The following is a 72089-nucleotide window of genomic DNA, read 5'->3' as shown; positions in this document are numbered from 1 at the left end:
AGATGTAGATAGCAGTATCTTAATGCCCAAAGAAATTTGTCTTAAAATGTAATGATATGAAATAGAAAAAACAACTTTTCTCCTGAGCATCTGTTTTTATATTAAGAGAAACTGTCAGAGGCAAGAGTGTAAGATTGCTTTTGAAGCTGCATGAACCTAAATCAAGCAGAACAGGTATGAGGGGATGTTTCCAAGGCTCAGGGTCCAATGGTCAGACCAAGAAAAAAGACAACGACTCAGCAAGCAGCTTTGCCAGCAGCTGCAGCAGCATGTGGCAGGACCTGCTTGCAGGTTTTTGGGGATCATCCACTTCCTAGGGACCAGAATACCCAAGGCAGGCCTGTTCCAGGTCATTGACTAGGGCCTGGGGATTCTGTCACCGAATCCAATTTCCTTGTGGCGTATTTGTTAGCACATTCCACAGCTTCAAAAAGTCAGACAATACAGGGAGAGAAAGGCACTTAGGGCCAAGAACCAGAATTGAGTTTCCAATTAAAACAGCAACACTACAGAAACCTCTATTCCCTATAGTTCCTCCATGCAAACCGTACCCTGATGACTGATGGGTGGTTCTGAGGATGAGACTGAAGACAGTAAGATCACTTAACCAAGGAAGCCTATACACAAAAGACTGAGATAAATACAGTTGACATTATTTGTTAGAAAATCAGAGACTCATAGAACCCCTCATATATAGAATTAAACACAAGTAGGGCAACAAAACTACGTCCAGACTCTACTTGGTAAAGAAGCTGAGATTTCCAATCCTCCAACTCTCAGTTCAAGGTTCTCAGATATCTGCCATCATGTTGGCCATGGACTTTAACTTGCCAAGGTGGGAGACCCAAATTATCAAGGGAAATTCCCTAATTCTATAAAAACCAAGATCAAGATGCTAAGTGAAAGGTCACTATGATTACTCACAAAGTATGAATCATGAAATAAAGAAGTTGGCTGTCTTTCTATTATATGTAAACACAGATATCCAAATGAGTGTTATTCTTCAACATGTGATCTCTCTGAAGCTAAACTCCTCCAATGTTTTTGGATCTCTGCTCAGAGTCTTGAGCATGCATTTACAAATATCTTAAGGAAAAGTAAATGTCTCTCTTATGACGGTTCATTTGCTTTTTTATTTGTTTATTAATAACCAAAGCACAGGCTTATCTAGTGAGTAAAGTAGACATTCATTTGAAACACAATGTTGGGTCAAAAAAGAGATGGGACAACAAAGCCAGAAGAATCTGTGCACTTTGACTCTAATGCAAGGAAAATATAAGAGCAGAAACAGAATGTTGAGATTGATCTTATTCATGATTTATCAGTAATTCAGAAGGTAAGTTTACTTGTGGTTAGGCTTTCTGTTTTTTCCCCTCCCTGGCCTCCCAACATGGAGCCAGGTAGATGGGCATCAGTTAACTTATATCTGCAGAATCCTTTCATGTGCATCATTCAATTTAATTCTTTTTGATATTTGTTTTTCCAGTTTATTGAGAAATAATTAACATACATCTCTGTATAAGTTTAAGGCATACAGCATGATGGTTTGATTTACATATATTGTGAAATGAGGACCACAATAGTTTCAGCTAACATCCATCTTCTCATACAATTGCAATAAAAAGAAAAGAAAAAAAGAAAGCAAATGCTCCCTACAGTAAGAATTATTAGGATTTATTCTCTTAACAACTTTCTTATGCCTTGTACAACAGAGCTAAGTATAGTCATCACAAAAATGAAAGTGAAAGTCTCTCAGTCATATCCAACTCTTTGCGAGGCCATGGACTATACAGTCCATGGAATTCTCCAGGCCAGAATACTGGAGTGGGTAGCCTTTCCCTTCTCCAGGGGATCTTCCCAACCCAGATCGAACCCAAGTCTCTCTCATTGTGGGACCAGCTGAGCCATAAGGGAAGCCCAAGAATACTGGAGTGGGTAGCCTATTCCTTCTCCAGCTGATCTTCCCGACCCAGGAATCAAACCGGGGTCTCCTGCATTGCAGGTGGATTCTTTACCAACTGAGCTATGAGGGAAGCATAGTCATCATGTTGTACATTAAATCCTTATACTTATTTATCTTATAAGTGGAATTTTGGATCTTTTAACCACCTTCCTCAAGTTCCCCTTCCCACAACCCTCCACTTCAGATAACCACAAGTCTGATCTCTTTTTTCTGTGAGTTTGGTTGTTTTTTGCTTTGTTTCTGTTTTGTTTTTATGTGTGTGTTTGTATATTCCACAGATAAGTGAGATAGTATAGTATTTGTCATCTTCTGTTGAAAGTGATTTATTTCACTTAGCATAATGCCTTCAAGGTCCACCAACCTACATGACGACCCCTCCCCTCAGAATCCCTCTATCAACTCACCACTCGCCTAGAATTTTCACTGGACACCATCTTAGAATCACTGGTTTTTAAGGCTTCTGTCCACCAATTCTGCTTTTCATCCACTCTTGCTTTTCACTTGTTCCTTAGAGATCTCCATTTAGGGGCACTGATATGATTGGCCTACTTGATTTGGGGCAAGAACCAGAATTTACCCCAGTGTTGTCAAAAATGCCCTGCAAGAGCAGGAAAAACAACCCCACAGTGGAAAAAAATCACACCAGTGTTTCAGGAGATAGAGCCTAAATGAGAAGGAGCATGAGAGAACTTTCTGGATTGATGGCAATATTCTAAACCTTGATAGGGGTTTGGGTTAAATAGGTGTATGGATTTATTTAAAAAAAAAAAAACTTCACTGAATAGTACACCTTATAGTGCAAAATTCACCTTCCACTTAAAAAAGGACTCTAAATAAACACTGGACTCCAGTTAATGAATGCATAATGAAGTAAACCTAACTGATGAAATGTATTAATTTGTAATATATTGGAAAATAAGGTGGGCAGCCAGAAAGGCAATGATGAAAAAATCCATAAACAATATAATGGTGAAGAGGGGGTATAGGGAAGGAAACCCTCCTACACTGTTGGTGGCAATGTAAACTGGTACAGCCACTATGAAAAATGGAATGGATGGTCCTTCAAAAACTACAATTAGAGCTACAATATGACCTTGAAATCCCACTCCTGGGCATATAACAGGAAAAAAAAAAATGGTCCAAAAGGATACATGCACTCTAATGCTCATTGCAGCATTGTTCACAATAGCCAAGACATGGAAAGAACCTAAAAGTCCATTGACCAGGAATGGATAGTATATGGTACAATGTATAATGGAATATTATTCAGCCATTAAAGAGGATGAAATAATGCTATTTATAGAAACATGAATGGACCTACATATTGCCATCAGTTCAGTTCATTTCAGTCACTCAGTCATGTCCGACACTTTGGGACCCCATGGATTGCATCACTCCAGGCCTCCCCATCCATCGCCAACTCCTGGAGTTTACTCAGACTCCTGCCCAAGAGTTGGTGATGTCATCCAACCATCTGATCTTCTGCCATCCCCTTTTCCTCCCACCTTCAATCTTTCCCAGCATCATGTCTTTTCAAATAAGTCAGTTCTTTGCATTAGGTGGCCAAAGGATTGAAGTTTCAGCTTCAACATCAGTCCTTCCAAGGAATATTCAGGACTGATTTCCTTTAGGATGGACTTGTTGGATCTCCTTGCAGTCCAAGAGACTCTCAAGAGTCTTCTCCAACACCACAGTTCAAAAGCATCAGTTCTTTGGCGCTCAGCTTTCTTTATAGTCCAACTCTCACATCCATACACGATTACTGGAAAAACCATAGCTTTGACTAAATGGACCTTTGTCAGCAAAGTAATGTCTCTGCTTTTTAATATGCTGTCTAGGTTGGTCATAACTTTTCTTCCAAGGAGCAAAGGTCTCTTAACTTCATGGCTGCAGTTACCATCTGCAGTGATTTTGTAGCCCAAGAAAATAAAGTCTGTCACTGTTTCCACTGTTTCCCCATCTATTTGCCACGAAGTGATGGGAACGGATGTCATGATCTTAGTTTTCTGAATGTTGAGTTTTAAGTCAGCTTTGTCATTCTCCTCTTTCACTTTCATCAAGAGGCTCTTTAGTTCTTCTTCGCTTTCTGCCACAAGGGTGGTGTCATCTGCATATCTGACGTTACTGATATTTCTCCCAGCAATCTTGATTCCAACTTGTGCCCAGTATTTCTCATGATGTACTCTGCATAGCAGTTAAATAAGCAGGGGGACAATATACAGCCTTGACATACTCCTTTCCCAATTTGCAACCAGTCTGTTGTTCCATGTCCAGTTCTAACTGTTGCTTCCTGACCTGCATACAGATTTCTCAAGACTCAGGTTAGGTGGTCTGGTATTCCCACCTACTGAAGAATTTTCCACAGTTTGTTGTGGTCCACATAATCAAAGGCTTTGACATAGTCAATAAAGCAGAAATAGATGTTTCTCTGGAACTCTCTTGCTTTTTCAATGATCCAGTGGATGTTGGCAATTTGATCTCTGGTTCCTCTGCCTTTTCTAAATCCAGCTTGAACATTTGGAAGATCATGTTTCACTGTTGAAGCTTGGCTTGGAGAAGTTTTAGCTTTACTTTACTAATGTGTAAGATAAGGGCAATTGTGCGGTAGTTTGAGCATTCTTTGGCATTGTCTTTCTTTGGGATTGGAATGAAAACTGACCTTATCCAGTCCTGTGGCCACTGCTGAGTTTTCCAAATTTGCTGGCATATTGAGTGCAGCACTTTCATAGCATTATCTATCAGGATTTGAAATAGCTCAACTAGAATTCCATTACCTCCACCAGCTTTGTTCGTAGTGATGCTTCCTAAGGCCCACTTGATTTTGCATTCCAGAATGTCTAGCTCTAGGTGAGTGATCACACCATCGTGATTATCTGGGTCGTGAAGATCTTTTCTGTATAGTTCTTCTGTGTATTCTTGACGCCTCTTTTTAATATCTTCTGCTTCTGTTAGGTCCATACAATTTCTGTCCTTTATTGTGCCCATCTTTGCATGAAACATTCCCTTGGTATCTCTAATTTTCTTGAAGAGATCTCTAGACTTTCCCATTCTATTGTTTTCCTCTATTTCTTTGCATTGATCACTTAGGAAGGCTTTCTTATCTCTCCTTGCTATTCTTTGGAGCTCTGCATTCAAATGGGCATATCTTTCCTTTTCTCCTTTGCCTTGAGATTCTCTTCTTTTCTAATCTATTTGTAAGGCCTCCTTAGACAACCAATTTGCCTTTTGGCATTTATTTTTCTTGGGAATTGTCTTGATCACCCCTCCTGTACAATGTCATAAACTTCCATCCGTAGTTCTTCAGGCACTCTGTCTATCAGACCTAATCCCTTGAATCTATTTGTCACTTCCACTGTATAATCATAAGGGATTTGATTTAGGTCATACCTGAATGGTCTAGTGGGTTTCCCTATTTTCTTCAATTTAAGTCTGAATTTGGCAATAAGGAGTTCATGATCTGAGACACAGTCAGCTCCTGGTCTTGTTTTTGCTGACTGTATAGAGCTTCTCCATTTTGGCTGCAAATAATATAATCAATCTGAATTTGGTAATGGCCATCTGATGATGTCCATGTGTAGAGTCTTCTCTTGTGTTGCTGGAAGAGGGTCTTTGCTATGATCAGTGTGTTCTCTTGGCAAAACTCTATTAGCCTTTGCTCTGCTTCATTCTGTACTTCAAGGTCAAATTTGCCTGTTACTTCAGGAATTTCTTGACTCCCTACTTTTGCATTCCAGTCCCCTATAATGAAAAGGATATCTTTTTTGGGTATTAGTTCTAGAAGGTCTTATAGGTCTTCATAGAACCATTCAACCTCAGCTTCTTCAGCATTACTGGTTGGGACATAGACTTGGATTACTGTGATATTGAATGGTTTGCCTTGGAAACCAACAGAGATCATTCCGTCATTTTTGAGATCACATCCAAGTATTGCATTTCAGACTCTTTTGTTGACTGTGATGGCTACTCCATTTCTTCTAAGGGATTCTTGCCCACAGGAGTAGATATAATGGCCATCTGAGTTAAATTCATCCATTCCAGTCCATTTAATTCGCTGATTCCTAAAATGTCGATATTTACTCTTGCCATCTCCTGTTTGACCACCTCCAATTTGCCTTGATTCATGGACCTAACATTTCAGGTTCCTATGCAATATTGCTCTTTACAGCATCAAGACTTTACTTCCATCACCAGTCACATCCACAACTGGGTGTTGTTTTTGCTTTGGCTCCATCTCTCCATTCTTTCTGGGGTTATTTCTCCACTGATCTCCAGTAGCATTTTGGGCACCTATTAACCTTGGGAGTTCTTCTTTCAGTGTCCTATCTTTTTGCTTTTTCATGCTGTTAATGGGGTTCTCAAGGCAAGAATACTGAAGTGGTTTGCCATTCCCTTCTGCAGTGGACCACGTTTTGTCAGAACTCTCCACCGTGACCTGTCCATCTTGGGTGGCCTTAAACGGCATGGCTCATAGTTTCATTGAATTAGACCAGGCTGTGGTCCATGTGATCAGATTGGTTAGTTTCCTGTGATTGTGGTTTTCAATCTGTCTGCCCTCTGATAGGGGGCTTCCCTTGTGGCTCAGCTGGTAAAGAATCCGCCTGCAATGCATGAGACTTGTTCGATCCCTGGGTTGAGAAGATCCCCTGGAGAAGGGGAAGGCTATCCACTCCAGTATTTTGGCCTAGAGAATTCCATAGACTGTATAGTCCATGGGGTAGCAAAGAGTCAGACATGACTAGAGGCTTATGGAAGCTTCCTGATGGGAGAGACTGACTGAAATTGGGTCTTGTTCTGATGGGCAGGGCCATGTTCAGTAAATCTTTAATCCAATTTTCTGTTGATGGGTGGGGCCATGTTCCCTCCCTCTTATTTACCTGGGGCCAAACTATAACCCACTCCAGTACTCTTGCCTGGAAAATCCCATGGATGGAGGAGCCTGGTAGGCTGCAGTCCATGGGGTCGCTAGGAGTCAGACACGACTAAGCAACTTCACTTTCACTTTTCACTTTCACACATTGGAGAAGGAAACGGCAACCCACTCCAGTGTTCTTGCCTGGAGAATCCCAGGGCCGGGGGAGCCTGGTGGGCTGCTGTCTCTGGGGTCGCACAGAGTCGGACACAACTGAAGTGACTTAGCAGTAGTAGCAGCAGCAGCAAACTGTGGGTGAAGGTAATGAAGATAATGGTGATCTCCTTCAAAAGACCCCATGCATGTACTGCTATACTCAGTGCCCCCAGCCCTGCAGCAGGCCACCACCAACCCACGCCTCTGCCGGAGACTCCTGGACACTTACGGGCAAGTCTGGGTCAGTCTCTTGTGGGATCACTGCTCCTTTCTCCTGGGTCCTCACAAAGTTCTGTTTGTGTCCGCCAAGAGTTTGTTTCCCAGTCCTGTGTAAGTTCTGGTCACTCTATGGTGGGGTTAATGGATACTTCCTTCAAGAGGGCTTATGCCATACCTGGGTCTGCTATTCCCAGAGCCCTTGCCCCTGTGGCAGACCACTGCTGACCCATACCTCCACAGGAGACACTCAAACACAAGAGATTGTCATACTGAGTGAAGTCAGGCAGGCAGAGAAGGAGAAATATATGACATTCCTTATATGTGGATACAAATGAACTTATAAAACAGAAAGAGACTCACAGACTTAGAGAACAAACACGGTTGCTGACGGGAAGGGTCGGGGGAAGGAATAGTTAGGGAGTTTGAATGGGCGGGTACACACTGCTATATTTAAAATGGATAACCAACAAGGAACTACTGTATAGCACATGGAATTCTGCTCCATGCTATGCAGCAGGCTGGATGGCAGGGGAGTATGGCAGAGAATGAACACATGTATACAAATGGCTGAGTCCCTTCACTGTTCACCTGAGACTATCACAACATCATTTGTTAATTGGCTATACCCCATCACAAAGTAAAAGTTAAAAAAAAATAATAATAAGGTGGACTTTTGGATGAATGGTGACAGAGACAGGTGGATTGACATATAATAAACAAATACAGCACAAATTAATTGTATAATCTTTGTGGTGTTTATTTATTGTAAGATTCTTTCAACTTATGTTTGGAAATTTTTTATAATAAATTATGGGGAGGGGTGGGAAATGACCTAGAAAAAGTGTTTTTTCAGTGTCTCAATACCTATAAATACTTTGTTTCATATAGTAATGCCCATGCCACAAGACAAATCTGATTATTTTCTGTAACCATAATAATGATACCCTGAATTTCCAGTAAAATCTCTTCACAGGATACTCCAATGTGTGGACACTATCTTCAAAATTCTGAGCACAATATTTCAAACAGAACACTTTTTATTTTTTAATCAATAATTGCTATTCAATAGTCCTTCACTAATTCCAAAAAATAAATTATTGAAACTCCTATGGTATGAAAATTGAAGAATTTAAAATCTTATTTTAAAAAATAGTGTTGAGAGACAGAGATTCCAAAAGAGCCTAAAAAACATCCTTTCATATATAAATCAACTATTTCCTTGCTTGCTCAGTTGTGTCCGATTCTTTGCAACCCTACAGAAGGTAAACCTCCAGGCTCCTCTGTCCATGAGATTTCCCAGGTGAAAGTATTGGAGTGGGTTGCCATTTCCTCCTCCAGGGGATCTGCATGACCCAGGGATTAAAGCCACATTTCCTGCATCTCCACTGGCATTGGCAGGTGGATTCTTTACTCCTGAGCCACTGGGAAGCCCAAATCAACTATACTTCTATATTAAAAAAAGAAAAGAAACAAATTTTCCTAAATATTTTCATATTTAACAAAACACAAAAACAGCAAAATAAGTAAATTATTTTTAATTTCTTAATATTTCAAATAATTATTACAGCAAAATTAGACCATTCAGGTATGACCTAAACCAAATCCCTTATGATTATACAGTAGAAGTAATAAATAGATTCAAGGGATTAGATCTGATAGACAGAGTGCCTGAAGAACTATGGATGGAGGTTTGTGACATTATACAGGAGGGGTGATCAAGACAATCCCCAAGAAAAATAAATGCCAAAAGGCAAATTGGTTGTCTGAGGAAGCCTTAAAAACAGCTGAGAAAAGAAGAGAAAGCAAAGGAGAAAAGGAAAGATATACCCATTTGAATGCAGAGCTCCAAAGAATAGCAAGGAGAGATTTAAAAAAAAAAAAAAAGCCTTCCTAAGTGATCAATGCAAAGAAATACAGGAAAACAATAGAATGGGAAAGTCTAGAGATCTCTTCAAGAAAATTAGAGATACCAAGGGAATGTTTCATGCAAAGATGGGCACAATAAAGGACAGAAATGGTATGGACCTAACAGAAGCAGAAGATATTAAAAAGAGGCGTCAAGAATACACAGAAGAACTATACAGAAAAGATCTTCACGACCCAGATAATCACGATGGTGTGATCACTCACCTAGAGCCAGACATTTTGGAATGTAAACTCAAGTGGGCCTTAGGAAGCATCACTATGAACAAAGCTAGCGGAGGTGATGGAATTCTAGTTGGGCTATTTCAGATCCTAAAAGATGATGTTGTTAAAAGGCTGCACTCAATATGTCAGCAAATTTGGAAAACTTAGCAGTGGCCACAGGACTGGATAAGGTCAGTTTTCAATCCAATCCCAAAAAAAAAGCAATGCCAAAGAATGTTCAAACTACCGCACAATTGCACTCATCTCACATGCTAGCAAAATAATGCTCAAAATTCTTCAAGCCAGGCTTCAACAGTACATGAACTGAGAACTTCCAGGTGTTCAAGTTGGATTTAGAAAAGGCAGAGGAACCAGAGATCAAATGGCCAATATTCGTTGGATCATAGAAAAAGCAAGGGAATTACAGAAAAACATCTACTTCTTTTTTATTGACTACCCCAAAGGCTTTGACTGTGTGGATCACAACAAACTGTGGAAAATTCTTCAAGAGATGGGAATACCAGACCACCTTACCTGCCACCTGAGGAATCTATATACAGATCAAAAAGGAACAGTTAGAACCAGACAAGGAACAATGTACTGGTTCCAAATTGGAAAAGCAGTATGCCAAGGCTGTATATTGTCACCCTGCCTATTTAACTTCTATTCAGATTACATCATACGAAATGCCAGGATGGATGAAGCACAAGCTGGAATAAAGATTGCAGGGAGAAATATCAATAACCTCAGATACACAGATGACACCACTCTTATGGCAGAAAGCAAAGAGGAACTAAAAAGCCTCTTGATGAAAGTAAAAGAGGAGAGTGAAAGAACTGACTTAAAACTCAACATTCAGAAAACTAAGATCATGGCATCCAGTCCCATCACTTCATGGCAAATAGATGGGGAAACAAAGGAAACACTGACAGACTTTATTTTCCTGGACTCCAAAATCACTGCAGATGGTGACTGAAGCCATGAAATTGAAAGATGCTTGCTCCTTGGGAGAAAATCTATGGCCAACCAAGACAGCATATTGAAAAGCAGAGACATTACTTTGCTGACAAAGGTCCATTTAGTCAAAGCTATGGTTTTTCCAGTAGTCATGTATGGATGTGAGAGTTGGACCATAAAGAAAGCTAAGCACCAAAGAATTGATGTTTTTGAACTCCAGTGTTGGAGAAGACTCTTGAGAGTCCCTTGGACTTCAAGGAGATCAAATCAGTCAATCCTAAAGGAAATCAGTCCTGAATATTCATTCATTGGAAGGGCTGAAGCTGAAGCTCCAATCCTTTGGCCACCTGATGCAAAGAACTGACTTATTGGAAAAGACCCTGATGCTGGGAAAGATTAAAGACAGGAGGAGAAGGGGACAACAGAGGATGAGATGGTTGGGTGGCATCACCAACTCAATGTACATGAGTTTGAGCAAGCTCTGGGAGTTGGTGATGGACAGGGAAGCATGGCATGCTGCAGTCAATGGGGTCACAAAGAGTCAGATACGACTGATCAACTGAACTGACTGAACTGAACAGCAAAATTAAATATTTGCCATCCCTTTCTCACTGGACCATGGTTTCTCAGCATTACCAGTTTTAGCATTTGGGGCCAGAGAAATCTTATATGCATAGAGTTGTCCTGTGCCACGTAGGTTGTTTAGCAACATCCTTGGCCTCTACCCACTAGATGCCAATAATACTTGTTTCAGTCCTGACAACAAATGTCTCCAGACATTCCCAGAGATTCCCAAATATCCCCAAGGCAGAAATTGCCCCTGGTTGAGAACTGCTATTTCAGATTCTTTTCTTGATAATTCTTTTTCAGTATCTCAGTGAGTTGCATACAGATGCATTTTGCTTTTTCCTGGATAAATCACACATCAGGAGGAACTTATTCTGTACATTTTTTAATCTATTTACATGCCTAACATTACTGCATTTATAAAGAAAATTTAAGTTGTGTGTGTGTGTGTTTTCAGCAAATGGACTTCTGCTATGTTATTTACATTTGCATTAAAAAAATATATGTCTTAGAGACCTACCCATGCTAATACAAACAGGCTAATTGCACTTCAGCTGCTATATACAACAAATATTTAGTATTTACTGGTAGGATATATATGAGAAGGAAATGGCAGCCCACTCCAGTATTCTTGCCTGGAAAATCCCATGAACAGAGAAGCCTGGAGGGCTACAGTCCATGGGGTCACAAAGAGCCGAACATGGCTTCGTGACTAAACAACAATGACAAAACCTTGTTTTCTTTGGAATCCTAACTCTCTAATTAGTCATTAAAATCCTCCTGCAATGAAAGAGATGCAGACTAAATCTCTGGGTCAGGAAGATCCCCTGAAGAAGGAAATGGCAACCCAATCTAGTATTCTTGCCTGGAAAAACCCCATGGACAGAGGAGCCTGGTGGGCTACAGTCCATGGAGTCTCAAAGAGTCAGAAAAGACTTAGCAACTAAACAACAACAATATATTAGTTTATTCTGTCCTTCCCTGTTGATGGGTGTTTTGTTTGTTGCCTGTTTTTCAGCACTGTAAACAACACTGCAGTGAACATCCCTTGTACATGTTTTATTCCTTTATTATTACCTTAGTCATACATGTGTTTTCCAAGGGAGAAGCAGAATACTAAGTTACAGAGTAAGATCACTTAAAACTCTAATGGACACTGCCTAATTCTTTTCCAAATTTGCTCTATAATTTTACTTCCATTGACAGTATTAGAATGCCCAAATATTTCTGTGGTCCATATTTGAAAGGAAACATAGATTGAAAAGGAGTTCTTGAGTTGAGCCATGTTGAAATTATAGCCAATGTGTACTCAGTAATAGGTTTCCCTGATGGCTCAGACAGTAAAGAATCTCCCTGCAATGCGGGAGACCCAGGTTTGATACCTGGGTCAGGAAGATTCCCTGGAGAAGGGAATGGCAACCCACTCCAGTATTCTTGCCTGGAGAATTCCATGGACAGAGGAGCCTGGTGGGCAACAGTCCATGGAGTCACAAAGAGTTGGACACAACTGATCAACTAGCACTTTCACTCAGACTTAGGAAAGTCCCTTGAAATCTACTTTCAACCTATTGCCTATTGTCAGTGTACTAGTTGACAGCTGAAGGTGTTTTTGGCCGACTGTGGCAAGGATAAGGATATAGTAAACAAAATCATGCCTCGGTTCCAGCCTGTCTGAGCCCACAGCACCTTCATGCTTTGCAATTAAGTTTTGGCAACTTGGCAGGAAAAGAAGGTGGGGTGAATGTGCGACCTGGCAATACCAAGGAATGTTGGGACTACTCTGGGCTCCAAGATTGCCTTGGAGCTCTGAGAGATCTTGAAGAAAGTGTGGAGGGAAGCCAGTCTTCTTGCCTTTCATTGATCTGTGGTTGGCCAAAACAAAAATAGGACTGGAAAACAAATGCGGAATTATAGAAACATCTGTTGGCTTTATCCAGGATGGGAAACCAGTTAGGTTAAGTCTTCTGTCTGGAGTAAGTATTCAGAGCTCTTATTTTCATCTGGCTGGTTCTCCTGGCAGCAACTCAGGGACTGTAAAATTCAGATACTCTTGAGACTATGATTCTACTCATTAAGTACTTACTGAGAACTTATTCTGTTCCAGGCACTGGCATCTGTACTGGGAAGTCAAAGGTGAACAACAGACACTCCAGCTCTCATAGAACTTATTGTCTGATGGGGAGGAAAGGGCATGGTGGTGTGAGGTTGACGCAGTGCAACCATCTGGGTTCTGTGGATAAGAGAAGTTTTTCTCCAGGGATGCAGGAGAGCAGTGTTTCCTGTGCCTGAGAGCCTGAGCAATTTGAATATTTCTATTCAGTGTTTCTGAGAATTTATTGGGGCTGATTCCTTGTACGTCTCAGTGGGGGGCACTGAGCCTTGGAGAGGAAGGCAGCTGGGTTCGGAGGAGATTCAGTCCTTCTCCCAGCAAGATAATCAGTGACACTATATCAGAGTCTAGAGAAGATGTTGCAAAGGTGGTTTGGGGGCTCTCAGGGCTCTTGGGGACATGAAAAGACCCAAAGGGCATTTCTGGCTGGGGTAATATTCAGAGGTGCCCCACAGTAGACACTGAAGGGATATTTCCTGTATTATTACATCATTGCTAGAGATATAAGTTCTGCTGAAAGAGCAATAACACTTCTTAGGTCAGAACGGGTGTCCCAGGGATTCTCCTGCCAATACCCAGAGTGACCCTGCACCGCACAGGGCAGCCAAAGGAGAATGCTGTGCAGAAAAGTCCCTGAGTCCAAGGGGACAGCGTGGACAGTCAGACCCTTTGGCAGCTATAAATGTTGGATTCAATGTAGAATATGGGGTCAACCTTCCACTTAAGAACACTTTCCCCAGTGTTCTATTCAATAATATGTCTAGGTTGGTTTTTGCAGGTCTTAACAAAATTGTAAAAAGCTCAGAATTGGAATAATTAGAAAAATTTAGGAGAGTTGATTTGGGGAACAGAAAAGAGCAATCATGACAGATGCAAATGCAGGCTTAGGAGGAGACTTTGACAGTTACTCTGTGCAGGGAAAAGTCTTTATAAACCTGAGCCTGTGGGTGTTGCGTGTGTGTGTGTGTGTGAGATGGAAGGGGCTTAAAGACATCTCAGCAGAGAACAGACTATTTCAATAAGGACTGTGCTGTGCTTAGTTGTTCAGTCGTGTCCAACTCATTGCAATCCCATGGACTGTAGCCCCCTAGGCTCCTCTGTCCATGGGGATTCTTTAGGCAAGAATACTGGAGTGGGTTGTCATTTCCTTCTCTGGGAGATCTTTCCAACCTAGGGATTGAACTCAGGTCTCCAGCATCACAGGCAGATTCCTTACCATCTGAGCCAAGGATTAGTAGGAAAGCTTTCTCTGTCTCAAGCTCCAGAGTTCCTAGGTTCCTTCTAGTGCAAAGAAGCTGGCAGTAAAACATGGAACCATAAAATCAGAAAGACATGGGGCTTTGGGGCAAAGGACTTGATGCAGAATAAGTGCCTCTTGCTGTGTGAATTATCCAAGACAAAGCAAAGTGAACCTATAGCAACTCACTGAAATACTGGGAAAGAATTATCGAGAAAAGAATCTGGCACAGTGGATCTCAATCAGGGAAAACTTCTGCCTTGGGGATATTTGGAAATGTCTGGAGACATTTTGGTTGTCACGACTGTTACAAGCATTATTGGCATCTAGTGGGCAGAGGCCAGAGATGTTGCTAAACACCCTCCGTTGCACAGGACAACTCCATACAAGTAAGAATTCTCCGGCCCCAAACACTGACATTGGAGAGGCTGAGTAACCGTGGTCTAGTGAGACAGGGATGGTAAATATTTAATTTTGCTGTACTAAAGCATATTTTGAAAGATTAAAAAATTAAATTGTGTACTTACTTGGCTGTTTTTGTGTTTTGTTAAATATGAAAGTATTTAGGAACAGTTCTTTTCTTTCTATTTTTTTTATATAGGAGTATACCCACCTGCCAATGCAAGAGACATAAGAGATGCAGGTTCTATCCCTGGGTCAGGAAGATCCCTTGGAGAAGGAAATGGCAACCCACTCCAGTATCCTTGCCTGGAGAATCCCAAGGACAGAAGAGCCTGGCGGCTATAGTCCCTGGGGTCAAAAGGAGTCAGACGCAACTGAGCTCACAGGCATGTAGCTAATATACATAGGAAAAGTTTTTTTAGGTTCTTTTGGAATCTCTCTCAACACTATTTTTTAAATAAGATTTAAAATTCCTCAGTTTTCACACCATTGGGGTTTCAAGAATTTCTTTTTTGCCATTGGTGAAGGACTATTATATAACCACAGTGGTGACCTTGGAGTTGAGGACAAAGAAGAAGAGAGAGGAATGAGAGAACTGAGGTATTGGTCAAGAGAAATTGTAGTCTTATGTGTAATATTTTAATTTTTTGCAAAGGAAAATGTGCATGCAAATACCTTGCAAAATTAAAAATTAAATTTAAAGAGAGGGAAAGAAAAGCTCTAGTGGTTCGACCTCTGCAAGGGAAGGAAAGCTTTAGATAAAACTACCAGAAAACAGCAACCCTTGGAACTGGTGCAATGATCTGGGGCAGGATTGTCCCTGTATGTGGGCAAAAAAGCATGGCTTTATTAATGTCACTGTGAATGCTCTCAGTGTAAAAATACAAATCTTTCACTTGGAGAATTCTTTGCTGGGAAGGGAGGCTATGTATCAGGTGGAAAGTTGAACCAGATAACCTATAGCATGCAATTCCTAGAAAGCAGCCTAATCACCTGATACCTAATGACAGCAGCCACACTCTCCCAAGTGTTCACGTGTGCCAGTCACAGTGCTAAGTACTTACATGCAGCTTCTCAGTCCGTTATCATAACCCTGCAGGTGTGTATAGGTATTTTCATTCTACAAGTGAGGAAGCCAAGTTCAGAATAAGTAGTGAGCTGAGATGTAAAGACAAGTCTGTCTTATATCCAAGCCCACTTTCTTTTTTTGTTTTTATTGGAATATAATTACTTTACAATGTTGTGTTAGTTTCTGCTGTACAATAATGTGAATCAACCATGTGTATGTATGTGTGTGTGTATATATATATATAACATACCTCCCTCATGAGCCTCCCTCCCACCCCCCAATTCCACCCCCACTAGGTCATTAGCAAGCACCTAGCTGAGCTACCTTGCTACACAGCAGGCTTGCACTAGCTATCTATTTTACACATGGTAGTGAATACCTGTAAATGATACTCTTCCAATTCATCCCACCATCCCCTTTCCTCTGGGTCCACATGTCCATTCTCTGTCTGCGTCTCTATTCCTGCCCCGTTAATAGGTTCATCTGGACCATTTTTCCCACTCTCTTAAGCACGATGCTATACTACACCAGAAATTAGGGGACCCTGCCCACTTAAAGTGGGTTAGGGTTTTGTAATTAACACAGGGATGCATGGCCCTTTTCTAAAATGCCTCCCAGAGCTCCAAATAACCCTATGGCTTACTAGGCACCATGGAATCGTTTCTCCATGTCCAATAAAATGAAGTTGCCTTTAAAGAACATTTTTCTGGATCTGACATTCCTCAAATGCTGTCCCAGGAGCTGTGTGATAATGGAGTTTCATTGTCATTTGAAAGAAGTTGGAGGAAAAGGGAAATGAGTCCCAGGCGGGGCAGATCTGAATGGTGTAGCAGAGGAAACACTGTCCCCATGAACACAGCAGCTGGGTGTCTGGATGTATCATAAAATTTTATTGTGAAATGCACAGATGATGGGCCAGCTGCAAAGCATCAGGAGTGTTTATCATGATCTCCCAGCACATTCTGGCTGTGCTCCCCTTTGACACTGTTTTTTGTGGGCTTAACCTAATTGAGATGAAGACATCAAAATGACTTCAAGGTGTAGCCCTTCTGGGAGGCTCACCATAGGCTTCCTTCTCTGAAAGTCATTGTACCATTTGTCATGATGGGCTGGACCACTAATGGGGAATAAATAGTATTAACGCGAGAAGATGGCATGACCTGGAGTTAGTTTACCAAACTTTGCCGGACATCTTTATATTACCAACTTCATCAGTTATCAAGCTCACAGGAAGGCCATCTTATTGGCTGGACATGGTCAATGAACCAGATCACCAAATGCTACCATGTTATACAACTATGCATATGTGTGCTTGTGTTTTAGTGAATGAGACCATCTACAGCCTAAAAATAGTTTTATCCTCTCCCTTTCTCTCCAGCCATCCCACGTACCTGGGCTTCTGTAAGCAATTCTATCTTTGGTAATAATTCCTTCATTTAGATAAAACTTTGCCTTTTCCCTTAAAGTCATGACATTCTCAGCCAGGATTCCTCCTCTAAAACACAGAACACAGAAAATGTTTTGAATGACTCTTTTTTTCTCTCTCAAGGATAATACATAACTAGTACCATTCTAGATACATAGGAAAGATGTCAAGTTGTTACATACAAAGCTTGCATTATGCATTAAGACAATTTATTTACTGTACTCCAGTAGAGAGACACTTACTTACACCTAAAAATTTATGCAGCTATAGGATTAAGCCATAAAATCTCATAATGGAAATGCCTCTTACAAGTTGTCAAGCGCTATGGTTACCAGGGGGAAAGAGTGAGGGGGAGGGATAGATCGGGAGTTTGGGACTGACATGTACACATTTCTATATATAAATAGCCAACAAACATAAATAATATATATATATATATAAATAACCAACAGGGACTACTGTATAACTCAGAGAACTCTGCTCAATATTCTGTAATAACTTAAAAGGAAAAAGAATTTGAAAAAGAATAGATACATGTGTATGTGTAAATGAATCACTTATTGTACACCCGAAACTAACACAACATTGTAATCAACTGTGCTCCAATACAAACTAAAATTTTTTAATCAAAAAATAAACTCATTAGTAGAAGAGAAAAAAAAAGCTGCCAACTGCAACAACCCCTTCTTATTCATTAATTCCTAATGATATCCTGAAAAGTGACCAACTAACCTCTACCTGAACCACTCAGTCATCAGAGGCAGCAAACATTATTTATGGAGAACTCTCACTGCCAGAGCTTTCCAGGTGACTCAACAGTAAAGAATCTGCCTGCCAGTGTGGGAGACGTAGGTTCAATTCCTGGGTCAGGAAGATCCCCTGAAAGAGGAAATGGCAACCCAGTCCAGTATTCTTGCCTGGAGAATCCCATGGACAGAGGAGCCTGGTCCATAGGGCCACAAAGAGTAGGACACGACTGAGCACCCATGTACTCACTGCCAGAAATTATTCCTCTGAATGTGGAAGGAAAGGACCAGATTTGGGGGAGTCTTGAAAGCTAAATCAATCAAGACATTTGGACTCCATCTCGTAGGTAGTAGCCCATTAATTCCCCTGCTCTCTTCAGGGCCAGCACAATCCCAAACATGTTCTCCTCCGAGTCTGCCAAATCCTATTATGTTATTTCAAGGAGCAGCATCCTCAGAACTGCTGACAAGTTCAGAAGGCCGATGCAGAACCACCAGGTAGATGTTATCAGTAGGTAACGCCATTCATCCATCTCACGGGAATTTGCTTGGCAGGGTAGACAGTGCCTGGAGGAGTGCCATCCCTGCCTGCAAGCTACCAAGATTCCCCTGTACCTCCTGGGACAGCTTGAAAACAGCCCATCAAGATGTCTTATCTGGTTTTTCCACATCAACCCTGGGCTGAGGTTTCGGGCGTCAAGTTGCAGACTGAAAGGAGATTTATGGTCCTGTTATCAGCTCTAGACAGCGAGAGGCTGTGGTCACATGGCAGGGAAACAATTACCCTGCAGGGAAGGCCACAAGTAGGGCTGCTGGTCGCACCTGGAATCACCTGAGCCCGTACAGTCCCCATGAGCAGGGGCACTGGGCTGAGCGCTGGAAATAGAAATGTCCTCCAGGTCCTGGGAAAACAGCTCCATCCACTCAAATGTTATGAGTACAATCACTTACGAGCTCAGATAGTATTGCCCACAGCTAAATCCAGTCACATATTTCGGCACCTTTAAATCATTTCAGCAACATATGAAATAGAAAGCCTATTACAGCTGTTTGGGGGTAAGGAGGTCATGATAAATGGAGAGGGAATGAGAAGACACCTTGGGGGCTTACTCATGCCCACGCTCACACCGTGGAAGGGGCAGGTGGTAGGCTTGTGCTGGTAAACTCCACCCTCCAAGGATAGAAATGAGATTCAACAAGACTGCCTCTACAAGTCAGCCATGGGCAAGAGGAGTAGGCAGAAATAAATCCTATTGTCATGGAGACCATAGGTCTTCTCCAGCTCAAAGTTTCTACAATTGTGGACCTTCACCTCCTTTTCTCACGTCCTCCTCCTCAACCATATATATATATATATATACACACACACATATACATGCACATAAATATATATACACATATATTTATATATATGGCTCCCATGTGTGTATGTGCTCAGTCATGTCCGACTCTTTGCGACTCCATGGACTGTAGCCCACCAGGCTCCTCTGTCCATGGGATTCTCCAGGCAAGAATACTGGAGTGGGTTGCCATTTCCTTCTCCCGCGGAATCTTCCTGACCCAGGGACTGAACCCATGTCTCTTGCATCTCCTGCACTGGCAGGTGGATTCTTTACCACTAGTGCCAGCTATGTATCTGTGTATATTTCCTATAGATGTTGGCATTTTTTAAAATACATATCCTCCTCATATCATCATATATCACATGTTATAAACTCCTGAAAGACAGAATCTATACACATAATTTCATAAATGTAATTATATGTATGATGAGCTACCAGCTTCCCCATTCTTAGTTGCCCACTCACATTGCTATATCTTGAACACACAACCCCTGCCACCTTCCTTGTTGATGCCTTGAGTGGAGTGCCCTAAGAGAGAACCTCTCTAGTCCCCTCCCTCAGCCACAGCTCTCTCCCAGCTTTCAGGCATGGGGAGAAAAAAAGAGAGTAAAATCCCAACCCTAAGCACCAGGGAGAAGCATCTAGTTATTCCAGCCTTCTGCTCAGTCTGCCAGCGGAGAGTTTAGATTTGCCAAAGAGATTCTCTTCCAGTAGGCATGAGGTTAAAGTCAGCACTCACTCCCCTTGGCCTGCCGCACAGATACCATCTGCTGAGTCAGGGCCTGGGCTAAACCTGAGCAGGTGACCCCAGGGGAAATGGCTCTAGTGTGCCCATGAGCAGCTGTCTTCTTCAGAGCCTTGCTCAAAGCACAGTCTCTCCAGAGATTCTTCCCTGGTTTATCCTGAGTAATTGAGTAGGAGCTGGACTGGACTCAGCAAATATTTACTGAGTGCCTCTGACATAGAGAACATGATGTCAAGGAGCCATTTCAATTCTGTTCAATTCAACTAACATTTATTTGGAAGTTTTTATTAGTAAGAGGTGGAGTATAATGGGCTCTGAGCCATCCTGTCTGGTTCACATTCAGAGTCACCATCTCTTTGAATATTTTAAAGTTGTATGAGTTAATATCTCCAAAATAATTAAAGCCATGCCCAACACAAAATAAGCACTCAGTGCATCTTGATCATTATTAAGGTTATAGAGTATGTACTTGGCTAAACCGTGGGGAAGTCATCATCAGTAAGTTATCTTCTAGCCCCCAAGGAAGATACAATCTATGGAACAGAAGACCCAGAGGCATTTCAACACAGTTTTGTTTGCAATCAGCATGACACCATGATAGACCCTAAGCACTTCACAGGTACCCCGTCACATTGTGAACAATGTTTAAAAGTAGGTCAAACAGAGAAAGACAAATTTTATGTGATATCATATAATATGGATACACGATATTATGTGGAATCTAAAATATGATACAAATAAAATTATTTACAAAACAGAAAGAGATTTGTAAACACGGAAAACAAACTTATAGTTACCAAACGGGAAAGGGGATGGGAGGCATTCAGTTCAGTTCAGTCACTCAGTCGTGTCCGACTGGCATTTGGAATTAACCTACACACACTACTATATATAAAATAGAAAACAACAAGGACTTAATGTGTAGTACAAGAAACTATATTTGATATCTTATAATAACCTAAATGAAAAAGAATCTGAAAAATAATATATACATATGTGTATATGTATACATGTATACAACAGAATCACTTTGCTGTGTACCTGAAATTAACACAATATTATAAATCAACTATACTTAAATTTAAAAGAAAAAAATAGAATGCTTGACGCATGTAAGTACTCTAACATCTATGTTCCCAGGTTAAATCATTGAGCTGAGTGGAAAGACAAATTGTGTAGAGCAGGGAGTAATGCCAAGCTTGCACCAAAGAAAAATCACTTATTACTAGAAAACATGGGAAATTTATTTCGTAAGTGTATAAGAAAGTGCTACTGGGCCACAAGTAGTTCTGTCCAAACAGTAAGGGTACTCAGAGAAATTTTTGTCTGCTAATAACATCACCTAACTAAAATGAATAAGGTATAAGAACGTTTATTATCTTGCATAACAAAAAGTCTGGAGGAAGGTGGTTCAAAGATTGGTTCAGAAGCTCAATTACATCATTCCATCTTCAAACCTAAGCCTCTGACTTAATCTTTAAGCATCTATGCCCATGGATGCAGGATGGCTGCCATAGTTCCAATCTTCAAAGATAAATATGATAATGGTCAGCAAAGAATTTCCCATAAACCTCTTTTTTTCTAAAGTCACATGTCCCTGAAATCCCATTGGCCAATATTGAATCACATGGTCAGGCCCTAGCTGCACGAGAATCTGAGAAAGCAAGTGTCTGACTATTTTAGCTTCTGTGATGGGAGATAAGATGCACTAGAAAAGTGTGTAACCAAGAATAACTGCATAGTGAAAATGTGAACTATCTGGAAACTGTGGATGCTTATTCAAATGATGTGAGTTCTTGTTGTCCTAAAGTAGTAATTGTGTATTAGTTATTATTAGCTCATTGGGTCTGGCCTTAAAAAGGTTTAATCCCTGCAAGTGTGCAACCAGATATTCTAGTCCTTCAAAATGGACTACCAACGTGGAAAGGCTGAGCACTAGTTCATTACATGTTAGTAAATGGTACTCATACAAATGAAATGTTATGGGGAGGCGGGTGGGGACTGGTGAATCAGCCAGGAGTTCTTTATATATCTGTATAGTGTTCATTCATTTCATAAATAATTTTTGAACATCTGCTCTGTATATGGCACCATTTAGAGCAGTAAATAAGACTAAGTCTCTGCCCTCATGTAATTTAAACCTAGTGGGTGTGAGCACATCACCTTTTGTCCCCAAGACCCCTAGATCATATCATCCTAGGTTTGCAGAAGTTGTTATTAAACCTGTTATTCTGTGACCCTTCTTCTGGTACTAGTCCTTATACTCTGCAATTTGGCAATTCTGTCTATTGTCTGTGAATATTCTTACACTCATAAAAGTGCCTTTCTCCATCAAGTCTGCCAACTTTGAAGAATAAGGAAAGTAGGACTTCCATTAGTTTGGGGGGCCCTTAAAGTACAGGCTATTCATCTTATTTACAGTGGCAATTTGGCAGAGCAGAAGAAGGGCAGACTAATGCACTCAGCCCAGATCTGTTACTTCTCAGCCATATAACATTGGGCAAGTCACTTTTCGAGACTGTATTTCTCATCTGAAAATGGGCAAGTTAACAGGGCTTGTGTTGCTATATAATGCTATAATAATGCTAAATTCTGGTACCAAGCTTAGACAAAATAAGGGTGCAATGGCTGGCATAGTAGACACTCATTAGAGGGGAGGCCAGTAATCATCTTCACTGCTACTTGACCTTCTATTCTCATCTGCCACTTGTCAAACAAAACTCACCCTGAGCAGCAGGTGGCCAGGGCATCAATTAATGCCCGCAGATGGCATGCTGATCTGCTAATTGCTCCAAGGCCTCCAGAATCTAAATTGGTGTGGTCGCTCAACTGCCAAGGACATCAGGTTTTCCTCTCTCCCTCCTGCTGGCCACAGCCCCGCTCCTGAGAATTCCGATGAAAACTCTGATTCTCTGGGGACACGTCAGCAGCTTGTGTTGTTAAAAATAAGTCATTTGGACCCTGATCTGACATTTATGAGGAAACAGAAGACACTTAGCGCCATCTTTGATTTCTTTATGTCCACCACCATAAAAAAAAAAAAAAAATTTTAAAAACAATGGGGCTTTTGCCATTCCTCCCATGATTCAGCTCTTCATCACCCAGACTATTCCCTGACTGGGTAGGAGGTGAACAGAGGGCCTGAGAAGAGACCCAGGATCTCAAGGAAATGTCAAGTTCAATTATTTATTCAAAGTGGCAGAGCATTGTGTATACTCACTGCCATGAAGCGATCAATTTTTAAAAGAACTGTGTATTTCTACATGTATAAATAGATGCTATATTTTTTTTCCAAATAATCAACTTAGTCTCCCAGCAATTCAAAAAGAAAAAAAAAAATACATCTGCTTTTGTAAGCTCTCTCACCACAGATGTCCTTCCTGAGTTTTAAACCACGGCATGGGTATGAACTTCCTGCTAGGAAGTATGGGTAGCTTAGCATTTGTTGAGGAAGAACCTCAGCACATATTTTTTCCTTGCCATTCTACAAACATGGCCTGTTACCCATACATCAAAGCATCAGCATGTCCCCAGCACATCCTCTCCTGTGCACTTAATGTATGGTAATGCAACCGAAAGGATAGAGAAGCGAAGGAGAGAGAGGAAACAGATGGAGAAAGAAAGCTCCCCTTTTACAGCCCAAATGGGTACATGTCTATGGAAAGATGTCTTCTTAAATAAGAAGAGTAGGAGGAAAGACTCTGGGCAAAAGCCAAGCAAAAGGAGCCCAGTTCTTCTCATTGCCATTTGAGACACTGATATGAAGAAGGTTCTTGGGAATTCATCGTTTCGTGTCAAATTTCAGAAACAAACTGCAGCTCTGCTACTTGTATTGGTCAGTTCAGGCTGCCCTAACAAAATACCACAGACTGGGTGGTTTAAAAAAAAGAGGAGTTTATTTCCTCGCAATTCTGGAGGCTGGCAGTTTAAGATCAAGATGCCAGCCAATTTGATTCATAATGAGAACTCTCTTTCTGGCTTGTAGATGACCACCTTCTCACTATATCCTTATATGTCAATGAGAGAGAGAGACAGAAAGAGAGAGAGAGAGTTGGAGATGCTCTCCAAATATAGTCCATGAGGGTGAGGGCTTCAACATATGAATTTTAGGAGGATATAATCAGTCCACAGCATTGCTAAAGAACTCTGTCTTTCTGAAGCTCCCTTACCACACCCTAGATCTCTAGATGTAGGCATCCTTAGCACACACTGGCTGCTCCAACCCAGGGGCCCCTAGCTCACTAGAAGCCCTCAACTTAAGTTCTAACCTTCCCTGTGATCACAGGCCTTGCTTGTAAAAAGTCCTTGTCAATATTCAAATTTATATTTAAAAGGAATTGTTGCTTTATCACAGGATTCCTTAGATAATGTATGTTCTATGAATTATTAAGAGAAACAGGAGTATATGGGTGGGAAGAGTTTGGGCTTCCTGACCTTTGGAAAGTTATTAGAGATGAAGGGAAGTCCCATGTTCACTACAGCATTATTTATGGTATCTAAGATATGGAAACAGCCTACGTGTTCATCAAGAGACAAATGGATAAGGAATGTGTGGTACATGTTTACAATGGATATTGTATATAACTCAGCCATACAGAAGAATGAAATCAAGCAATTTGGGTCAACATGAATGGACCTGGAGAGCATTGTGCTAAGTGAAATAAGTCAGAGAAATACAAATATAGTATGTGATATGGGTAAAGAGACTCAGCAGGTACAAACTTCCAGTTATAAAACAAGTAAGTCCTGGGGATGTAATAAAAAGTGTACAGCATGATGACATAGTTAATAATACTCTATCACATACTCCAAGATTTCTAAGAGAGCAGACTTCAAAGTTCTCACCACAAGGAAAAAATTTCAAATTATGTATGGTGACAAATGTTAACTAGACTTATTGTGGGGATCATTTTGCAATATAGACAAATATGGAATTATTATATTGTACACCTTAAATTAATACTTTATGTCAATTATATCTCAATTTTTAAAAAGAATGTATTTTCAGGACTTCCCTGGTCCTGAAGTCCAGTGAGGAAGACTCTGCCCTTCCAATCGATTGCGGGCTCAATCCCTGGTCAAGGAACTAAGAGCCCACATGCCATGCCTCGTAGCCAAGAAGATATATTTTTTTAAAAAGAATATATTTTTGGTAAAAATAGAAACAGTAGTAAATTATCACAGACAAGATGAGGGTAAGAAGACAAAGTGAGTAAATGGCAGTGTAACATTCTGGATTAGATCCTGAAGCATTAAGAAAAAGGGATATTTGTGGAAAAGGTGCAATTTGAATATAGTATGTGCTTCTATTAAAAAAAAAAGTGAAGATAAGGAAGGATTAAGATCGTAACACAGGACAATGGTAGATGGACTTTCAGTTGTGCCCAACCATTGTAGCAGAGAAGGCAATGGCACCCCACTCCAGTACTCTTGTGGAAAATCCCATGGATGGAAGAGCCTGGTAGGCTACAGTCCATGGGGTCGCTAGGAGTCGGACATGACCGAACGACTTCACTTTCACTTTTTACTTTCCTGCTTTGGAGAAGGAAATGGCAACCCACTCCAGTGTTCTTGCCTGGAGAATCCCAGGGACGGGGGAGCCTGGTGGGCTGCCATCTATGGGGTCGCACAGAGTCGGACATGACTGAAGCAACTTAGCAGCAGCAGCAACCATTGTAAAATGTCTCTATTACTAAAACAAGGCAACATGCTCCCTGATATTATTATTATTATTAGTGCTATCCTGTATGGCTCCATTTTTCTCAAAGAAAAACATATGGTATATTTCATACATACATTCATTTAATATATAACTTCATAATTCTAACAATGATAGCACTCCAAGGCTATGGATAAAAAAAGGTCACGATTCTGTCTCCCTCTGAGATGCCATACACATTCTATTCAATTAAGCCAATATTTATTAAGCAGCTGCCACAGACCAAAGCTCGCCTAGGCACTGACAGAGCCAAGGCTTAGGAGAGTAGATCATTTCCCAGATCTCTCCCTCTCTCCATCCCACTCCCTGTGGGTCCTGAGACCATGCCTGGCAGCCGCATCGAACTAGATGAGTGCCCATCTTTGTCTGGAGGGGGGAGAGGGCAAAGCTCACAGGTCAACAGAGACATCAATCAGAGGAAATGATGGTGGTGGTGACTCTGAAGAGCCCACAAGGTTCCCTACCAGCCCCAGGCTATTCTCCTCATTTTCCTTCTCTTCTTCCTGATTCCTTCCCTCTCTTCTTCTCTGTGTCTTACTTGATTACACCTGAAAGGGCTTGGGTCCCCCTCTTAGAGATTCACCATATGCATCAGTGAGCAATCTTATAATACAAAAGCTTATTTAACCCAATATTTCCCAAGTGTATTTCTTCTCTGAGGCAGTGCATAGCCTCTCGGATAGCTTCTAGGATTTGGTGACTAGCATCCAAAGGACTGAGCCAACTCAGTAAGTTGCCCTAATTATAACTCTGAAGATGATAGTCTTTGCCTGCAATCCTCTCTTCTCTCACCTTCCTAGGTGCTTCTGCTCACTTTGGCCATCCACCACGTGTCAACCTTTCCCCCAGCTCTACCCCTTGCTACTTTAGATTCAGGATCTTCCTCATGACCCGACACACAGAGGACCACCAGGTTCTACATTCTCCAGACAGAACTTGATCCTCCAAGCCAGAACTTCCAAGTGGAAACACTAAGGAATACTTATCCTTAAGAAATGATTAAAGAGAGAAAGCAAGCTCGTAGTTATATGTTTACACAGTAAATTCCCCTCTTAGATGTTTGCAAGATGCATTATTAAAGGCTCTGAGAAGTCCTATAATAGAGCAACTTGACCTAACCCCTTCACTTCCCCAGATGCATCTGACCTCAGTGTCCCTTTTTAATTACGCCTAACAATGGTGGAAGGATCTATGACTCCACAGAATATGCTTTGAGAACCTCTACTGCAGACTGAACTCCCATCAAGTGCTCCCATTTGGTGTCTCATTCTGTCGGGATCCAGTTAGACAATTGAATGAATATTGACATGTTGAGCTAATAATAACAGCGCACTGCTTGGTACTAGTTCCTATTCCCCAAAATACTGTGGGTAGCATCACCCACATTTTACAAATGAAGAGGCTGAGGCTTAAAGAAAGGAAGGAACTTTCTCAAGTCTCACCCAACTAGGAGGTATCAAGCTGGGATTTGAACCCAGGCCTACTAATGGCTTCTTTTTTGCTAGCCACTTTGTCAATAGGGGGTTAAGATGCTCACTTTCTAGAGCTGTTTACATTTTAATGTCAAAGAGAAAAAAATACTTTAATCCCAGAATAATGAAATGAATCCCTACTAGCAGGAATCCTGGAAGACTTTTTTTTTTTCCAGTGTCTCCCCTTGGGCAAAGTTCAGCGAGGCATGCTTGCAGCCCATTACAGATGTTTGGGTTCTCTAAACTCAGGGTTCTTCAGTTGTGATGCAAACCCACTTCACGCATAGTGTCCACCTGCGTCACTCCATGGTGTTGGCAGGACAAAGGAAACTGGTTCTTGCTGTCCCGTGAGATCTAGGAGAAAGCCAGGGGAGAAGGAATCTAGGAGTGCGGATCTTCCTTTTTATCATCCAGATCATGGTTTTCCTCTTCCTATAGGCTCAAGGAAAGTTCTGTCTGTTTGGGTAAAAGAACCAATCATTAAGATAGCCATGTATTTATATGTAGCCATAGTTACGGAGTGGGGCTGTAGAAAAGTAACTCTGAACTGTGACCTGTGCAATCCACAACCTTTGCCATCTAACAAATGTGGCTTATGGTTTTATTCCAATGGGGCCAAACTGAGACCTACTGCCATCACACATGGAAACTTTTTCTAACAAAAGGAGTATGTTGATATAACGCTAGCTGTATCAAGTCCAAAATTAATGCCTTTCAAAAACAAGTGTCTTACTGGATATTTTCTGAAGATCATAATTCTACTCAGTCGTGTCCGACTCTTTGCAACCCCATGGACTGTAGCCCACCAGGCTCCTTCATCCATGGAATTAACTAGGCAAGAATACTGGAGTGGGTTGCCATTTCTTTCTCCAGGGGATCTTCCTGACCCAGGGATTGAACCCAGGTCTCCTGCATTGCAGGTAGACACTTTACCATCTGAGCCACAAAGGATTCCTAAGAAAGTGGTACCCATTTTCAGTATGTACTTTCTCCCAAATGGATAGCAAATTCACCCAAGTCCCCAGGTCAGAATCTGGGGTGACTTTTCAATTGAAGAGAATTTCCTGGGTGGCATCCCTTGTAATGTATTATAAATAGAAATGCATGGTCTGTAACGATGACCTAGTCTGCAGTGAAGCAGAAACGGATGTTCCTCAGCCCCCGATGGTCATCTCATTAGGCTCCAATCCAGTTCTGTTTGTGCTTCTCCATCACCTTTATTTGTTTAAGAGGCCTGACAAGGCAAACACTCCTGATGTGATGTTTACATTGCAGCTTTCACTGGAGCTTATTAAACTCATCGTTACTTCATATAAGCTGCAGATATGTGACTAGAGCCAGTGAGTGTTGACAGTAAGTAACAGACACCCTGTCACAAGGTTACATGTTTATACACTCCATTGGATGCCTGCTGGATTTTGTTCCTGTAAAACTATCACAGATAATGAAGCTACTATCAGATAAGAGACTATAATAAATGACCACAATTAGGTCTCTGGTTAATGAAAACACTTGGTGGTCTCTCCAGCCTGACTTGGACAAATCCCAGGCAGGCAAAAAAAAAAAAAAAAGGAATCAAAAATCAGATTTAAATGAGATTGATTTAATAAGATACCATTTGATTTTCAAAAGGAACCAGAGAGAAAAGAAATTGAGTTTTTATCTTCCTTCCTGACCCTCTTTCCTTCCTTCTCTTACCCTTCCTCCCATCTCAAAAGTAATAATCACATTCTGAAATCAGATTCCTACAAAATTCTAAGTCACTTGGCATGCCTCCTCCCCAAATGGCCCCATGATACCTAGACCAAGGGAAAACATGGACAGGACATTGAAGCTTGGGGGAGCTTCTCCAGATGGAAGGGCCTATCTTGGGTTGTTACTGCACCCAAAAGGAAAAGCAGGGAAGAGACAAAATCACCGAGGGTTCTTGGCACAAACTTCAATATAGCCGATGGTCAAGGCTCCATTTGGCAGCTTGCAAGGCGCAACGGTCATCACTTCTTTAAAGGGTTTTTGTTGCCCCAGCATGCTCTCATCACACAGCAGCAAAATGATAGCACAGAATTTAAGTGCTCTGATGAAAAGGTCTTTAAAAGATATTTATTTTCTTGTACGTTATAGTCATTTCCAGGATGACTTACTGATTTACAGCGAGCTTTTAATATATACGTATCACTTAAGAATGTGGTGAAAGAACATGTGTAGAGCCCTTTTCGAGACCTTAAAAGATGACACCAGCAATGTGGAGACTGACTGGCTGGAAAACACGCACCCCAGTGTGCTGCGCAGTTATTTTTCATGGCGACAACGATTTTGTTTATGTCATGTCACGCCAGCCTGTCCCAGATGTCTCTCCCCTTATTCTCCCTGATATTTCCCCCACGTCCCTCTCCCCACTCACCCCAACACTCTAACCATCCACCCAGCCTCCTTGAATCACAACTACATTTTTAAAATTCAGCTAGAGGGGAAATGCTTTTCTGTGAAGTATTTACTCCGGCAGGGCAGGAGGGAGTTCTATTTTCGTTTGATTGAATATTTTCTATTAATAGTTTCAGGGGAAATTACCCTGAATGGTAGAGTGATCCCCCCTAGGAATAAATGTTTTGGAAGTTGGGGGTGGGGGTGCATGGTGATTGATGGAGCTTTTTGTATATCCCTGTTGCCAGAAGACCTCATAAACTCAGGAAAGCTGCCCAGGCATCAATCTGTTTACCTTTTCACGACTTTAAAGGTGATTTATTTGACCTTTGAAAACTGGGATCCTACCTCTTGCTGGAAACAGTGCACATTTCAGCGTAAACGGTGACTGTTCAAGACGGTAAAGCCTCCAGTTGGAGGTCCTTTATCACATTTGTCTTGTCCTAATCTGAATGGGAAGCGTCTGCTGGATTCCTAGTACAAACATATTTGAGGGACATTGTCTAAATATACAGAGATAAGTGTGTGTTTATGCACCATATGTACATATAGTTTCCATAACGATTTTTAAAACTATTTATAAATGCCTGGATATCAGGTAAACAAGAGGTAGCACGGATAGAGAAAAAGCCTGGAATTTGAGATAGGATCTGAGTCCTTCGTGGGCTGGGTTACCCTAATTATATAACTTACAATCTTGTAAGGGAGAACTCTGGAGTCAAACCACCTGCCCTGGATTCCCAGTTTGACTTACTCACCATGTAATCGTGGGCAAGATACTTAACCTCTCTGTGCCTTGATGTTATTATCTGTAAAATGGAATAATAACAGTGCCTATATCTCATAAGGTTGATGTGAGGATTCAATAGGTTGAAGCATGTAGATAGCTTACAATACTGTTTGGCACATAGAAAACAATAAATGTTTGTTATTACTATCCTCAGTAAAGACAGCAAAATAATTATACCTACAAGGAATTTAAAATGGAGGAAATGACAACAGACATATTAAGTACCTTGCACAATGTAACAGGCTATGTGGATGCCACTAGCCCACTGAACTGCAGACAAGTCAGTAAAGCGCCATTCATATCACTAGTTCTGAATGCTGTACCTTTTTTCTACTCAAACTATAAAAGCAATAAGACTGATCATTTGTGTCTTCATTTTACATATGAAAAAAGTGAAGGTCAAAAGACATTGAAATGACTTACTAAAGATCACACAGCTCTTCAGAATATATGGGCATCCCAATTAAAATTTGATAGTATTATAATGTTATTGATTCATTCAGTAAAAATGAATGGGTAACAGCTATTGACTCTTCAGGTTCATGAGGTCCACTTCTCTTCTGGTTCCTGGAACCAGTTTCCTTTCAGAGGGACCCAACCAGCACAGGGAATGGTTCCCAGAACAGAAAGAATGTCATTAGCAAGGTCAATGTTTCCCTGCGATTCAATGATCAAGGGAGAAAATGAGCAAAAGCATTCAGCTGTACAGACTGGATCAAGGGAATTGCTTTACCAACTGTACTCCTGATTTTGCTTCTAGGGAACACCAGAAAGGATATCTGGTATCAGTAAGATTTCTATTTTAAAACACTATATGGCTTTTTAGAACTCAATCCATCAGTAGAAAAATGAACAACTGCAATGTGAATCTAGTCTGTTATAAGACAGAATAAGGAACTGAGTTCCCTTCCACTGATGACTTCAGAAGTCTTCCCAACAACCGGCCAGCAGAAGAGGGTGTGGCTACCTGAGTGCTGCGGGAACATTTACATCACTAGTACTGTGAGACCATCACACATTTTCAAACCTCATTGGAGCTTGCGGCATGACACTTTGGGAGGAAATCTCCTGGGAGTCCCAAAAATGCTAAGAGAGGACTCCAGAGATAGCCGACTGATATGGTCTAGAATTGTGCAGTAGTTTGAGCATTCTTTGGCATTGCCTTTCTTTGGGATTGGAATGAAAACAGACTTTTTCCAGTCCTGTGGCCACTGCTGAGTTTTCCACATTTGCTGACATATTGAGTGCAGCACTTTCATAGCATCATCTTTCAGGATTTGAAATAGCTCAACTGGTTTTCATTCCAATCCCAAAGAAAGGCAATGCCAAAGAATGCTCAAACTACTGCACAACTGCACTCATCTCACACGCTAGTAAAGTAATGCTCAAAATTCTCCAAGCCAGGCTTCAGCAATATGTGAACCGTGAACTTCCTGATGTTCAAGCTGGTTTTAGAAAAGGCAAAGGAACCAGAGATCAAATTGCCAACATCCGCTGGATCATGGAAAAAGCAAGAGAGTTCCAGAAAAACATCTATTTCTGCTTTATTGACTATGCCAAAGCCTTTGACTGTGTGGATCACAATAAACTGTGGAAAATTCTGAAAGAGATGGGAATACCAGACCACCTGACCTGCCTCTTGAGAAACCTGTATGCAGGTCAGGAAGCAACAGTTAGAACTGGACATGGAACAACAGACGGGTTCCAAATAGGAAAAGGAGTACGTCAAGGCTGTATATTGTCACCCTGTTTATTTAACTTATATGCAGAGTACATCATGAGAAACGCTGGACTGGAAGAAGCACAAGCTGGAATCAAGATTGCCGGGAGAAATATCAATAACTTCAGATATGCAGATGACACCACCCTTATGGCAGAAAGTGAAGAGGAACTCAAAAGCCTCTTGATGAAAGTGAAAGAGGAGAATGAAAAAGTTGGCTTAAAGCTCAACATTCAGAAAACGAAGATCATGGCATCTGGTCCCATCACTTCATGGCAAATAGATGGGGAAACAGGGGAAACAGTGGCTAACTTTATTCTTTTGGGCTCCAAAATCACTGCCAATGGTGACTGCAGCCATGAAATTAAAAGACGCTTACTCCTTGGAAGGAAAGTTATGACTAACCTAGATAGCATATTCAAAAGCAGAGAGATTACTTTGCCAACAAAGGTCCATCTAGTCAAGGCTATGGTTTTTCCAGTAGTCATGTATGGATGTGAGAATTGAACTGTGAAGAAAGCTGAGTGCCGATGAATTGATGCTTTTGAAGTGTGGTGTTGGAGAAGACTCTTGAGAGTCCCTTGGACTGCAAGGAGATCCAACCAGTCCATTCTAAAGGAGATCAGTCCTGGGTGTTCTTTGGAAGGAATGATGCTAAAGCTGAAACTCCAGTACTTTGGCCACCTCATGCAAAGAGTTGACTCATTGGAAAAGACTCTGATGCTGGGAGGGTTTGGGGGCAGGATGAGAAGGGGACGACAGAGGATGAGATGGCTGGATGGCATCACCGACTCCATGGACGTGAGTTTGAGTGAACTCCAGGAGTTGGTGATGGACAGGGAGGCCTGGTGTGCTGCAGTTCATGGGGTTGCAAAGAGTCAGACACGACTGAGCGACTGAACTGAACTGAACTGAACTGATGGTCTAGAAACATACCTTATATTAGAAAAGTGCATGGCAACCCACTCCAATATTCTTGCCTGGAGAATCCCATGGACAGAGGGGTGTGGCAGGCTATAGTCCATACAGTTGCAAAGAGTAGGATACAACTGAAGCAACTTAGCATGCATGCACGCAGAAACCCATACGGAACAGCCTTCTGAGGAATCTGAAGACAAGTCAGCCAAAGCTGTGCTTTCCTGGCAATGAGCAGCTGCTCCCTAGAAACTTCTAGAAAGCCACCCATTCTGGGAAAAGACCCACCTGCCCCAACACTCCCAGAGCCTCCCAAGCAGGAACTGGGTTCAGCAGAAACTGCTCATGGCAATGTACTTTGCATGGTCGCTGAGTCCCCACCTCCTCTGCATCTCTCAGAAGCATCAGTGTTAACAGGTGGCACAACAAGATGCCCATCTTCAACCCTGCACACACGCAGCTCAAACCCCTGTGAACTGAGAAGGCTCTGGAGCTGCCCACCATCTTCTGTGATGACAGCTCATAATTTATTACCCACAGCATTTCTCTTCAGGACGTGACCACTGCCTGTGTTGGAAGGGGACAGCTGAAGGCCCATTAATCTTCACCCTGGTGGGGAAGAGACTGATGGCAATTTAATTTAACTGGATGTGTGAGGTAGATATAAAAGACCACAAGGTAAAAATGACAAGATTATTAACTGCGCCCAGAGCCGTCTGTTTACCAAGCTGCCTCAGTAAATGGAAGCAGGTTGGTGAAACGTGGACCAAGGTTCAAGCAAGGTTTACAGAGGGGAGTTTCTGGCAGATGTGGGTAATGGCAAGCCTCCACATTTCCAGGGAGAAAGCAAAGGACTTCTGTGGTTAGAAGAGGAACTTGGGCTTCAACCAGCTTAGCAAGCAGGCTAAAGTTTAAAAGGTCAGGGCAAATTCAGAAATATTTCTCTCCCACACCCACAAAAAGGAAACGGTTGAACTTAATCACCAAGGTCCCCCTTCAGGTCCTCCCCTGACCGACCTCCCATTCCAGCTAACTCAATTTTTCCTCCTGTCCAGGTTGTTTTGAAAGGCTGAGCTACAGCTCTTTGCTTGAGAGAAGCACGTCTTCTCCCACCACCTCCGTCCACCTGTGGAAGGAACAACTACCTCAGGAGCTCTCTAAGGGGCTTTCTCCTCACCAGCCCACTGTCCTTCCGAAAGACAAAACTTCAGGTAAAGGTGTGTGAATTCCCCTCTGTCAGCATCCACCATGGGTTCCCTCTGGAAGACATTTTCTAGGTGTCTGCCTTCCCACAATGGAGTCTAAGAAACCCCAGAATCAAAAAGCACTGCCCCAAATACAGACCACCGTAAGAGCGGAAAGCGTTTGTTCTCCCAAGTCCTGGTCTGGCTCAGGTTCTGCACACAGACACGTAACGAGGAGCTTTTGAGCCCTCCTCACTGTCCCAGCTTTAGGCCTGAACTGACCCTCGTCCCAGCTTCCTTGAGGCCCTGCCCTCTGTCCCACCTCCAGGCCCAAACTGACTATGCCAAAGTATCCATCAGCAGAACCACAGAGGTGGCCCCAGACAAGGACAACATTTGTGCTGAAAAACCAACAGGTAGGGACTTCCCTGCTGGTCCAGGGGTTAAGACTCCTCGCTCCAAAGGCAGGGGGCCTGGGTTCCATCCCTGGTCAGGGAAACAGATCCCACACGTAGCAACTAAGGGTTCTCATGCCACAACTAAAGACTCGGCACAGCCAAATAAATATATATTTTTAAAAAGCAATAGGTGTCTAATGCTGTCTGGTTTACAAAGCACTCATCTAAAACATGATTCTTACATAGCCCTGGATGTGGCAGGGCAAGCATTCCCTTCTCCATTTTATAGATGAGAAAACTGAGTCTCAGAGAGGTTTGGTTTATTAAGGTCGTAAGAAGATACTAGCATACTTCTGCTAGCACTTATTTCACTTTATTATACACACACATTCACATGTGTATAAATGACTGTTCCTCTGGGCAGACACTATTGCCCAGATGCTCAAAAGTTGTTGTTCCCTCTTTCTTTTTCACGGAACAAGAATTTTGTTTGGCACTGGCTGGAGATGTCTTTGTCTCCAGAAGTGGATCCAGCTTCTAGTCTGAAGATGTAACTGAGCCCCATTTCTGAACCAGGAAATGAAAGAAGGCTGCTAAACACTTTCCGGAAACACTTTTCTTCCTGATAAGAGAGGGACATCATGAGAGGGAGCTTTCCTGCCCCACATTGCCCATTTTCTCTGCTTTTGAACATAGACAGGTAAGGGCAAAATGATTAGAGCAGCTGCAACTTTTTTGCGACCATGAGGAAGAAGGCCAAGCACCACAAAGAGATGACAACCCAGAACCCTGATGTCTTTAAGCTACTAAAACAGCCTCAGTGAGTGCATATCACCACACTTCTAATATAAGACATTTTAGTATTTTGTTTGCTGGACCTAAAAGCATTCCCAGCTAATATGCTCCCTGACCAGATGATGAGAAACTCAACAACAGAGACCATATTTATGTTTGAGTCTTCTTTGCAGTCTTGTCCAGAAATAATCACTTAACAATGCTTGCTAGGATAAAGAAAAGAAGGAAAAAAAGAGTATACTCCAAAGAGACATACTTTGATGTGATGAACTTAACAAAACCAATGAAACAGAACTTTGAATTTTTACTTGGAGATAACCACTTGGTTCTACATTAATATTACTATCACTATCAGTATTATTCTGCCTTCTTTCCCAGAATAGTTCTCACTATTTCCATACACCTTGACAATTAAAATTATGCTTTTTTCATAAATTGAACAAGTAAGTTATGTAGTTCTGCAATGAAGATAATTTTCCTACTTAAAAATAGAATCACTAAAAGGTATATTTCAAGGCAGTGAGGGAAAGATAATTATTCAATAAGTGATAATAATCTAATAATTATTTGAAAAGAAAATAAGATTCCTGGTAAAACACACCAAATTAAATTTCAGAGGAATGACAGTCCCCTATATTACAAAGTAAATAATTACTGAATCCATAAAAATATCTGAAGAACACATCAATGAACGTTTATCTATAATGTCAACTTTGGAAGAATTTTGTAAGGCAGAACATAAAGGGAAAAAATGCTTGAGTACATAAAAATTTACATTTTCTGAATATAAAAAACTACCATTTAAAAATTAAAAATTAAGAGAAATGACACTGGAAAAATATTTGCATTCAGAAAGTTACTGTCTTAATCTGTTTGGGAATTTTAAAAGCATTCATGAAAGAAAAGAAAACCCAATAAAAAATGTACAGAGGGCATTAACCCAAAGTTGTTTAAGGAAAAAATGCCAATAATCGATAGATATATTCAAATATAGAAACTCACTGGTAACAAAAGATAGTCAAATTGAAATGAGATTCACTTTGCCTTTTTTTGCCTACCATATTGGCAAAAATGTTTTTCATTTTATCAAGTGTTTGGAAGAGGTTAGAAAATCATGCTACCCATAAGCTCCTTTGGTAACAGAAAACAGAAAACAAGACTTCACAGAAAAAAGGAAAGAAAAAACCAGTCAACCTCTGATTCATAGTATTATTTTTAAAATTTATCCTAAGGGTATATTTCTAAGATGAATACAAAGCTTTGCATAAATATGCTTAGTGGGGCATTATGTGTAAGAATTAAAATAGGAGTTTTTAAATTGAACTTAAATTGGAACTTAAATGGGTGTGAAATACTAGCATATCCGTGAGTGTTGTCACAGAGCAAATATTGTTACAAGGACATGCTCCCCACAATTATTAAGGAAAACAAACAAAGCAATCAGAATCAGATAAGCATCTTTTTATAAAATGGAAGTTGTAATAAGGTAATGGCAGTTTGTAATTATTTTTTTGTCTATTCTGAAATTTCCAAATTTTTCTGTGAATTATATGTATGATAAACAAAAGCAGTTATTTTTACATGAGAGAAACACTCAGGACTTCTCTTGTTCCAACATCGGAAGCCCAGGAGTGTGCTGTTTCCAGCAGCAATTCAATTCATACACCTTAGCTCCTCCTTACTTCACAGTATGGGCGCAAGCACGCCTCACGAAGATGAAACATTAACAAAATAATTCATATGATCAGTAATAATTTTTTAACAAATTCTGTTCATGAAATGGCCCAAACAAACTTTGGGCCAACCCAATATAACCATCCATGAACCCTCTGAGGGACAGATAGGCAAACTGAGACCCAGAGTGTCTAAGTGATCGGTCCAAGAAGGAAGTAATCACTGCTAGGTTTCTGACTTCACTGCACACTTTCGCCCCTCTCTCAAGACTAAGTCTGAAGCGTGTGCTTGTGAATCCTGTTGACTCAAGCACGGTGACCCTGAGAACCCAAAACCTGAGAGCCTACTCCAGCCACTGCGCAGCCTCAATTCCCAGCTCTGTTGGGCCCCTGAAGGCTTCTCCTGCGTCCTGTTTGCCTCTGCTTGAAGCTACACACCCGTCCCGCCCCCTCCTACGAAAGGGTGAACACTTGAAGCAGCATCCATAGAGAGCGCAGGATGCGGCAGGGTTGAGGACAGCTTGACACAAAGCCTTATGGAAAGCCAAGCCAGGCAGGGGGTCATAGCGCAGCCAGAGCTGATAGATTGGTCCTTCTCTGCCGTTTCATCACCTGGGAGTCCCTCTCCTTCAGGCTATGCCAGGGACCAGCAAGGGGACCTGAAAATACAGCTATTACATGCTCAATCAATATTTCTTCTCTGATTGATGTCTAATTATACACGATGATCTTAGAAACCCCTTTTGACAGAAAATAAAACAGGTGCATAATATACATCTATTTTTGTTCCATCTACTATCAGGACAGAGACACCTGAACTCTAAGCCTCAGGTTTTAATCACATGTCCCAAGTAAACTACACACCTTTTCCCCGTGTTACCCACCCAGTCAATAGTGCCTGGCATTCTCTGGGGCCCAGAGCCAAGGCTGCCCCCCTGAAGCCATCATTGTCCTGCCTGCGTCCCCACAGCCCACTCAGATTCCACTGCCCCTTGGCAGAGCTCCTAGGGCGCACACTCACTGCATACACTCCCATGGCACTTACTGACTGTGTTACAATCTGCTGTCTGTTCACACATCTTGTTCACTGTGCTCTGAGCATCATGTCCAATTCATCTCATTTCCTGCACCTGACGCAGAGGCTGGTATACCATCATTGCAGCAGTCCTCCAGTGAGGTAGTTGGTCCTCCTCGGTTCTTTCAGGAATCCCAAAGAAAATTCCAGCAAGTAGGACCTCACAGCCAATGACAGGGAAGAATGAGAAATCATAGACATTCAAGATGGAGAACATAACTGCAAAAAAAAATGAATGAACGAATGAATATATGCATACATACATCTATGTGCATGCTAAGTCACTTCAGTCATGTCTGACTCTTTGTGAACCCATGAACTGTAGCCCACCAGGTTCCTCTGTCCATGGGATTTTTCCAGGCAAGAATACAGGAGTGGGTGGCCATGCCCTCCTCCAGGGGATCTTCCCGATCCAGGGATGGAATCCAGGTCTCCTGCATTGCAGGCGGGATTCTTTTCCACTGAGCCACGTGGGAAGCTCCACATACATCTATATGTATGTGTGTTAGTTGCTCTGTTGTGTCTGACTCCATGCAACCCCATGGACAATAGCCCATCAGGCTCCTCTGTCCATGGAATTCTCCAGGCAAGAATACTGGAGTGGGTTGCTATTCCCTTCTCCACACACATCTATGCATACACATAAATATATGCATATATACACATATACATACATACACTTTTTACCTATATATCTGTAGTCTGGGAAGAACCAAAGACAAGAGGAAGGTGTTCACAAGAGAAATGACACAATCTGTTCATGAAACATGGTGCAAGAGCTGGGAATGAGCAAGATAACCCAGGTAGGCTATCCATAAAATTATATTTAACTTGATGCAAGTTCCACTAGAAGAAGTTGAATTATTCTTATTTTTGAAGCACTATATGAACCAACCCAGTAAAGGTAATGCCTGGTGGTGGCAGAGATCTGTTAAATGCATTGAACGGAGGCCATAACACAGCCAAGTAAACAGAGGAGGACTCAAACAGCCTTTATTCCAACCCCTTCCTTCACATAGGGGAGAACTGAAACCCAGAGGGGAGAAGAGATATACTTTGAGGAATGTTTCCCATTAGCTGAAGATCTGGGTCTGGAATCCAAGTCTCCTAGTTCTCAAGTCTTTACACAAGGGAATTCCTCCCTTGAAAAAAAGCAATATGGCAAATTAGAAAAAAAAATAGAAATTTCAAAGAAAGAGAATTTATATGTATATTGTGTATATTGATGGGGAGTATGCATTTTGGGAATATTAGATACTTCGAAGGACTTCCCAGGTGGCTCAGTGGTAAAGAATCCGCCTGCCAAGCAGGATGTGGTTTCAATCCCTGGATCAAGAAGATAAATCCTGGAGAAGGAAATGGCAACCAATTGCAGTATTCTTGCCTGGAGAATCCCATGGACAGAGGAGCCTGGCATGCTACAGTCTATAGGGTTGCAAAGAGTTGGACATGACTGAAGTGACTTAGCATACACACACACACATATACTTTAGAAGCACTTATTTTGTTGCTGCTGAAGCTTTTTTATCTGGCATGTACAGTAAAGGAAAAGAGGAGCAAATTTAAAAAGGAGAAGGAAAATAGCACACAGCCTCCCTCCTGCGCTCCCTCTCCCTGCCCTGCACCCAGCCTCTCTGCTCCAGGGTGTCTGAGCTCTGATGACCTGTCACAACCACTAGACTGCAGGGTAAAAAATCAAATCACTTCCCTCCAACTCCGAGAGCAGAGGTGTGTCTGTGTTGCCCTTTCCTCCGTCTTCTTCCTAGAACCTCCACTTTGACCTTAGAGATTAAGTGATCTCTTTCCTGTACCTTGAATGAAATCCTGAGACCCTAGGCTTACCCCTAAGCCTTGGAATCCACCCCTCATCACATCCCAGCCTCCTAACCTTTTACCATCTCTGATCCTTTTGGACCACAAGACCTAAAGTCCTAACTGGGCCCTTTCCCAAACCTCTCCAAGTCTCAACAGCACATGAAGGCCTTCCTAGAGATCTCAGCATATCATTCAAACACCTAAATTGGAAATAATAGGCAAGGGGGAAAAATAGTGGTCAGTGCTGAGAAGTATTGTCCAAGCCGGTTTTTTTACACATCTGGATTATTACAATAATATAGAGAATTACCGAGGAAGATCCCAAATTCTCCCTTGGGTGCTGTTAAAAGCAGTTGCTTTTAAGTGTTTGATTTCATTATTATTTTCATAATCAAATAGAGATCTGCATGTTTCATCTTAAACACCAAGCTGGAGAAACCAAGTCCATATATCAGTTCCAGCTTCACCACAAAAGATGGTGTGAGTTTAGGGAAGTTAACTTTACTTCTCCCAGAATCCAGCTTCCTTAACTGAGAGAATGAAAATAACATACACCTCCTGTACATTACTTCCTGTGATTAAATTAGCTACGGTACAAAGACCTGGCACATAGTAGGTACTCGATTAAAAACTCGGTCTCCCCTTCAATCTTCCTCTTCTACAAATTATTCAGAATGTATAATCAGAGCACGAGGAAACTACCACCACCTGGTGTACGGGCCTCAAAACTGCATAAGCAGCAACAGAGGTGGAAGTGCAACCCCAGCTCAAGAAAGGGCAAACTAAAATTCAGAACAGCTGGAAAGCCTCAAACTTAAAACAGATCGATTATATACAGGAGAGAGGCCATTGGAGATGCCAGAATGATGGACAGCGTTAATCAGGGCAAGCTTCCTGGAAAAGGTACATCTTATTTTGAAATATAAGGGGGAAATGAAAAAGGATGTGGACTGATTTAAAAGAAGGAAAAACTTCCCTGAGCAAGTTGCAGGCAAAATCTTTGAAGCAAAAGAGAAAGATCTTGGAGACCTCAGGTGGCAAATGATGTCAAGTGGAGACTTTGGCATAGTCCACCCTTTTAAGCCTTTGAGATTTTTAGTCCCTAAGTTGTGTCCAACTGTTTGCAACCCCATGGACCATAGCTCTCCAGGCTCCTCTGTCCATGGAATTTCCCAGACAAGAATACTGGAATAGGTTGCCATTGCCTACTCCCAGGGGATCTTCCTGACCCAGGGATCAAAACTGCATCTCTTGCTTCTCTTGCATTGGCAGGCAGGTTCTTTACCACTGTGCCACCTGGGAAGTTTTAGGCCTTTAGGAACTTTGATCACAGAAGAAAAAAAAGAGAATGTGGATGGCTGGGTGTAAGTCACTGCACTGCAGGTAGCTAGCCCAGAACAACCAGCTATGAGGACTCAAGCAGAGCATCTCTAACCCATGAATGTCTTCCTTTTGAGGTGGGACTTGCTTTCATAGGCAGAATACTCTGGAAGCAGCCATGTAAGACCATTGTGACAAACAGCCTTAGCAAAGGGTGGAAATGTGTTCCTCCTTAGGCACAGAGGTCACAGGCAGAGGAAAGACCTTGAAGACAGCAGTTCTGCCTTGTTCATCTGTCCCAACAATTCCAAGCTAACAGCCCAGTCCTGGAAGGAGCTCCCTACATCCCTGTGCAGTTGGCTTCCCACTTGGCAGGGACTGGAGGCTGCATTGTGCAGCAAAGTTACTACCCAGCTCTCCACTCCACTCCACACCCCTTACTCTACATTTTGTCCATGCATGTTCTGAGACGGGCAACACCCTCTTTCTCCTAGATCTTTGAGGATAATCCTCCTTCTGTCTGAAAAGCACTTCAAGGGTCCCATTTGAGACAAAACTTCTTCCAAAAAGCCTTCTGTGACCCCACTCAAGCACCCCCAAAATTCTCTATCTTAGCACATGCCACAACATCAGAGTTCCTTGTCTTCGCATCTGTATCTACTTTTGATTCCATGGTTCCATGGAAGCAGAAACAGTGTTTCTTTTGTTCATTGTCATTTCCCTAGGGCCTAATTAAGTGCCTGGCACCTCTGAGGTCCACAAGAAATATTTAAGGTGAAGTTAAAGAATCTCCAACAGCCACCATCCACATGGCTCTGAATTGCCTAGAAATGAAGAAACTCAGGACAAGAGAGACTTCCCTTGAATTTCCCATCTCAGCTGCCCAGAAGCCTGCCCTTGACACTCCATTGGTGCTGGCTAGTACCACCTTAGCGGGCTGGTTTTGACCAGTGTAACCCCATCTCCTCTCCTCATACCTCTCACCCAGGCTTTAGGAATCCAAATTACCCTGCCCCACATTTTACGTTGAATAGCCAGAACATACTGCCATGCGTTGACCAGCCTTGGCAACTCAACTGGATACGGTGCTTCAATCACAGAGCTGGCCAAGACAAACCAAGGCCATACACAATTGTCTCAAGGACTTGATTTTTGAAATGAGAGGAGAGCTCACCCTGATTCTCTAACTTCAACAAAAAGAAGCCAAACCACAAAGGGCTCAAGCTCTAACCTTAGGAGGACTCAGAGCCTAGACCATCACAATGGACCCTTCCCAGTGCTCCAGGTGACATCAGGTTAAAAGAAATATCTGGATGGGAAAGAAGACACATGTGGGCAATCTTTGGAAGAAAGGAGGGTTGAAAGCAGGGGGAGATGAGTACCCAATCATGGAGAGCAGGCAATGTGGGCCAAATACATGTATGCGGCCCCAGGTATTTAGCACCAGCTGCCCAAGTAACTTCCTCCTCCTTCACAGCAGCTGCCTTTGTGATCACTGCCCAGTGGAAGCAGCATAGGGGTACCCCCAAAGCAGAGAGCCCAGCATGCTCTGGGGAGGTGCCCTAGAAACGTCCCGAACGCAAGGACTTTCTTATGTCCTCACCCACTTTTCCCTGCTATCAGCATCACAAATAAAGAATCCTACCTCCCCAAATCTAGAGGGTCATGACAATGTCTCTACTCTGCTCTTCTGCAGGGCATGAAAGGTCATGGGCAAGGGCAGAGCCAGGAGGGCTGGAATACAAAAATCAGTTTCAGAGCAGTGGCCCCTCCCAACGGTAGACTTCAAAGTCAACCTTGATTCTGCATCAAGACACCAATATTTTTCTCTCCATAGAGCACATCCTTCCCTTCAGCCAAATATGACCATTTCTGCCAGGAGATCTCCCAAACAATTAAACCACTCATCCTTTGCAGGCGCCAACAATATTATGCAATTCCAATGCCTCTTACAGCCATATGTGGTGGCCACTGGACTACTGCAGTAAGAGGATTTGGCAAGGGCTGGCTGCTATCAGAGTTCAATCCTCTTGAATTCCTCACCCCCCATACTCTCATCCTTTATAATCCCCAACCCCTCAACTCCAGATGTTGCCTTCAAACATGGACCGTGACCTTGGCCGAGCTCTGCCTCACAGACTGATTATGACATAATTACCCCCGCACTGTGACCATGGGTCTAGCCAAGCCTGACCCTCACTCTATCGATTCGCCCTGAGTCATTTATCAACAGGGTGGCTGATTCCCCATGTCTGAGTTAGCGGGAGAGGTATTTCATCAAGACATCTGACACCTTCCTTTGAAGGGTGAACGACAGAACATATGAATGCCTCTGATTAACATCTAAAGGCAGCCTGGCCGCCCTGAAATTGCCCCTCCATGAAGGAGGCTCTCCTTAGATACAGCTGGCTGTCCCGATAGGGACCTCTACCATTTCAACTCATTTATCAGCAATTCCATCTGCTGCGTTTGGGGGCATTCAATGTGTCCATGGTTCTATCAATGTGGGGCCGGGGGCTGCTCCCTCAAGAGTGGCTGGCCTCCACGAAAGGCCGAATCCAGGCCTGTCATCTTGCCCAGTGATAGCTGGAGCAGCTGTTGTTTCTTCTTCCATCCTGCGGTGGATGCCAGAGAGCCTCAGGGGCCCGCCACCTGATTGCCATGCTTGGAACTAAATCTGTGTGTGCATGATCTTTCCTTGAATCTGTCGGAGGGAATGATGCCCCTCTACCTTTTACACCAAATTGATTTAATGTCTTCTCGAGGAGTGGTGAGCTCATCCTTGCTCCCATTCGACTTCAAAAGACCAACTGTCTCATTAACCTAATTGCCCGACTTTAAGTAACTAGCTTAAATTACCAACTAACGGATGGCCTTTTCTGTCCAAACAAGACATTCTAAAATGTTCCTACTGAAAAGAAATCGCTTTTAACCATGACGGATGAATGTCTCCTTTAGAGGATTATTACCATAATTATGGTAGACACGCTTCTAAGCCCTGAGAAATTTTGAAAAGAAAGATACAAGTGGCAAATTTGTATAGATTACCGACTGTGGAATCCTTTCTCGGGTGGCATTTTGAAAAGTTGGTCATTCACACAATCCATGCTAAATATAAAGACAATTAAATGGCAGTACTATAGAACACTTGTCCTTTGGGGAGAAAAAAAAATCCCTCAGGAAAAAGAATACTGAAACTATCGGTAGCCCCTGTTGGTTACATTAAACCTAATAAAATTACTAATGATAAATTTCTCGTCAATGAGCGTTCCCTGCTGTGCCGGCTTCAGTCCCAGTGAACGAGGCAGGGAAGTTGAATTATTGGTTAGACTCATTTTATTGGCTTGGGCTTTGGGGGGTGCAGTGGGTTATATGGGAGATTCTTTTCATGTTTTGCTTTTTTCTCCTCAAGAAGCAGATGGTTTTGTCTTTAGTTTCAAATGTCCAAAAAAAAAAAAAAAAGATCAGGGTGATCATTAGAAGGCAGGAATTTGTACATGGGCGCTTCCCATCAGCCCCTGTGCCTGGAAGGACTGCCGAGGTCTCAGCTGAGGGAATAGTGTGGGAGGAGAAAAGGGCAGAATTGCTGGTCATGAGCCTGACTGATGGGTGGACCCTGGCAGAAGGAGGGAGGGGAGAACCTGTTAGGAATGGTAAAGGGAGAGAGGGGGTTTCCCGGGTGGCACTAGTGGTAAAGAACCCACCGGCCATTGCAGGATATGCAGGAGACATAAGCCCAGAGTTGGGAAGATCCCTAACCTGCTCCAGTGTTCTTGCCCGGAGAATTCCATGGACAGAGGAGCCTGGTGGGCTACAGTCCACAGGATCGCAAAGAGTTGGACATGACAGAAGCATTCATGCAAAGGCTGTGAAATGGGTGGGCTGGGGCTGCTCTACAGACAGCTGCGGCACCAAGGGCTCGTGCACCATCACACAGGCCTGGCCCCACTCTCTTGCTGATCCAAGTTCAGTTTTAAATTTCTCTGTGTAAATGGCAGCTATGGTGTGCAAGCTGTCAGAACCCTCTGCCCGTCTCCAGAACAGCATGGGTTACTGAAGACAAGATAGACAGCATAATTTCCTGGGACTGAAACCTTCTGATGGAGAAAGAGACTGGTGCTGATTTCAGAGTGTGGTTTCCTGAACCCCTGGGATCCTATTACCGCTCAGTCCCTTTAATGTCAACCCAACAGCCCTTTTCTACCTTAGACGAGGGCCCGGGGGATAACAAAGAGAAACCCAAAACCTGGACTGAGACTTGGCCTCAAATCTCTGAAACCAACTCCACTTAACTGGAAGGGCCCAGACTCAAGATTTCCATGGGAACACTGGAGCATGTGTCTGAACACAAGACCCTCCTCCAATCATGATCGCGACCAAGCCTGCAGCTCAGCGCTGGGCTGGTGTTTGTGTGCAGGCTGGTTATCTTCCAGACTCATTCTGTGCTCTGCCCTTCCCTGTACCCAAGAGGCTGACTCCTAGGAATCTCATCTCTCTCCTTGGCTAATGGGGTGCAGCAAGGATGTCGGGTGAGAAAATGGAGGTAAGAGAATTTCTTCCAGGACTTCCCTGATGGTCCAGTGGCTAAGACTCCACATTCCCAATTCAGGGGGCCTGGGGTTCAATCCCTGTTTGCAGAACTAGATCCTACATGCAGCAACTAAGAGTTCATATGCCACAGCTAAGATCCAGTACAGTCAAATTATTTTTTTTTTAAACCACCCTAAAATAAAGAGTATTTTTTCCTTCTGCTCCCTCCCTCTGGGGACAAGGGACACCATTATGATGGTGGCCATGCCATCTATCCATATCACAGCTGGGTGTCCTCTCTTCCCCCAGCTCCAGGCTCCAGCAGCCCCATTCATTGTTTGGGAGATTTAGCAATGGCCCCCAAAAATGCAAACATGTATGCTAAGTCGCTTCAGTTGTGTCCAACTCTGCAACCCCATAGACTGTAGCCCATCAGGCTCCTCTGTCCATGGGATTCTCCTGGCAAGAATATTGGAGTGGGTTGTTGCTGTGCCCTCTTCCAGGGGATCTTTCTGACCCAGACATGCAACTTGGATCTCTTACATCTCTCACATTGGCAGGCAGGTTCTTTACCACTAGTGCCACCTGGGAAGCCCCCAAAGATAGCTAGTTCTTAATTCCTAGAACTCTGAATGCGACTTTCTATGGCAATGGGGACTTGGTGGATGTGATTAAGGATCTTGAAGGGAGATTATCCTGGATTATCTGGGTGGGCATCAAATGCAACAAGTGTGCTCATAAGAGGATGGCAGAGGGAAGTCTGACACAGAAGAAGAGGCTGTGTGACCAAAGAAGCAGAGTCAGAGTGACACAGACACAAGCCAAGGAAGACCAGCACCCACCAGCAGATGAAAGAGGCAAAGGGTGGGTTTCCTCCTGCACCCTTCAGGAGGAACGGGTCCTGCCAAAGCCTTGTCTTTAGCCCAAGGAAACTTACTTCAGACTTCTGGCTTCTACAAGTGTAACAGGGTAAATTTCTTTTGTTTAAATCACTAAGTCTGTAGTCATTTGTGACAGTAGACCTATGAAACTATTAATAGTACACCTCCCCAGTCCTTAGGGAGGCTTTCCTGGTTCAGTTCAGTTCAGTTCAGTTCAGTCCAGTCACTCAGTCGTGTCCGACTCTTTGTGACCCTGTGAATTGCAGCACGCCAGGCCTCCCTGTCCATCACCAACTCCCGGAGTTCACCCAAACTCACGTCCATGGAGTCAGTGATGCCATCCAGCCATCTCATCCTCTGTCATCCCCTTCTCCTCCTGCCCCCAATCCCTCCCGGCATCAGAGTCTTTTCCAATGAGTCAACTCTTTGCATGAGGTGGCCAAAGTACTGGAGTTTCAGCTTTAGCATCATTCCTTCCAAAGAACACCCAGGACTGATCTCCTTTAGAATGGACTGGTTGGATCTCCTTGCAGTCCAAGGGACTCTCAAGAGTCTTCCCTGGTTACTCAGATGGTAAAGAATCAACCTGCAATGCAAGAGACCCCAGTTCGATTTCTAGGTCAGAAAGAACCCCTGGAGAAGGAAATCACAATGCACTCCAGTATTCTTGCTTGGAGAATCCCATGGACAGAGGAGCCTGGAGGGCTACAGTCCATGGAGTCACAGAGTTGGACACGACTGAGCGACTAAGCACTATTCAGCCCTTAGACCTGAGACTGGAATAGTTTCCCAGCTGTTACTAGATCCTCCACATCTCTTGTGGGTTCTCTGAACCCTGCCCACACCACAGTACATAGTCCCTGTTGAAAAAGTCTCCAAAAATCTGCTGCGTGTCTTCTGTTTCCTGCCAGAATCCTATCTGATATATTCCACTTCACTCAAAAAGAATTTAAAATATAATATCAAAAAATATAGGGTACAACAAGATTTTGTTTACTGAGAAAAATCAGGAGCAAATCAAAGTAAACATGAATAAAAGAAAATTGATGTTAAGACCAATATTAGGATCCAAAAGTGTACAGCACTGAACACTTCTCAGGAATTAGCCCAGAAATTAGCTAAGCTCCCCAGCAGCCAGTGCAAAGAGAAAAACCAATTTTAGTTTACCACTTCTTAAACTAGCCTCCAGTGGTCATATATGGATGTGAGAGTTGGACTATAAAGAAAGCTGAGCGCCGAAGAATTGATGCTTTTGAACTGTGGTGTTGGAGAAGACTCTTGAGAGTCCCTTGCACTGCAAGGAGATCCAACCAGTCCATTCTAAAGGAGATCAGTCCTGGGTGTTCATTGGAAGGACTGATGCTGAAGCTGAAACTGCAATACTTTGGCTACCTGATGCGAAGAGCTGACTCATTTGAAAAGACCCTGATGCTGGGAAAGATTGAGGGCAGGAGGAGAAGGGGACGACAGAGGATGAGATGGTTGGATAGCATCACTGACTCAGTGGACATGGGTTTCGGTAACTCCGGGAGTTGGTGATGGACAGGGAGGCCTGGTGTGCTGTGGTTCATGGTGTGGCAAAGAGTCGGACACGACTGAGTGACTGAATTGAACTGAACTGAAACTAGCCTGATAAGAGGAATCACCTAGATACCCTGTTAAATATCCAGTCATCATCTTATCCAAGACAGAATCTGGTAGAAAAGCAGTAGAAATCTGGATTTTTAACAAATCTCCAAGGTGAAGATAAGTCACAGCATCTATAAGAGCACAACATGGGCATTGTTGACAGTGGGAACAATGTTAAAGATGTCGGGGGGAAGGAGGAAGAGCCATTATCTGAAGGTTGGAAAGACGTCTGCTATTGAATACCCCTCCAGGTGGGCCAAGCACTCCTTCTACACCCATAAAGCACACAGCTATGACGAAAGAAGTGAACTTAATCGTGAACAATAAGATGGCAACTGAACTGTGCCCTAAACGAAGATGCACACAGTAGTGGATTCCTGTATTGTCACTTCAATGTTGGTTCTCTCTCAACCTTTCCAAATGCACCCCTCCCAATGTGCTTTCAGGGATCCCTGTGGTCAGGACTAAAGAGGCCACCTAGGCAAATGCAAGCGATGCCTTCCTCTGACCATAATGACTGGAGAAAGGAGTATGTGCACTAAGCCAGTCCAACCAGGCCTTTTTCTGGGAATTCTGTGTTACAGACAGTTTCTTACTCAACATGGTATAGTTTCTATAGCTGTGAGGGAGGCCTTGATACCAGGAGGGAAGCCAGGTTGAGCATGCAGTAAATACAGCAAAAAGGAGAGAAACCCACAGTAAACAGAACCAGAGCCCGCATCAAACCGTGCATGAAACTGACCCTGCCACTATTTCTTTTTTCAATCATAGGAAGTAATCGATTGTTTGCTTTTAATGGTTATGCTATCTTAGGTTGAGCTCTCTTTTACTTGCATCTGAAAGCATCCTACTCAGTACACCTATTGTATTTATCCAACATTTTCAATTGAAATGTCACACCGAAACATTTATTTTTTTAATAAAAAACTGCAAAGAATTAAATCCTTGGAGAGAGATAAATGCTACCCAAAGGAAGTACTGAATTCTTTTTACTGACTACTGAGATTTTTAGGGAATAATTTTTTCTCTTTTCCTGCCCACTGTATTAAAAGAATCACTAAATAGTCTGATTTTTGTCCTCCTCATGATCATTAACCTTCATTAGGCCCTAGAGATGCAACCAGAGACTAATCTTGAACTTATTTTTTTATCTGTTAGTGCAACATCAAGCTTTCCGATACTTCCTAGAAAGTATTTCAAAGATTCAGTGACTTAACCCACCAGCCATCCTTAAGACCCAAGAACCAAGATGAGCAGTCATTGAGGGGACACTCCCCAGGCTGTATTCAGAGCTCAGTCAGGAGGGGACTGTTGGGATCCAGGGCGTTAAAGGCAGAGGAATCAATGGAAATAGCATATTCAGTGGAGCCTGGCTACATTTGGGGAACTCTGGTTGTCCTTTCCCAAACAGTTCAGCTATTCTGAACAACCAATTGATTTCTTAATTGGAATGGTTAGTACTTAGTCAAAAGCATAGACTAAAATGCCAAAACTTGAAGTCTGATTCACATCAACATAAAAATACTACTGATAGGAAGTTCTTTTCAGTGGCTATCGAATTTCAGTTTTACAAGATGAAAAAATTATGGAAACTGGATATCTTAACACTATTGAACTGTACACTTCAAAATGGTTAATCTGGTAAATATTACATGTGTATTTTACCACAACTGTGTTTGTGTGTGTGTGTGTGTGTGTGTGTGTGTGTGTGTGTCTATAACTGAAAGGGGAGGAGAATTAACTTTCATTGTCACCAAATAAGGTTTGGACTTGTATATGTAATCGTATTAATAATAATATCATCACATATGTAGTAGTAATTTCAATGTGCCAGTTACTGATTCTTGAGTGTTTTTCACTTATCTAATGTAATTCTCACAACAATACTATAGGTAGGGTAGTATTATTATTATTACTGTTATTATTATTCCAATTTTCTCATAAGGGAAGTGACCCATGGAGAAGTTTTTCCCCACCCCACACCCCTCCCACCCCCACCCCACCCCCACCCCCGCCCCTGCCCCTAGCCTCTGTAGTTGGTTTCTCTTGCTCATGGGCCCAGAGTCCTCAGCATGCTGGGGCGGGCGAGAGGCCAAGGGCCCAGTCTGGATCAACCCAGAGGACCTTAGGGAAGGAGACCAGAGACAGTGGCTGGGTTTGCTGCAGGAGAATTTTCCCTCTGAGGTTCCAAGTCTCCAAAGCACTGGGGATCAAATCAAGAAGTAGAAAGAAACACTCAAAGTGAAATTCAAGATGCTGGAAAAGATGGAAAGGCCTCTTCTCCCTGGAGTCTCCCCTTCTCCCCTCCTTCCGGCAGGCAGGAAAGGGAAGGCTGTTCCAGGCAGGGAGGAGAGGGCTTCAGAGGGTCTTCTGGGGCAACTCAATCAAAGAAATTATTTTCCCACAGACGAAGCCAAGAAAATCTTAATGGCTTTTTCCTGATTGAGGAATAAATCTATTAATTTATGGCCCAGCCCCAAACCAGTTGTGTCAACCCCACCCATCTCCTTAAAAAAAAAAATGCGAGAAATGCTTCAAACTTCCACTTATTTTCATGATTTCTATCTTCTTTCTCCTATTTCTTGTTCTTTGTTCACCCACACTGTTCTTCCATACACCACCCTGCTTCTCTCACTCCTATCTCTTCACCTATTTTCCAATAAATTGCCACCTTTGTCAATGCCATGTTCCTATCCCAGGACACACTAAATCTGAGGTGCTAAAGCTTCAGAGGTATGACCCCTCACCTTCCCCAGGAAAAGTAAAGACACCATTGATAAGAATAATTAGTTGCCCTTGCAGAAACCTCAAGGTGCCTCATACCTAAACAGCCTTCCGCATCCCAGAGCATGCGTTGTAATCAAAACTGGGGTCCAGGAGAGTTTTAGGGTACAGAGACCCGGCCCCAGAGAGGCACAATTATTACTGGAATTAACACGCTGGAGGGGCGGTGGTGGCGGGGGGGGGGGGGGGCGGGGGGCGGGGGGGGGGGACCCTGAGGGGCCGGTGGGGGTGGTAATTGCTAGATGGCTGGTATTTACCACACTCTGCCACCCTGCTGGCCTGACCTTGAGAGCCCCAAGCTCTGAGAGCCAGGATGAGTGTCCTACCCCTTTGCAGAAACACTAGGAATGGGAAACTCTGGATTTCTGAGGCAATTCAGCGCCCTGGCACCTGCATGACCCATTACTCGACATAAGTATTTGTTTCAGTAGTACTGTAGATGATTTAGATAGTGTAGGCTATGGAGAAAGGGAGATGTAAATTACTCCCCACTCCTCTTGCTAACGTGTGTCCTTCGAAAAGTCTATTAAATATATTTTGCCACAGTTTACTCATCTGTAAGATGGGGATAATATAAGACATCACCTAACCGGAGTTTGGTAAAAAGCAAATGAGTTAATACATAGGAAGTTTTTAGAACAGCGCCTGACATGGAAGCACGCCACAATTTTCTACGTGTCAATTGAAAAGTCGTTCCCGGTTTTATTGGTTAAACTATGTTAGGCTAAACCGCCCCTACAGGTGGCTGGTCACGCGGTTACACTGCATGACCCCAGCCCTGATGACAACATGAATAAAGGGACCTGTCTTGCTCTGGCCCCGTGCTCACAGTTCATGAGGGCCAGTGTGACCAGACACTCTTGGTGCTAACCCAGTAAGAATGAAGTGTGCGCGCTCAGACCTCTACCGAGTCTCCCCACCCGGCTGGTCGCCCTCACCATCTTCGCACCTCCGTCGGTACCCAAGGCCCCGGTTCTCACCCAGTCTGGCTTTTTGATGCTCCCTTTAATCTGCCACCGGTCGAAGGGCCGAGGACTGAGTCTAGGCCCCGACGTGACCCCAGGAGGAAGCGACCGAAGGGACCCGTGAGCTGTTCGCACAGCGCATCACTTAGCCTTACGCTGGGCTTGCAGTCCCACCCGCGCCCAGGGCGCGATTCCAAACCCCCAGTATAGACGAGGCCCCCGCTCAAGCCTCGGGGTGCGGGTGTCCTAGGTTCGAGCCCACCTCCCGCCAGACTTTCGTTTTCAGCCGCGCCCTCGGGGGGAGGTTCGTGGCCTGAGCGAGACGGGAAGGAGACTCGTGGGTACCATACATGGCCCTGTGCCTGCCGCCCCAGTTCGCGGCCTCGGCTCACAGGGCCCCATCCTGCTGGTGCGCTGGCCTCTGGAGCCAGAAAGTGTACACAGACCATAAATTTCCAGCCCCGCCCGGCGCGGCTCTCGGAAGCCGGGGTCCGCCCGCCTCTCGCGGACTCCCCGCGCCGGGCCCCTCACTCGAGCCGGGGGGACTGCGGCGGGCAGCAGAGCGCTGCTGGGAGCCGCGGCGGCGCCTGTCCGGGTCGCCTCTCCGCTCTGCGGCCGCAAGGGCTGCATAGCAGCGCTAGGAGCCGGGCCACAGCTTCCAGGAGTCTCCTCTACGCAGCCGAGGAGGTTGGGTTGGAGAGATGGAGCGGCGCGGGAGACGGAAGAGACCTGGGGGAGGCCAGCAGAGGATGGAACGAGGACGAGGTGACTCGGAGCGCGGAGGGGAAAGTGTCTTTGACTTCAAGACCACCTCTCACTGGAGGTGAAGGAGAACCGTGCACGTGGGGATCAGTCGCTTAGCGCTGTTTTTGTGGTAGGCCCTCACCTCCTGTGGTCGTCCGCTACCCACCTGGCATGCGTTCTCCCAGGAGGTGAAGTGACTGGAATCTTAACAGATTTCCACGTGGTTGCGTCAACATTCACAATTTAAGGTGGATATTGGATAGAAGGATCCCAAAAGTTCATCATAAAAGAGAACAAAGGTTTTCTTTGAACGTTTGCTTTGTAGAGAGACTCCCAGAAGCCCACCAGCTCAGTAATTGGATCAAGAAACTTGTGAGTTTCAGGGTCAGAGGCTCGGCCACGCCCCCTGCTAGTCGAGTACCTACCTGGATCAAATTACCCCATCTCTATGTCTTATCCTATTAAAAAAAAAAAGGAAGAACAGTGTCTTTCCGCCTAGTGTTGCTGAGAAGGGTAAATGAGATGCGAGATTGTCAATTCCCGCTTAAAGAGTGGGCGAGGATCGCATCTGCTTCCTCCATTTTCACTTGCACGCCCGGACTGTGGATGATTGCAAACCGCGAATAACGAGGCATCTCCAGCCAGAAGAGATTAGCGGTGTAATGATGGTATAGTGGTGATCGTTTAATAACAATCCTCACTTGTAGAGATCGGTCTCCCCAAGACCATGCTTCTGTGATAGGAAAACCGAAAAGGGTGAAAAAGAGGTGACAAAGGAAGGTTCCGGCTTCTCAAACTTTGGGGTCGGAGGACATACCTCCGGGAGCCTTCAGATCGCTGCAGCCTGCGCGGGCGCCAGTCCCTAAACCAGAACCCGCCCAGCACGTAGTCAGGGCTCACATCGCAGGCGCGGGCGATGATGGATGACCAGGAGGCTACGGACGGCCCGTAGGTCGCAGGCACATCGTCCTCGGTTCCTAAACAATGCCTCTGTGAAGGAAGTCACCCTTGAGGGTCTTTTATTTTGTTTTTAGGAACCCATTCCTTTTTTAAAATCATGATGAAAATCATTGTCTTTCGTTATATTTTGGTTCATAGACGAGGCTGGAGCCACCACCTATGCAGGCATATCGCTCCTGTAATGCCACATACCCTGCCGCTGACCTTGTCCCCCATAATGGCCCCGGAACCAAGCCAGCATGGCCCAGCTCCCTTTCAGGTCCTGAGTGGAGCCTTGAACCATCTCAGGAACAACGGAAGGTCGGAGCACAGGGAGAGGAGAGGGGGAAAAAAAATGGGAAAGGGTGGGGATGTCCAAAGCGCAGAGGAGGATAAGGGAGTGTTAATCCGAAGGAAATGGGAAAGCTTAAATCATACTCTTCATTGAATTTTTAAACTGTGTATTTGACTCCTTTTTCTACCCTAGCTTTTCATCCCATTTGTTCAACCACAAAACTGCGCTCTTGGCGTGCAGGACAGAAGCTAGCACTGGCAGCGGGGACTCTGAGGGAGGCAGGGTCCAGGAGACTGGTTTACTTCGCTGCGGAGAACCCGGAGGAAGCCTTACAAGGACGAGCTCCCCGGCGCTGCCCACCCGCGCGGGGCAGATGTCTGGACCAACCTAGGCGACTTCGAGGCCTGAGGGCCCTGACCTTGGCCTCGGGGCTTGGCCGGCTGGTTGAGTATCCAAGAAGACAGAGGACTCGGGACCCTCCACTAGACCCAAAAGAGTGGTGAACGGGGCGGAGTCAGGTGACTCCCGGAAGCCTGAGGCTTTGAGCGGGATCTGCTTGCGGAGGGGGCGGGGGAGGGGGAAGGTGGAAGATTGGCCGCGGGGCGCCTCGTGGACACTGCCTTGGAAGCGTGCACGGCCTGTGATTCTCTCCATGGAGGGATCCAGAAAATAGCTGGATGCAGCGACCCTTGCCTGTGGGGATGGCTAGAGGCGCAGTCTTATTCACGCATTAGTTTATTTGCTCGTTCATTTCTTCATCTGCTCACTTCTTGAGCTCCCATCACGTGTTAGGAACTATGCGGTGTGCACTCTTCACCCCGATTCTGACAAATACAAATAAACAGCCCTGACTAATCAAAGTGAGGCTGAAATTCACTGACCCGAAAATCATCCGACGCGAGTAAGGGGGTCGTGAGGGTAGCTCCGGAATCCCACCACATAGCCAACGCTGCTTCCCAGCAGAGGGAGAGGTGCAGATTCACTGAAGTCAGCTCATCACCCCGTCTTTCTGGCTCTGCACTACCTTTCCTTGATCCCAGAGATGCTCCCGTAAGCCCCAGCGCCCTGCGCCGCGAGGCCCGAGTGGGGTCCGAAGGAATCACAGAAAGCCTCGATGGCTTTAGTTTTGATCCTTCTGCCGACCGCTAGCAACATGACTGTGGACGAGTCATTCAACTTACGAGATGCGGCCAACGGTGTCCATCTATGCTCAACTGCCGGGATGACCTGGAGCTAACAGCTGTGTTGAGCGCTGCTCGTGAATTCGTTTTCTCGCTGCTCTGTGACGGCCTTAGTATCGCGGACCCTTGTGTGTATACTCAGCCAGATGATTGAGGGCTTCCAAGTCCACTCCTCCCAGGGTCACCGCTCGGTAACTCCGTACTTTGTTCTTAGCTTTCTCCTGTGTTCACAGTGCTAAGGAGGCGATCACATTGTATAGGATCTACTGAGTCTACAAATAATCACAAGGGCAGCAGTAATTGTGTTATTCGTTTATTCAATAAACACTTTCTGAGGAGCCTTCCCTGTGCCAAACTCTGCCATAGCTGTAAAATTTCTCCAACCGCGCAGCAGAGCCCAGCCAGGCGCTCAAGTGCCTTTCCCTGTTTAAAAGGAGAATTGATGTCCGGTTTCCGTTTTGAACACCCTCCCTGTACGCAGTCAGTTAAGAACATAAAAAAAAATTCCTGAAGTTCCATGTGTCCTGACAGGATCTTAGCAGCGGGCACATATTTTTCCCTCCTTGGGCCCCTGACACTTCCTTTAAAGCCAAAGTGTCAGAAGATTCTAGCTTCTTTCCCTTCCAACTCCCAAAGGAAAGTCCCAACCACACCCACAAGAGTCCTATGGGGCTCCTGCTGTGTGCACAGAGTACAGTGCTGGGAGTACCAAGAGGAAGAAGTGTCAGTGGGCATCTTGCAAGGCAACCCCTGCTGTCATCTAGCAGCGCATCCAAACACTCTGGGCTGCTCCTTAAAGGATTTCCCCAGGGACACTGTGTCTGCACCACATTAAAGATCCACCTATGCATTTAATTTTCTGGAAAGTAGGGATGGTCATGCATTTTTTTCCAACTGTGCAAATACCTCCAAGGACCTCAAATACTGCAATGGATAAACGAATAAATGAATATAATAACATCTAAGCCTAGAGCGTTGATTTGATGCCACTCACTATTCTCATTTCACATTTGATAATGCAATTAATTGTCAATGACTTGTAAGTTAGGTAACTTCGATTATCTCCTCAGGTAATTTCATTTCCTGCTGTACAGATGAGGAAACTGAAAGTCAAATGATTAATTTCCCAAAGTCTCGCCGTTAGTTATTAGTGAATGAATCGATGTTTCTTGGGCTAGTTTGGCTTCCCCTATTCGGGCTTGGGATCAGGTATGTGTGCTCCTTTTGACACGCATGACTTGGTGCCCCACCCGCCAGCCTCTTCCCATACCGGATCCCCAGAAAGTGTTCATTGGGGTCACCCAGCTGCCAGCTCTGAGTGCACCTCAGGTGGTGCTCAAAAGAGGGATGATCAATTATCTGCCCCGGATGGGACCAGGTCCAAGAGCAGGGAAGAGAGGAGTCGGTGTGGCTAGGTAGCCACCATCAGACCTGGCACCCTGTGCTGCCCAGAATCCCAACCATCAGCAACGATCGACGGAAGCGGAAAAGCACCAAGGATGAGGAGGTATTCTGTGAACAGGGCGCGGCTGGGGGTCTTAGACACTATAAGCAAAGCTAAGCCTGTACCTAGGGGGTGCAGGCTGAAGGGCAGGGGTGTCAATCCCCGGGGAAGCCCAGACCTGCGGCTCTTGAAGGACCCCTCTTCTTTGGCACCTTAAGAAGCACTAACCCCACGGCCAGACCGAGAGTTGGCACTCATTCTCTAGAGGAACTGGGCAAACGTCAAGACTCCTGACCTTCGTGGCCTCGTCCTTTAAAATGAAGTAATCGCACCTGCGGGGACTTTTCATCTTCGTTCCCAAAGTGAATGAGGGCAAGGCAGCTAAGGAACCCAGGGGCCTAGGGCTTCTCTAAACTCGGAGGGCCGCAGCTGGCCTCGCAGAGTATGTTCTCCGTTAGAACCGGGTGGGATGGGAGACTGTTATCTTACAAAGTGCACCCGGTGTGAGTAGTTGGGAATCCCAGGGGGCGCTGCAGGTTTTGATACTCCAAGAAGAAGCCGCCGCGGAGAATGCGGGTCTTTGGCACGCCGGCCAATCCCACCGCAACCTCGAAGGTGTGGCTGTGGGCCAGATATGAGCACACTAAACCGGGGTGTATCTCCCCCCACCACCCCACCCGCGACCATCTGCAGTTAAAGTCCTGCTTAAAACCTAGTAGTTACATCTTCACAAAGACCACGGAGTGTGCAACCCTCTTACCCCCACTCCACCCCAGACTAAACTGGAGGGGATCCGAGAGCCCTGAGCATTTAGGGTCCTCTCGGGCATCTTTCATGCATTGGAGAAGGAAATGGCAACCCACTCCAGTGTTCTTGCCAGGAGGATCCCAGGGACCGGGGAGCCTGGTGGGCTGCCGTCATGGGGTCGCAGCAGCAGCAGCAACCGGCATCTTGAAGTAACATCACTGCGTCGTAAGGGAAGGCCTGAGCTCTCAGCACCTCTACCCGCTCTTCCTTCTTAAGAAAAGACGAAGGTGGAGGGAATCTAGGGCGCGCTCAAACCGGAGGAGGGTGCGAGGACCTCAGCCTCTGACTTCTCCCCACTGCTTGCTTCAGAGTCGCGCAAGGCACATCCTGCACTCCGAGAGTCTGTTTGAGGTCTTCGGTGGGGTCAGATCCTGGAACAGGTTAAAGCTCAACAAGCTAGAGCTCAAGACTCAAACGCCCGTAGAAAATCCTCTACTGCAGGGGACCCCACAGTTCCCGGAGATTGTGGTTACAGGAGAACCCGGGGTCAGCTTCCCGTTAGCTAACTTCGGCTTCTGCTACCTAGAGCAGGAGCGACCAGCAGGCCGAGCACTCAGCGCTCACCTGCCCCAAACTGGCCGCGCACTGGAACCCTTGCCAAACCCCAATGTAGACCCTAGTTAAAGGGAGCAGGGTAGATCCTAGAGCCACTGGGACCCTCTGAGGTGCGCAAGGATTTGTGACAACGGGAGCTACTGCCCCCACACCCATCATACACGCAAATTCAAGCTGGAGGAGGGGAAGAGGGGAAGATCAGGGGGATCTCCTTGTCGGGTATGCGGGCCACAGCTTCAAGACTCCCCTTGAAGTGAGGCAGGGTCAGACAGTGTTAACCTCGGTGGGGACAGGACGGCGAGGCTACACGCTCCCAACACCTCCCAGTGTCGCGGTCCTGCCCACCCTCGACTGAGGCTGACAAGCGCAGCGGAACGCGGCGCCTGCTTTCAGGTGCTTAGTCGGCGAATCTTGGCGCAAGAAAACTTTTCTAGAGACAAGCGCTCCACCCACCCACACTGGCAGAGAAAGGCGGTGTGAGGCTCCTGTCTTGGCCATTTAGAGGAAAACGCGGGACTTGATTTGCGTGGTTTACTCACGAAGCCCTGAGCTAGCCCGTAGACGGTCCCTCGTGCTCGTCTGCGTCTACGTTTATGTGTGCCTCGGAGGGCCTGTGCATTTGTATTTGACCTCCGTGTGTAAAAAAGTTGTGTGTGTGTGCGCGCACGTGCGTGCAGTCGAAGGGCGTAGCAGATCCTCTTCGCGTCCCAGAGAGGCGCGCGTAGGTCGCCACCTCTCTGCGCGCCCTGAGCTGCGCCTTGGTAACCTTGCTCGGAGGGCTTGGCGCCGCCAGGACTCCGGGGCTGGCGAGGCGGGGCTCTGCTCTGGGCAAAGAGTTATTACTGCTTTGAGCAAAAGGCGAGGCCTGGGGGGCGCGCGGGTAGGGGCAGGGGTCTCGGCTCAGCTCCAGGGCACGCGCGCACCAGCTCACGCCACGCCCCAGCCTGGAGGGTCTCGGCAGGCCTGGGGTCCGCGGACCTTGCACTCTCTTCCTTCTCTTCCATGCCCGCGAAATCTCGGTCTTAGTTCAACAATTTCTAGCCTCCCTGGCCACTCTTGTTAGCATCGAGCGCCACTGGGAAAAACCCCGTATTCCGGGCCAAGCGAGCAGTCCCAGGATGAGGCGGCCTGGCCCAAAATGTGGGTTTTCCATCCAGCTACTCGGCCGCCTAGAGAGACCCTCCGAAAGGGCAGCTTTTCTTTAAAACGAACTTCAACTTCTCCCGGACTTATGATACTCCCTTCTTGAGTAGAGAGCCGCCAGATTTTCATGTGCAAAATACTCAGGAATGAGAGGTGGGGTGGTTGGGGAGGGGGCGCCTCCTACGACACTCTCCCCCACCCTCCGCCCCGCCCTGCGAGCATCCCGACTCCAGCTGCCGGCTCATTTTCTTCCCAGCCCCCCAGCTCCATCATGCCCTCTAGTCTGGCTGGGACCTGGCCAGGATGAGGACGAATTCTACCTGAAATCACACCACTGCAGTCCCTGGGCGACGTTTTCCTTGAGTTTCAAAAGCCGGGGACGCAGGCAAAGAAACGCGGCGCGGGGTTTGGGAGCCTGCAGCATCCCGCCGACCTCGGGAGGGGCGGGGCGGCTGCGGTGTGCATAAAGCACCTCCCCCCGCCTCAGCTCGCCTTCTCAGCCAGAACTGCATTTAAGTGCCTCAAAATTCAACGTTCCTGGGATGTCCCGGTTTCAGTATTTCGGGAATAGGAAGAAATGAATCTGGCTACTGAAGGCAAAATAGAGGCACAGAGACAATCCTACAGTTCAGGCAGCAGAGCCCGTGCCTGAAAGTGTGAAGGAATCAACCTAACTTAGGGTTGGGACTCACAGCCAAGTGGTGAGACTGCCATCACCCCCCAAAACAAGTGGCCCATTTAGGGATAACAGCTGGATGATGTCCCCATTTACCTTGAGGTCCCTTCCAGGGCACTGTACCTTTCTCTTATCTTTCCTAGGCCAGACCACCCCAGCGGTTCCCTCTCCCCACTGTGAACATTCCTCCAGGAGCTCAGCTCCACTGGGGGTACTGAGTGGCTGACTGAGGCAAGGAATGGTCAGCCTTGCATCCCTGGGCTGCACTCTGGGACTTGTCCAGGTAACCAGCCGAGCCAGGCCAAAGAGAGCTAAATCTGGGGGCTCCACTGTGTCCTTGGGCCCATAAGTCTAGAACAGAAGTCTTTGTGCTCAAGCAAGTGGGTCAAAAGGGGGAGGCAGCTAAGCCAGACCAGGGAGCCTCTTGGAGCTCCAACCAGGGCTGGGTCTAGGGGCATCCTAGGTTCACTGTCCTCGCATCTCTTCAGGGGCAACATTCTCCCTCCCAATGGGCCCCATGGGACAACTGGCTTCCTGTGATGGATGGTGGGTCTGTAAGAGGGCTATGCCTTCGCCCCAGCTCAGTGTCAAAGACCGGGGTGATCAGGTTTTGTCCACAAGGCCTATTTGTTCTAAACTCTCCTGAAATAACATTTTACCAACTCCAGACATTTCGTAGTTTCGAGGGAAAGGGGTGTGGCTGTCTTGGAGAGAGATTTGACTCTTCAAGTTTTCAAAAAAAAAAAAGAGGAAAAAATTGAATGGCCCATCCCAGAAGCTACGTGGAGGCAAAAATAAATTTGCTATATTCCATTTGCAGTATGAGGGGAAAACTGCCTTTCATCCCACCTCAGCTTGCGGATGGTCGCCTGTAGTGACCCATCTATTGGAAGATCGTGTGTGTATGTGTGTGTGTGTGTGTGTGCATGCTGATGGGGGAGGTACAGATGGTGTGCAGTGTTTCAGGCCCTTCACTGACCAAATATGAGCCAGAAGGTCCAAGTTCTGGTTTGGGCTCCTCCTCAATCTGGGACAAGGGAAGTGACCTTGAACAAATCACCATTCTGCCATGCAATACTTTGGCAGCTTTAAAATCATCACAGGCTCAGTCTTCCAGCCCTAACCACTGGCAGATAGTGTGTGGTCCTTTTCTCTGGACACTGCGAACCTGCCCAGTCCCCCTACTCCATCCACAAGCAAGGGGTGGGTTTGCCCTGGAATTGCCTCTCTAGACTCCAGTACCAGCGCTGGAGAGGTTAACCTTGTCCCCCACTACCCTCTTCTCCATCAACCCTGCTTACACTCTGCTTACAGCTGCTGTGGAAAGCTGGTGCACACACTCCTGGTGAAGCCATCTGCGGGACAGGCCTAACAGAGTCTATGGCCGACAGGGCTCCCAGGACATACTCTGGGGCATAGATCGCTCGATGGATCGTGGCAGCTGGCGTGGGCTATGGACTAATGGAACCTCTAAGCCTTTGCCCAAGTCTGCAGAGAGGTGGCTCCGGGGTTGCAGTATGCTCCCCCCCAAGCTCTAGTCCCCCACCTCCAGCGGCTGCACCCCGCAGTGCCTCGGGCTAAAGTCCAGGTCAGAGATCCCAGACCCTAAGGACCACCTCGCCCCAGCAAGCCAAGTGGCCTTTACAAACCAGAGTAAACATTTTATTTACAAGTTTGTGGTATCCTAAGTGCATCACGTCTTTGCACCGTGACCCCTAGTGAGGGGAAAACTGTTTAGTCCAACGCTTCACAGTGTGAGCTGCTTGTATCCGGGCAGGAGTGTTCGTCTGGAGCTGGGAGCCTGGCGGTGGCGGTTGGGGTGGGTGGCGGGGGGGGCACTCAGACTCGCCTCGGCTTTGTGCCGGGTGGGCTGCACCAGCCGGGAGAGGCGATGAGCGAAACTCCGCCGCCGCGTCTCAAACCCCGGGGCCCCGCCGCCACTGGAGAGTAGGCACAGAATCCAGCCCACACTGGAAGGCTGGGGGTCTGCACGCAGGACTCCTCCAATCTCGTCCAGTCTAGAGGCCGCCGAGGGGCGCCGGGACGGGCTCGGGGCTTTTGGGAGCGCTGCTGAGGGAGGGCTGGGGTGCGGGGAGCAGCTCTGAGGCGCCGCCGCTGCTGTGACTGCCGGAGCTCCCGGCGCTGGTGGTGCTGCCGCTACTCAGGCCGCCGAAGTTGAAGCCGCCGCCGCCGCCGCCGCCACTGCCTCCACTGCCTCCGCTGCTGGCGGCCAGGAGGGCGCCGGCCGCTGAGGCCTTGATGACCGTCGTTTGGTGCAGAGACCGCTCGGCCCCTTCAGTCCGCTCCGTGTCGCTGGGGGCCATGTCCAGTGACTCGGGGTCGCTGCTCTCGCTCTCCGCCTCACCCTCCGAGCGGCTAGGGCTCCGCTCCTCCGGCTCGCCGTCGGGGGCCGGGGCTCCGCCCGACGGCTTCTCGCCCGCCTCCTTGTCTTTGTCCTTCTGGGCCTGAGCCTCCTTGGAGTGCCGCCACTTCATCCGCCGGTTCTGGAACCACACTTTCACCTGCGACGCGCCGAGCCGCACCGGGAGACAAAAAGGGACGTGGAGATGAGAGGCAGGCTCGCTCCAATCCGACTCTCGAGCATCCCAGACCCTCTCCCAAAGGCGGGAAAACATCACTGATCGTCCCCAGCACCCCTACCACAGGCCAGGTACTGGGCTAGGAGCAGGGACCCAGAGGCAGCCGAGGGAAACCACGGGGACCACCAGGGATCCTGGTTTAGGGAAGCCGCTAGGACCGTTTCTCAAAATGTGGTCCTCCGACCTGTAGCCTGAAGTCACCTGGATGCTTGTTGGAAAGGCGGGTCCTTGCACCTTGCCCTCAAACTAGGGGCACCAATACTCTAAGTCGATGCTTCTTAACCCCACGTAAGCCAGGACCACCCCCTGCCACGAATCTGATTAATCTATGGATCCCTGGTCCAGAAAAATGCACATATACCCAAGATTTTGCACACAATTTCAAGGGTTTGGTAGCCCACTGTTAAGAATCCTTGCTAAGTCCGCTGCTCCTCTACTGCCATTACTGAAGGCAAGTCAGTACAAAAGTATTTCTTTTTAAGGAGGAACCCTGAGAAACAAGGGGAAGGGGATTCAAAGAGTTAATCCCAGTGGCATGGGGGCACCAATGGACCTTCAGTAAAAGAGCATTTTCTTGGTGTGTGTGTACTCAGAGACTGATAAGGATCCTGCCCCTGCCTAGATAAACTAATTCTTCTGAGGGCTCAGAAAACGCTGGCATTAAACCTGTGCAAAGTGGAGGAAGGGGGTAGGGATGGTTCGGAGAATCTATATAAATATATAATCCCCTGGGGGACCCAATGCTTTCACACAAGTCCCAGCTTCCCTTTTAAAAATAACATCCACAGCTGGTGGAAAACGGCTGGGCTCTTCCAGTGTGTGTGCTGGGGAAGGGAGTTGTGTAATGAAGGACAGAAGGGGGGTGGGCTAAGGGAGCTGTGAAAAAATGCCTTTGCCGTCTGCCCTGTTCAGAATATTCAGCACCCAGGAAGCAAGGGCCACTGCTGTGAGGTATGGAAGAACTGTGACTCTTTATTTTCAAAACTTAAAATAGTTTTAAGTTTTGAAAATAGTTTTCAAAACCTTTATTTTTTATTAAAAAATAAAAATCCAGGTCTTGAACTTGAGAAAAGGAAAAAGTTGAATTCAGGCACAAGAGATTCACTATTTGAAGATTTGTTTTAAAAAACAAACCAAACCAAAAAAAAAAAAAAACAACTCAAGTAGGCAGAACCTGGTGTAATGTTCTTAGGCGCTCTAAGAAAATCTTTTTTTTCTTTCTCTTCCTCACTGCCCCCCTCCCATCAGGCCGTTAGAAAAGGGGACTGACTGTGGCCGCTCCAAGTGGACTTCTCACCCTACTGGGGCTAAGTAATTCCGTTTGAAATGATGTTTTCACTTCCTCACAACTGGGGATTTCACAATCCAGCAGCAGCAGAAGGAGGAGGAGGAGGAGGGGAGGACAAGAGGAGGGGAAACAACAACAACAACAATCTCTTGACTTTGGATTTTTATCTCTTCTGAAACTGCCCCCTACGGCCAACTGCGCCACATTGGAGTACATAATTATTATCTCCTGCGGCCTATTTGCTTTCTCAGCAACAGGCTTTCCCTTGTTGGCCAAAATAAACATGCGGCAGCTTGTGACATATATCTTTAGGGTGGGCTATTCTTTGTGCCCTTCTCCCCCCACCCTCTTCCTCTCTCCCTCTCAAGTTAAGAAGTCCACGAAGTCTCGTGAAATTCAAGATTTAGTGTTTCCACCGCAAAAGGAGAGTCAGGCCGGGCGGAGGGGCCTTGGGGCTAGGCCGCGAGCTGCTGCCCCACCGAAGGGCTGTGCGTCGGGGCCCGTGCGGGCTTACCTGCGCATCCGTGAGACCCAGCATCGCGGCCAGCTGCTTTCGGTCTGGCTTGGTCACGTACTTCTGAATCTCAAACCTTTTCTCCAGACCTTTTCTCTGCAGGTTAGAGAAGACTGCCCGAGACCACGAGCGCTTTCTCTTGTACGTCTGAGGCATCGTGTCCTTCGTGAGCACGGCATAGGGACCTGCCAGCAGCGGGGAGCCGGAACAGGAGAGAGACAGGAGGGCCCAGTTAGTGCTCTGTCCGCGGCCTGCGCGCCTGGGGCTCACACGATTCTTAAAATTGTTTTGCCTCAACAGTCGGCTCTGAAAGCTCTTTCACGCAGGCACGGAATGGCCTCTCTAAAGAGGAAACTTAGGGCTCATAAGACCATAGGCGGAAGGCCTAATGGGAGTGTGGAGTGGACAAGCCCGGGGTTTCGTCGGTTAATTCCAAAGAAAAGACATAAACCGAATGCGTGACCATCGGTTATTCTCAGAGTGGGCGAAAATAACCCTTGGGCCTAAAGGATCCAAAGATGACAGCCTCGATTCTCTACTCGTGTGTGTGTGCACTCGCTTGCGTACCCAGGTGCGCAAGTGTTTGAGGTCATTCCAAAATGTGTGTATGTTAACAAGCAATACCACTTGCTGCACTTTCAAACCACCCTGTCGGGAGAAGTGACTAGGGAAAGCCCCTTCCCCATCACCCCACCGGCCCCCCACACACTTTCTTGACTCCCCAAGCTCCCCCATCCCCCAGGCTACAAAAGACTGAGCTAGCTTCCTGGGAAATCTTTCGCTTTCTCTCCCGCATCAACTCCGGGATTGCTAAACCGCGGCGTGCATATGAAACTCCAGTAGATGTGTGGGCGGTCGACCTAAGCGTGAGGCGGGCGCTCGGGAGGGTTTCCGTACCTGGAAATGTGTCTTGAAACTGATGTTGAACTGAATTTCTCGGGTTTGAGCTTAAGGGACTCAGGATGGCAGAGGCCTCGTTAATGGGATCTAGAGACGCGAAGAACTGGCCGGCGGAGGGCTGCAGGCCAGGAAGATGCACCCCCGCAGGCCGCCCGCCAGTGAGCAGCGACGTGAGATCTGGGGACAAGGGAAAAGAAGAGGTGTTATCCCTCCACAGACCCACACTCACACTCTCTGGGATTTGTTTCTCTCTGTCGCCCAACACCCCCTCCATTCCGCTTTCCTGGAGCGAAGTCGTGAGAGCCCTCTGTCTCCAGCCCCCAAGACGCCTCTCTCCGGACACTGGCAAAAGGGCAGTGCACGAAATGTTCCTGTGTGTGCCCTGTAGGTCCACATCCATGCGTATAACTGGGAAGGGCTTTTGGCAAAGAGGCCTAAACAAGACACTTTCAGGTGTCTTCCAAGAATTCCATAGAACTAAACCGTCCCCTCCCCCCAAAGAAGCCCTCACTCTGCTCTCTCCTCTTGGGGAGTTCAGTCAGTATTGTTCATCTACAGTCCTTGGGTGGAATTGCACCAGAAATCAGACCAAAGGAAGCGAAAATGTTCCCCAAAAGGGCTTTTCCTGTCCAATAATGTAGTTCTCTCTCCAGATATGTTATTAAAGAGACACACAGATGATAGTCCATTGAGCAAATATTTACACCAACCATTTTTATGAATATTGATTCTGTGACTGTGTGTTTTTAAAGCATCCCTGGATTCTTCGTGTTTTTGTTTTTATTTTAACGTAGAGCAAGTGAGTTTCAAACCTAATGCTTCACAGCCTCCTTACAATTCATTTCCTTTTCCCTCATTTTACCAACTTGTTCTTAATCCTAAAAACACTCAAAGGCATCCCAAACGGCCCCAGGGATCGGCGAGTGCGTCAGTTCCTTGATCAGAGGCCTGCAGCCTCTCTACCAAGACCTACCTCTCAGTGTGTTGCCTTCCTTGACTTTGGGGTCAAATTCTGCAGACAAAATGCGGTCTATTCCAAACTTGAGGTCCTTGCTGGAGGGGGCCGGGGCGGAGCCGCTCTGGTGGGGGTTAGGGACCACCCGCGACCCGGAGGCCGGGGGCTGCAAGGCGCCAGCCCGGGGTGGAGGCGGAGGCTGTTGCTGCTGCGGTTGTTGCTGCTGCTGTTGTTGCTGTGGGTGATGGTGGTGGTAGGCGGCTGAGAGCGGGGACAGTCGCTGAGGGAAGCCAGCAGGGACTTCGGAGGGCGCCACCACCGGGGTGGGTCGAAGCGGGGATCTGGCGGCAGCTTGGAAAGAGGCGTGCGGGTGAGCCGATCCCAAGTGCGCGGTGAGGGCAGCGGCCGAGGCCCCCGCCAGACCCTCCGGGGTCGCCCCGGGCTCCCCAACACCCGCGTGCAGGATGTCCGCGATGCAGAAGGAGGGTTTCTTGACGGCGGCGGGGTCCAGAGGAAAGGAGCAGCCGCCGGGGCCGGCAGAGGAGCAGTAGGCGGCCGACCAGAGGCTGAAGTTGGACGCGTAGAAGGGAGCCAGCCCGGCGGCGAACATCCTGGCGGGGTGCGCCGAGAGGCCGCCGCGGCCTGGCTCGGCCGGGTGGATGGGTGGGTGCGCGGGGAGAGGAACGCTAAGTCCAGGAGGAGGCGGCAGCCCCGCCGGGGACGCTCAGCTTACTCTTCTCCGTCCGAACTGCAGACAGGCCAGGGAGCCCTAGCGCCACGGAGGGAGGAGGCGAGGGCCGGATCTCGGCCGGCCGGCCACAGCCTCGGCCCCTGGCCTCACTTTAAAGGCGGCGCGGCGCCCGCGCTCCCTGCGGGCTGGAAGGCGAACCAGGGGCGCTGGAGCGGCTAGGCGGGCGGGGGCCGCGGTTGCACGAACGCCAGAGAAGCCGGGGAGACGGGAATCGGGCACCGAAAGAAACACCCAAACAGCTAAGCCTTAAGAGCTAAATTTAAAACAACAACAATAATAATCCGTTAGTTTGAAAAAAAAAAAAATAGGGGGGGAAAAAAACTCCTCTCTAAAAACTCCCAAAGTTTTGGCAGGAGCTTTCGAGTCAGACCCAGGGTAGAACCTCGATCCGATCGCTCATTGGCCACGCTGGCGACCAATGGGGAGTGGGAAACGGAGGGGAACTGGGAAAGGGGGCGTGTCCCGCCCCCTCGGCCACGCCCCGGCCACGCCAAACTGTTTGCTGCTGCCGCGTGGGCTGAGCTGTGTTAGGCGCGCACTCTGCATAGAGCAGGGGCCCGAACCGCTGCTCCAGGGAGTCCTAACCTCCCACTAACTTCTACGGCTCCGAATCGGCACCAGGCGTGGAGAGTTGGCCACAGCGCTTCTGGAGCGCTCTCTCAAGGAAACTGGTGCTCCTGCCTATTTTCGAGGGTACAAAGCCGGCCTCTTAGAATGCTGACGGCGCCCAAGTCTTCCCTCCTCTCTTTACTTCTCTCGGCCCGATTTTTCTCCAGTCGGCCTCTATCCCCAAGAGTTGGTGTCCTCTACCAAGCTCAGTCTTTCGTAGGTCCCGGCCCCCGCGCGGCCCTGCCCTGGCCTATCGCACGCGAGTGCCCCGGCACTGAGCAGCCCCCTCCCTCGCCCCCCGCAAGTGAGCACCTCGTCTGCTTCCCGGCCGCGGAGATCCTCAGGGAAGAGAGGAGGGGCGGTCACAAATGAGCTTTATTCTGAGCTGTCACACACTGACAACTTGAACGAGTAACTTTTCAAACAAAATAAGACGGATGTCTCCGAACGCCTCCCTTGGACGCAGTCAAACCTTCTCCCCTCCCCACCCCTCGAGCCTCAGGGACAACAAAACAGGCCGCCGTCCGAAACCCGGGAGCGCGGCACGCGCGTCCCCTCCTCTGCTGCACCTTGTAGGAAATGTCACCCTCCCTCCTCCGCCACATCCCCGATCACGTGGCGTCCGTTGTTTTGCAAGTGCCCACAAGAGTCGATTTCCTTGGGGTTAAATGCTGCTTTCATTGCGACTGTTTCCCCAGGGAACCCCTTAGGCCTGGTCGCAGGAAAAGCTGCAGTGGGGGCGGACGCCTTCTATTCGCACTTGGGGTCTTTGGAGCACAGAGTCGGTGTAGTGGGGGTTTTCTGCAACATCAACATCTCTATTTTAAGAATTCGTTCTCTTTTAAATTAGACTCAGAATGGATTTCCCCACCCCTCTCCCAAACAAACCACAGGCCACCCAGATGAGTTCTTCCTGCACATTTTCAGGAAGAAAATAAAATGATACTAATAGTGAAGCCACGAAATCTTTTGTTTTCGATTGTCCTAATAAGCATCTTCTAATAGAACTTCCGTGCTTCTGTGGCATTTTCCTCCCCAAACTTTCAGTATCGTTGCCATAAAGCTTCTGTGGCATTTTAAAATTTCACTTCAGTACTAACAGGTCTTTACCAAAGAAACCCAGGAAGACAACTGAATTTGCTTTGCCTATCTCGAGTTCGGGGTTTGGGCTAGTGGTTTCTGGTCACTAGTTGCATATGCTGTCATTTTAAGTTTTTGGCTTTCTCCAGGAAAGTAACAATCACTAATCAATTATTTGTAACCAGTCAGCTTTGAGAACAACACTGGCCCCGCCTCTCTCCCCAACCAGCTTCTGTCTCTCTCTGTCCTCTGTCTCTCCCTCCCTCTCTTACTCAAGAGGGTTTCTTGCCCTGCTCCGTGGAGCCGGGAAAGAAGTCTTAGGTCCAGAGACTGAAAGGGGGTAGCAGTGGGGTGATCTGCTAAAGTCATGGGCAGCTAGGGCAAGAGAAATGCAGGAAGACCAGCCCTTTTGTTAGACGAGTATAAAGCCACTTGAGGTGTTGGACCCTCCTTAAAAGGCTCCAGCGCAGGCTTTGCAGGAATACGCTAAGGATTCCAGGGAAACTCTAGTGGGAGGGCGCGGCCTCTGATTACTTCGCTGCCCTCGGGGAAAGACACTAGCGCCAGTGTGTGTAGGGGCTGCCTGGAGCCCTCTCTTCCTCCCTTTTTTTCTGGTGTCACTTCCAATTCCGCTGCGAGCACTGAAGCCACGGCCTAAGCACAAACTCACAGTTCGAAAAGAGGCGCATTTAGGCCTCACCCCATAAAGCCCGCCCGCAAATGCTAAGCGACCCTCGGGAACCGGCGCGGGATGCGTGCGGGGCGGAACGTGGGCTCTGCGGGTTTCCAGCGGAGCCCACTACCCGCATCTGCAGCATTTCAAGGCCCGGAGCAGGAGGGGCGAGGATGGGGCCACAGGGTGCATTTACCCCGCAGACTCCTAACACTGCCGCCCACTCCTCTCTGCCCGCCAAACCCGCACGGCCTGATTGTACATTGCCACCGGACCAGCGTGCCCTTCATTACTCTCAGTTTCATTGCAACCGCATCAGCGCCTCTCAGACCCACCCGGAGCTCCCGGAGGGAAACGCGAAAAAGGAAACCTTTGGAACCCCTTTCTGCCTCCCCTCCACACGCCTTTGGCCCAGGCTCCGACTCTGCGAGCCCCTCGCCCTCTTTTGAGTGCTCAGAATCTCCTCCTCCTCCCTACTCCCTCCACCCACTCAGAACCAAGAAAGCAGCAGGAAACCCTGGACTCGCCGGAGTTCAGGTCATCTCCTGTTTTTTGATGGGCTCAAACTCCGGCTAAATGAGCGGATGTGCCTGCGAGATTGGGCTCAAAATAGAAGCGGCCTTAGTATTTTAGGATACTGCAGAAATCCTTATTTCTTCCGGAGAAAAACTCTATAATGACTCCTAGCACTTCCCCTTTCAATATTTGTGCAACTTTATCTCCACCGACAAGTTGCTCGGGTGACGCAAATCCGCCCTTGTGTATTACAACTACCAAAATAAATGCGCGGAAATCAATTCCCTTCTAGCAATGAAAATATAAATATACAGCTGCGACTTTCCCCTTTAATCTTTGCTTTCCGAGCGGCTCCGGGCTGTGGCAAAATGAACCGGTCCAGAGCAATTGAGACAGGCCAAGGCCCTGGGGGCAGAGGCGAGGGCTCCGGGGGCCTGGTAGCCGCGGATTCCGGGTTCTAGCAGAAGTGAAGAGGGCCAGACTGAGCCAAATTAACTTGAGCTTAAATTTGGCAGCGCTGTCTTTTGAGGAAGCTCAGAAGAAAAGACATTTGCATAGCTACACTGGGCAAATTACAATTGACAATAGAGCAACAGAAGTAGTGGTTTATACTAAAAGGTTTAACAACTTTGGGCGGTGGGGGACGGGGAGGAGGGACGCTAGAGGGGTAGATGCCACAATGGCATCGAATTAATTCTAAGAGCTGTCTTTAATGCATACGACCCTTCCCTTCTAAATCAGAGGTTTATGCATTGACTGAAGCAAGAGATGGGTCCCATTGCCCTCTGGTTGTGCTGTATTCCAAGTCTCCATCCTCCAATGCAAATTCTTGTCCTAAACTTGGGGACACAGATACACACCCACTGAGCATAAAAACTCAAGCTTGAGCTTTGCTTATTATATAACATAACTCTTCAAGGGCTTCAGCTGTCCAGATGTGCTTTCTGCTTTGTTCTTGCTTTTGGATTCTGAGCAGAATAACACACAAATTAATTGCTCTGTGAATTTGGGACCCCCTTACGCACAATCTTAATTTTAAATACTTTTTCAAACAAAGGAAAGGATGGAAATAATTAAATATTCACAGTCAAAATAAGAAGGAAACTTAGCTTACCCAGCTCTCAGGATATGAGAGGTTTGCAGCAATGTAGGAATCTGAGTATATTCTGCCTGTCATTCTGCCAGCCCAAGATTTATAGACTGCTGGGCCAGTGCTTGCATTTAGTAGTGGGTGCGGGCTTTCTGTTCCTTATGGATGCTATGTACTAGAGTTTGGGACTCTAGGGAACACACACACGTCCCTTAGATTATTCTAAATAGGCCACAATGCCCTTGTCCTGGAGACCTTAATATTCTGGAAGTTAATATAGTTCCTGAGTTTTTAAAGATAGTTAGACTTTGATAGGGGTTAGGAAAGGTGAATAACGATGTGGTAGGACCACAAAGTCCATAGCCACTTGATTTATTCCTTTTCTCATTTCCCAGGTGAGGCAGACTCACAGGTGGCCATCTCTTTATGTGTCCATAGCCCTGCCCTTGACCTCTTGCCAACAGGACTGGTTTTGGAGCTGCAGACAGCCTTTTGGGTCTGGTCTCACTTAGCTTTTCTTCTCATAGAGTTTCTCACGTATTTCTTTTATCCCATGAATAGGATATACCACTTCACATACATGTACTTCCTCTCTCCCTCTTTCTCTCTCTCTCCCTCTCTCTTTCTTACACACACACACACACACACACACACACACACACACACACCCCAATCACTGGGGATCTTAGAGACTGGGGAGAAGGGCAGGACAGGCAGTTTGGGGTTTTCTCCAGGCAGTTTGGAGCTTTCTGCTGTTGTAAAATGCTGTATCTCTGTCTCTCCAAGTCATCTCTCCACACTCAGCCAAGAAAGACCTCAGACCTCATAAGGCATAATGATAGAACCCATTTCCACGTGGCATTTGTAACATAGACTCACATATATGTGCAGTGAAGTCATGTCCTCCTAAGAGTAAGTTACGAGAGACCATCTTAACATGGAAGCATTTTAGTACTTCATTCAACAGGTTTCTGTGTGGTAGCCGGAAGCATTCTCACTTCTCCTCCACATATTAGTCACTTGCCTTGTAGAAGCTGGATTTGCTGCTTGAGTTATTGAATCTGAATAGCTGAGATTTGACATCTAGGGAGTGAGTTGAATGTCAAGGTAAGAGAAGCAGGTGTAGGTGAAAATTGTATGTTAAAAAACAACTCTGGTGTTGAGAGGGAGAGAGAAAAGGCATTCCCAGAAGAATATTTATCTAGACGAACAAAGCTTTCCTTTCCTTTGAGATAATATTCCCATGTTAGAGAATAGGTTCTAAGAA

At 45.8% G+C, this 72089-nt stretch overlaps 1 protein-coding gene across 1 annotated transcript; it reads right to left on the bottom strand.

Annotated features, from left to right (window-relative positions):
- Window positions 1-61492: 61492 nt before the first annotated feature.
- HLX (H2.0 like homeobox) lies at window positions 61493-67216 on the bottom strand. Its single transcript, XM_061382245.1, has 4 exons — window positions 66122-67216; window positions 65146-65325; window positions 64249-64433; window positions 61493-62368 (listed from the first exon to the last, which is right to left on the bottom strand). The coding sequence occupies exons 1-4, from the start codon at window positions 66711-66713 to the stop codon at window positions 61865-61867; spliced, it is 1461 nt and encodes a 486-aa protein (XP_061238229.1). The 5' UTR covers window positions 66714-67216; the 3' UTR covers window positions 61493-61864.
- Window positions 67217-72089: the final 4873 nt, after the last annotated feature.

The sequence above is a fragment of the Bos javanicus genome, chromosome 16 (genome assembly GCF_032452875.1).
Source record: "Bos javanicus breed banteng chromosome 16, ARS-OSU_banteng_1.0, whole genome shotgun sequence".
Taxonomy (NCBI): Eukaryota; Metazoa; Chordata; class Mammalia; order Artiodactyla; family Bovidae; genus Bos; species Bos javanicus.
This window is presented reverse-complemented; position numbering and strand designations above follow the sequence as displayed.

Excerpts from the sequence above, each read along its gene's own strand:
- HLX (XM_061382245.1), bottom strand. The coding sequence starts at position 66,713 with ATGTTCGCCGCCGGGCTGGCTCCCTTCTACGCGTCCAACTTCAGCCTC. Across the intron at positions 64,434-65,145 it reads GTTTCAAGACACATTTCCAG|GTCCCTATGCCGTGCTCACG; the intron begins GTACGGAAACCC and ends CGCTGCTGGCAG. Across the intron at positions 62,369-64,248 it reads TGGGTCTCACGGATGCGCAG|GTGAAAGTGTGGTTCCAGAA; the intron begins GTAAGCCCGCAC and ends GGCGCGTCGCAG.